Raw genomic sequence first — 71,860 nt, 5'->3', positions numbered from 1 at the left:
CTCCCTTTTAAACCTCATGCTTCCTTTACCCATATTCTCAGGCAAGGTGCCCCTGGGTTGGCACAGCATAGGGGAGGGCACACTTGGCAGTCATCAGAATCGCTTAAGGAGCAATAACTTAACCTATACAGATCGGGGAGGATATAAACATTGCCCACGAAATGCATATCAAGTCATCCTCCAGTCAACTTCCCTTCAGCTACATCCCCAAAATGCCTTCAGCCACCCCAGCACTTCCCAATAGGAGAAGTATGATGATGTGAAACTGGTGGGAAAGAGGGGAGGGGGGAGTTGCAGGCTTAACTGGTCCCCCCGCAAATGTGTATGCTGTAGTCCTAGCCCCCAGCACCTCAGACTGACTATATTTAAAGATAAGGTCTTTAATGAGCTAATTAAGGTAAATGAGGTCTTTAGGGTGGCTCCTAATCTGTATGACTGGTGTCCTTATAAGAAGAGGAGATTAGAGACACAGACACGCACAACAGGAAGGCCACGTGAGGACACAGGGAGAAGACGGCCATGTGCAAACCAAGGGGAGAGGCCTCGGAAGGGACTGACCCTGCCGACACCTTGATCTTGGACTTGTAACCTCCAGAATTGTGGGAAAATGTCTCTGTGCCATCCGGTCTACGGTACCTTGTTATGGCAGCCCTAGCGGTGGTCTTGACCAATTGCAGCTAAAATATCTCACGTTTGCAAAATTTCTAAGACTATGTGACCACCTGAACCCATAGCTCAGGCCCCCCAGAGCTTGGAGGCACCTGCACCTTCACCATCCTTAGCTTTGCAGTGAATCCATGCCCCTCTGCTCACTCCACACCCTCAGGACAAGCCCCTGAAGCTGGTATGGTCACTTCCTCCTCACTAGTGCTGAGGGTGCCCAGGACATAGCAAGCAGCCACATGGGGGCTGGGAACCCATCCTCTCCTCCAAAAGGCGGCCTCCCTGGCACATGGGCATGTGGTATGTGACCCAGGCCAGGATGTCACGGAGGTGTGGGTCTCAGCTCAGCATCATGAGGACATCATGCCTGTGATGGCCATGAACTTCGGAGAGTGTTGGAGAGGGGATTCTGCCAGGGTGAACTTGAAGCTCCTGCTCGTCTCTGCGGGAGCCAGACTGCCTGCCCCGGATCCTGCCTCTGCCCCTTCCTAGCTGGTGACCTTAAGCAAGCCATTGCCCTTTGACTTTTCTCGCTTTCCCCATCTGTAAAGTGGAGCTTATAATGGTAATAACCTCCTAGCTTTGAGTGGAGATTAAATAAGTTAACATATATAAATCTCTATTGGTTTCCCAGGGCTGCCATAAACTGGGCGGGGGGCGGGGGGGCTTAAAACTGTAGAATTGCCACAAACTGGGAGGCTTAAAACAATAAATCTATATCATTTCTGTTGTTTTAAGCCTCTCAGTTTATGGTAATTAATTATGACAGCCCTAGGAAACCAATAGGTGTGTAGATGTAGGGGGTAGGGGGAGTGGGATGAATCACAAGGTTGGGATTGACATACATATACTACCATACATAAAACAGATAGCTAGTGGGGACCTGCTATATAGCACAGGGGGCTCAGCTTGGTGCCCTGTGATGACCTAAAGCTCATCAGGAGTGGGACAGGGTGGGAGAGGGAGGTCCAAGAGGGAGGAGATATGTGCATACATAGAGTTGATTCACTTCGTCATTGTACAACAGAAACTAGCAACATCCCAAAGCAACTATACCTCAATAAAAAATGAAAACAAGTACAAAACAACAGAAATCCAGGCTTCCCAAGTGCCACTAGTGGTAAAGAACCCGCTTGCCAATGCAGGAGACATAAGAGATGCAGGTTCAATCCCTGGGTCAGGAAGATCCCCTGGAGGAGGGCATGGCAACCCACTCCAGTATTCTTGCCTGGAGAATCCCATAGACAGAGGAGCCCGGCAGGCTACAGTCCGTGGGGTCGCAAAGAGTCGGACACGACTGAAGCAACTTAGTATGCATCCACAGTGTTGTAGGGTGGAAGTGCCAAATTAAGGTGTTTACAGGGGTGTGCTCCCTATGGAGAATCCAGGGGGAGTTTCTTTCTTGTCTCTTTAGCTTCTGGAGGCTCCCGGTGTCCCTTGGCCTGTGGCCACATTGCCCCGATCTCTGCCTCTGTCTTCAAGTGGTTCTCCCTATGTCTTGTCCTCTTGTATAAGGATACTGAACACTGGATTTAGGGCTCACTCAGATAATCCAGTATGAGCTCATCTCATGATCCTTAATTGTATCTGCAAAGACCCTTTTCCCAGATAAGTTCACGTTTACAGATTCCAAGATGTTATTATAAATTATACCGTTATTTAACTACATTTTGATCATTCCTAAGAAGGAGGAAAGGATGCTAGGAGATCATGTAACATGGAGCTTGGCCTGTCTGAGGGTCAGAGAATCTTCCTCAAGGAAATCAGCTCCAAGTATTAGTTAGCTAGAAGGGGAAGAAAAAGAGAGTGAATAGTGGTATGAAGTCTCCAAGTTTGGACTTGACCTTGCAGTTGAAAGGGAGCCACTGAGAGTTCTTGCTGCTGCTGCTGCTGCTGCTGCTGCTGCTAAGTCGCATCAGTTGTGTCTGACTCTGTGCGACCCCATAGACGGCAGCCCACCAGGCTCCCCCATCCCTGGGATTCTCCAGGCTAGAACACTGGAGTGGGTTACCATTTTCTTCTCCAATGCATGAAAGTGAAAAGTGAAAGTGAAGTCACTCAGTCGTGTCCAACTCTTTGCAACCCCATGGACTGCAGCCTACCAGGCTCCTCCATCCACGGGATTTTCCAGGCAAGAGTACAGAACTGGAACGCCAGTGCCTTCTCTGGAGAGCTCTTGAGGAAGTGCATTGGTGACAGAATTAAAGGCAGCCTGATGAGCATGTGTAGAAGGGCAGGCCAGCCCCACCAGCTCCACTGATGACTCTGAGGACACCCATGGACTTCTACTGTATGCCCGTGCTCTGCCTGGGTGACTGGGCCGTGTTGTGGAAACAGCTCTGCCCTCAAGGGCTCATGGACCACATAGAGAGACAGAAGAATACATGGACCACTATTGTGGGGTAGCTCGGAATGACAGGAGTGCAGGGAAAGGAACTGTTAGGGCCACTTAGGCAGTCAGGAGGGGCTTCCTGGAGGAGGAAGCAGGCATTTCAGATAGGGGACAGCATGTGATGAGGGACCACGGAGGCATGAAGAACAAGGCATGGATTTCAACCCACTGTCCCCTAGAGGACACTGAAGGTTAAGAGACTCCAGATGGGGGCTTTCCAGGTGGTGCTAGTGGTAAAGAACCTGCCTGCCAATGTAGCAGACATGGGTTCAATCCCTGGGTCAGGAAGATCCCCTGGAGGAGGGCATGGCAACCCACTCCAGTGTTCTTGCCTGGAGAATCCCATGGACAGAGGGGTCTGGTGGGCTACAGTCCATAGGGTTGCAGAAAACCCTGGTTTGAGTCAAGGGTCAGAAAGATCTGCTGGAGAAGGCATAGGTTACCCACTCCAGTATTCTTAGGCTTCCCTGATGACTCAGCTGATAAAGAATCCTCCTGCAATGTGGGAAACCTACATTTGATCCCTGGGTTGGGAAGATCTCCTGGAGAAAAGAACAGCTACCCACTCCAGTATTCTGGCCTGGAGAATTCCATGCTCTGTATAGTCCGTGGGGTCACAAGGAGTCAGACACGAGTGAGTGAACTTCACTTCCATCCCTGCAGGACAGGTGCTGTGATTCCCATTTTCTAGATGAGACAGTGGAGACTCAGAGAGGCCAAGTTACTGTAACAAAAAGGATCTGGAAACTACAGCCAAGTCTCTGCAATCCCAAGGTCATGCTCTCCATCAATTCATTTTAAAATCCAAAGGATGGTGATGAGAACTATGCTGAGTGAAAGCAGCTGTATGATTCCAAATATATAATTGTATCAAAATGACAAAATTCTAGAAATAGAGAACTGGTTAGTGGTTGCCAGGAGTTGGGGAAGTGGCTGTGACTATAAAGGTTTAGCAATAGGGATCTTTGTCTTGAACTACTCTGTATCTTGACCGTGATAGCCACACACGGAGCTGCATACATAAAATTGCATAGGACTAAACGATATGTACACGAGTTCATATAAACCCAGGGAAATCTGAATAAAGTGCATGGCTGGTACCAAGGTTAATTATGATACTGTGTTATACTTTGGCACAATATTCCCATGGGGAAAACTGGATGAAAAGTACAGTGAGTTGCTCTGTATTGTTTCTTACAACTGCATGTGAATCTACAATTATCTCAAAATTAAAAGTTTGCAAAAAAAAAAAAAACAATGGTAACCATTAAAGTAGCTGATCAAGGCTCTTGAATTGGACAGGACTCTTCCCTTTGGCAGGCATATGCCGCGGGGTGGGGGGGATTCTCCTCCAGAAACGGTGGAGCAGCCTTGAGGGAGGCAAGGCAGGAAAGCACCCTAGTTCTCTACCACCGTCAGTGTGGAGGCTCCGGCCTTCTCAGCCACAAGGTCCCTGGGCCAGAACAGGCTTCCTTCATCTCCTTTTCCCCTTTCAATGAAAACAGCTTTCTGTGGGCTATTTCTGGTTCTATGAATAATACATGCTCATGTAAAAAGTTCAAACAGTACAGGCAGATATAAAGAGGAAAACAAAGTTCACCTTGAATCTCAATGCACAGGGTAATCCTCATGGGCCCTCGGATGACTGGTCTTCATGCAGCTCCTCCAGTGCGGATATATGCGACTAATTTACATGAACAGACTACTTTTATGCAGCATATTTTATTATGGAGGCTTGGAACTATATGCTATATACATACAGATATACACACATGCACACACACATGTAGGGATTTGGAAAATCATTGAACCCATCGCAATTACATTTGTCTGCTTCTAACTTTTCATGCTCATCAACACCTGGTGAAAATCCCTGCCAGCATCCAGAGGGAACGAGACTCACCCTTTTGAAAGGTTGAAAGGATGGCTCCCATGATTGCAGGCATCCTTTTGTCCTTGCCAGCTAAGAACTGTGGACAATAAATACCCTTGCACGTGCATCCTCACATAGCTTTCTACAGATGGATTCCCAGGCACAGAATTGCTGGTTTGAGGTTTAAACTTTTAGTAGACATTGAGAGGTCACCTTACCAAGATTCTGGGACACCTTACCCTTCTATGTCAATGTATTTATTTCCCATCATCAAGCAATGCTGATGCTACAGCATACCATAATTGTTGCCATTGTGATGAGTGTAAAGTGATATGTCTTTCTCATTTTAGTTTTCATTTTTGTGTCTATTGGGAAATTTGGCAGAATTTTAATATATACATAACTTTAGATTTGCTCTTTTGAGAATTGTCTGTTCAACTCTTTTTAGTTGGGGCTTTTTTCTTTTGTCAGTTTTTAGGAGCAGTTACATCTTTGCCTATCATGACTATCCAGGCACTTTTTCCAAATCCAGTCTTCATTGCTGGATGAACTGTGAATTTTTCTTCACCTGTGGCATCTTTGTCACATTACAACAAACTTTTTATATAATCAAATATATAAATGTTTCTTACTTTATCTTTCTTATTAAATATAGTTTCTGAGTTTTATTCATGATAAGAAAGTCTCCAAGATTTCTAGACTGTACATGCAGCCTCTTAGATTTTCCTGCAAGAAAAAAATTGGTTTCATTAACAGTTATTAGGTTGTGTTTACTCAGTTCAGTTCAGTTCAGTTCAGTTCAGTCGTTCAGTCATGTCCGACTCTTTGCGACCCCATGAATCGCAGCACGCCAGGCCCCCCCGTCCATCGCCAACTCCTGAAGTTCACCCAAACCCACGTCCATCGAGTCGGTGAAGCCATCCAGCCATCTCATCCTCGGTCGTCCCCTTCTCCTCCTGCCCCCAATCCCTCCCAGCATCACAGTCTTTTCCAATGAGTCAACTCTTCGCATGAGGTGGCCAAAGTACTGGAATTTCAGCTTTAGCATCATTCCTTCCAAAGAACACCCAGGACTGATCTCCTTCAGAATGGACTGGTTGGATCTCCTTGCAGTCAAAGGCACTCTCAAGACACTTCTCCAACACCACAGTTCAAAAGCATCAATTCTTTGGCGCTCAGCTTTCTTCACAGTCCAACTCTCACATCCACACACGACTACTGGAAAAACCATAGCCTTAACTAGATGGACCTTTGTTGGCAAAGTAATGTCTCTGCTTTTGAATATGCTGTCTAGGTTGGTCATGACTTTCCTTCCAAGGAGTAAGTATCTTTTAATTTCATGACTCACAGTATAGCAAATTGAAGAGTGGCTTGACTGGCAAATGTGACCCTATAAAACACTAAAATAGAAGTTTTATATTATTACAAAAATATTTTCAACCTGAGATATTGCAAGAATGCCAAATAATATACTTAATGTATATATTCTCCAAAGCTCAATAGAAAAGTTTCAGGAAAAGTCAGTTGCACTATATACTGCCTTAGAAAGAAAGATTCCCTGAAAGAAAGAATGAAAAGAAAGAAAGGAGGAAAGAAAGAAAAGGGGAAAAGGTACACACAAAATCCGTGATGATATATGTATGCTGCTGCTGCTAAGTCGCTTCAGTTGTATCTGACTCTGTGCAACCCCATGGACAGCAGCCCACCAGGCTCCCCTGTCCCTGGGATTCTCCAGGCAAGAATCCTGGAGTGGGTTGCCATTTCCTTCTCCAATGCACGAAAGTGAAAAGTGAAAGTGAAGTCGCTCAGTCGTGTCCAACTCCTAGCGACCCCATGGACTGCAGCCTACCAGGGTCCTCTGTTCATGGGATTTTCCAGGCAAGAGTACTGGAATGGCTTGCCATTTTAATACATACATAGATATGTGTATATGCATGTATAAAAGAATATATACACATATAAAAGAAGGAGGCAGCAGAGGATAAGATGGTTAGATAGCATCACCTACTCAATGGACATGAATTTGTGTAAACTCTGGGAGATAGTGGAGGACAGAGGAGCCTAGTGTGCTACGGTCCATGGGATCCCAAAGAGTCAGACACAACTTAGCAAGTGAACAACAACATATATATATATATGTATATACATATATATATACACACACACACATGCAATGTAATATTACTTAGTCATAAAGGAGAATAAATTTTGCCACTTGCAGCAACATGCGTGGAATTAGAGGGTACTATGCTAGGTGAAATAAGTCAGGCAGAGAAAGACAAATACCGTATGATTTCACTTCTATGTGGAATCTAAAAAATAAAGCAAACTAGTGAAAATAACAAAAATGAAGCAGACTCAGATCTAGAGAACAAACTTGTGGCTACTGGTGGGGACTGCAGTATAGGGGTCAGAGAGTGAGAGATGTTAACTTCTGGGTGTAAGAGAGGCTATAGGGATGTATTGAATAACATGGGCAATAGAGCCAATATTTTGTAACAACTGTAAGTGATGTGTAACCTTTAAAAATTATATTAATTTTTTTATTTAAAAGAAAACGTGCAATTTTAAAAAACACAGTGAAATTTTACTGCACATAAGCAGTGTAGCCCCAGAAGGACTTGAGAGAGCTTCAGGTGACCATGGTCTTTCAAACAATAAGAAATTTTGATTGCCTCTTCTGAGAATAAAAGATGAACAGAGGATTCAATGCACAACTATTAAGCAGAAACTGGTGTGATCATACGATTCATTACTTTAAGATTTTACTATAGTCAAGGAATAAAAATATTAAAAAATAATTGTCATTTTACCCACCATTCAACTTAAGAAGTGGAATGTTACGATGTCACATAAGCCCTTTCCTAGTTGGTAACCATTCTTTTCAAGCATGTGTTCATCTCTTTCCTAACTTCATACACATGGTATCATATATATTAATATCAGTATATATATTAATATAGTGTTTCCCAGGTGGTGATAGTGGTAAAGAGCCCACCTCCCAATGGTGGGAGACATAAGAGACTCGGGTTTGATCCCTGGGTCAGGAAGATTGCTTGGAGGAGGCCATGGCAATTCACTCCAGTATTCTTGCCTGGAGAATGCCATGGACAGTGGAGCCTAGTGGGCTACAGTCCATAGGGTCGCAAAGAGTCGACCCTAAGTTGTGCTGAAACAACTTAGCACACATATATTAATATATATTTTACAAAGTTTTACTTTTTACATGACATTGAGTTTTTAAAATTCATCCATTTTGACACATGTGGCTGAACTGTAAATAGATAGTCCGGTGATTTTTTTTTTTCCTATTTAAACAGTGTGGCAATGGACACAAGGATTCATATCTCCGGATGCACAAAGATAGATTTCTAGAGCAGGGTTTCTCAACAGCAGAACTATTGCCATTTGGGGCAGGATAATCTTTGGGAGGAGGAGTTGTCCCTGGCCTCTAACCACTAGATACCAGTAGCATCCTCCCACCTACCTGTGACAACCAAAAATGCCTCCAGGTAGTGACAAATGTCCCCCTAGACAGCAAAGTCACCCCAAGTTGAGAAGCGCTGTTACAGAGTATGTACCACAGGAATGGAATTGCTCGGTCATGGCCATGAACAGCTTCAACTTTACAAGACAACTGCCAGTTTTCCTAAATGTTCATGCCAATTAATCTTCCAACCAACGTTCTCCAAAAAATCCAGTTCCTCCTCATCTTTGCCAACATATTCTCTTGGCTAAATGTTAAGTTGTTGCTGATCTGGTGAGAGTAAAGCGGTGTCTCAGAGCCATTTAATCGTGAATTTCTCTGACAGCAACTCTTCCTGTGTTTCTGGCTACTCATATTTTGTCTCAATGAACATGCCCTTCCATGTATCATGCCTATTTTTCTACAAGGTAGTCTTTTTCATATTATTTCAGGGATTGTTTATATTTTCTATATACTAATGTCTTGTTGAGCATATGTTTTACATGTATCTTCTTTCAGTGATGGGTTTGTCATTTCATACTAATATACTTTACTTGGGGTGAATAAAAATATTAATTTTAATACAGTCCATTTTTCAATCTTTTCATTTATGATTTGTGCTTTTTGCATTTTAAGAAGTTCTTCCATATCTTGAAGCACTAAAAATATTCTCCCATATTCCCTTCTAAATGTTTTAAAGTTTTACTTTGTCTTTTTAAGAATTAATGCCCTTGGAATTGGGTTTGGTATGGATTGTGAGCTAGAGATCCGATTTCAATTTCTTCCCTGATACGAATAGCCAGTTGTCACATCATCACTTATTTAAAACTCCATCCTTCCTCACAGTGAACTGCAGTGCAACCTGTGATATATATCAAATTTCCATGTATTCATGGTCTGCTCATTTTATCCCATTTGTCTATCTCTATGTCAATATCACACTGTCATAATTACTTTAACTTTACAGTAAGTATTAATATCTGTCAAAGTTAATTCCACCTCATTTGTACATCTTTTAAAGGAACATTTGAGCTATTTTTAGCCCTTTGCACTTCCATATACATCTTGGAATTAGCTTGGCAAACTTTGCAAAGAATCTTATTGGGATTTTAATCAGAACTGCATGAAACCACACAATTTGGAGAGCTGCAACACTATATCAAGTCCTTCTATTGATAAACACCTCTATTTACTTGGGTCTTCCTAAACATCTTTCTATATGAAATTATGATTTGCCACTTTAAAGTCCTGCATATCTGTCAGTAAATGTATTTCTCATTTTGTTTTGCTTTCGTAAATGGCACCTTTCTTAAAATGACAAATGTTCTTTATATGATAAGTTGAGGATTCTCTATGTGTTCATTAAATAAAGCTGGTTATAAATGTGTTGTTCAGATCTTCTCTATGTTTACCTGCTCCTTTTTCCTCTTTGGCTTACAAATCATCAAGAGGTACATTGACAGTTCACACTCATTTTGGATAGCTACTATCAGGAAAGCCCCGAAAACAACAGGTGTTGAGAAGATGTAGAGAAACTGGAATTCTTATGCACTGTTGCTGGGAATGTAAAAATGGCACAGCCATGTGGGAAAATGGTGTGGTGATTCCTCAAAATGTTAAATACAGAATTACCATGATGGTGGTTTAGTCACTAAGTCAAGTCGGACCCTTGCAACCCCATGTACTGGAGCCTTCCAGGCTCCTCTGTCCATGGAATTTCTTCAGGCAAGAATACCAGAATCAGTTGCCATTTCCTTCTCCAGTGGACCTTACCAACCCAGGGACTGAATCTGTGCCTCCTGCATCGTAGGCTGATTCTTTACTGCTGAGCCACAGAATTACCACATGAACCAGCAATTTCACATTTATACGCAAAAGAAGTGAAAGTAGGGGCTTGAACAGATATCGGTACACTCATATTCACACCAGCATTAATTACAATAGCCAAAAGCATTAATTAATTGTTGTTCAGTCAGTCAGTCATGCCTGACTCTTTGCAGTCCCATGGGCATGCCAGGCTTCCTGTTCATCACCATCTCCTGGAGCTTACTCAGACTCATGTCCATCGAGTTGGTGATGCCATCCAACCATCCCATCCTCTGTTGTCCCCTTCTCCTCCTGCCCTCAATCTTTCTCAGCATCAGGGTCTTTTCCAATGAGTCAGCTCTTCGCATCAGGTGGCCAAAGTATTGGCGATTCAGCTTTACCATCAGTCCTCCCAATGAATATTCAGGACTGATTTCCTTTAGGATTAACTGGTTGGATCTTCTTGCAGTCCAAGCGACTCTCAAGAGCCTTCTCCAAAACCACAGTTCAAAAGCATCAATTCTTTGGCACTCAGCTTTCTTTATGGTCCAACTCTCACATCCATACATGACTACTGGGAAAACCATAGCGTTGATAGATGGACCTTTGTTGGCAAAGTAATGTCTCTGCTTTTCAATATGCTATCTAATTTGGTCATAGCTTTTCTTCCAAGGAGCAAGCGTCTTTTAATTTCATGGCTTCATTCACCATCTGCAGTGATTTTGGAGCCTCCCAAAATAAAGTTTGTCACTGTTCTCATTGTTTCCCCATCTATTTGCCATGAATTAATGGGACCAGATGCCATAACCTTATTTTTTGAATGTTGAGTTTAAGCCAGTTTTTTTCACTTTCCTCTTTCACTTTCATCAAGAGGCTCCTCAGTTCCTCTTCACTTTCTGCCATAAGGGTGCTGTCATCTGCATATCTGAAGTTATTGACATTTCTCCTGGCAATCTTGATTCCAGCTTGTGCTTCTTCCAGCCCAGCGTTTCTCATGATGTACTCTGCATAGAAGTTAAATAAGCAGGGTGACAATATATACAGCCTTTTCATGCTCCTTTCCCAATTTTGAACCAGTCAGTCGTTCCATGTTTGGTTCTGACTGTTGCTTCTTGACCAGCATACAGGTTTTTCATGAGGTGGTAAGGTGGTCTGGTATTCCCATCTCAATTTTCCACAGTTTGTAATGATCCACACAGTCAAAGGCTTTAGCCTAGTCAGTTAAGCAGAAGTAGATGTTTTTCTGTCATTCTCTTGCTTTTTCTATAACCCAACAGATGTTGGCAATTTGATCTCTGGTTCCTCTGCCTTTTCTAAATCCAGCTTGAACATCTGGAAGTTCACAGTTCATGTATTGCTGAAGCCTAGCTTGGAGAATTTTGAGCATTACTTTGCTAGTGTGTGAAATGAGTTCAACTGTGTGGTAGTTTGAACATTTCTTGGCATTGCCCTTCTTTGGGATTGAGTGGCCACTGCTGAGTTTTTCAAATTTGCTGGCATATTGAGTGCAGCACTTTCACAGCATCATCTTTTAGAATTTGAAATAGTTCAGCTGGAATTCCATCACCTCCACTAGCTTTGTCCTTAGTGATGCTTCCTAAGGCCCACATGATGTCTGGCTCTAGGTGAGTGATCACACCATTGTGGTTATCTGGGACATTATGATCTTTTCTGTACAGTTCTTCTGTGTATTCTTGCCCCCTCTTATTACTATCTTCTGCTTCTGTTAGGTCCATACCATTTCTGTCCTTTATTGTGCCTATCTTTGCATGAAATGTTCCCTTGGTATCTCTAATTTTTTTGAAGAGATCTCTAGTCTTTCCCATTCTGTTGTTTTCCTCTATTTTTTGCCCTGTTCACTTAGGAAAGCTTTCTTATCTCTCCTTGCTATTCTTTGGAACTCTGCATTCAGATGGATATATCTTTCCTTTTCTCCTTTGCCTTTCACTTCTTTCCTTTTCTCAGTTATTTGTAAGGCCTCCTCAGAAAAACATTTTGCCTTTTTGCATTTCATTTTCTTGGGGAGGGTTTTGATTGTCACCTCCTGTGCAATGTTATAAACCTCCATCCATAGTTCTTCAAGCACTCTGTCAGATCTAATCCTTGAATCTATTTGTCACTTCCACTGTGTAATCATAAGAGATTTGACTTAGGTCATAGATGAATAGCCTAGTGGTGGTAGCAACCACGTATCTAGGTCATACCTGAATGGTCAAGTGGTGGCAGCAACCCAAGTATCCATCCATGGACAAATGGATAAATAATATGTGATTGATACACACAGACACACACCAGAATATTCACTCTTAAAAAGGAGGAAAATTTGACACCTGTGACAACATGGATGACATTATGCTCAATGAGGTAAGACAATCATGAAAGGACAAATACTATGTGATTACATTTGTATGTGGTCCCTACAGCAGACTCGTTGGAAAAGACAGCTGGGAAAGATTGAAGGAGGCAACAGGGGATGAGTTGGTTGGATGGCATTGCTGATTCAATGAACATGAGTTTGAGCAAACTTCAGGAGATAGTGAGGGACAGGGAAGCCTGGTGTGCTGCAGTCCATGCGGGTGCAGAGAGTCACACACGACTTAGCGACTGAACAACAACAAGAGTAGTCAAATTCACAGACACAGAAAGTAGAATGGTGGTTATGACGGGCTTAGGGAGAATGAAAAACGGGAAGTTATTGTTTCATGGATATGGAGCTTCAGTTTGGGATGATGAAAAAGTTCTGGACATGGATGGTGGTGATGGCTGCACAGTGTCAATCTGAATATTCTCAGTACCACTGAACTGTACTCTTAAAATGGTTCCAGTGGTAAACTTTATAGTTCACCACAATAAATAAAAATTTAAAAAGAGGTATGGTGAACTGCCCCACTAAGACAGCGGATTTGTCAATTTCCCCTTTAGTTCCCTCCATCTTTGTTTCATATAGCATGCATGTAATTCTAGCTTGTGGCCTCCTGCTGCTGAATTCATTATGTGGTAGTAATCTTCTTTATCCTAATGATTGTTTATTTTAAGGTTTATTTTGTTCAATAGTAAAAGCTACCACAGTTTTCTTTTACTTCATAAATGTTGTTTCATCCTTTGACTTCCAACCTTCCTATGTCCTTCTCACAGTTCAGGTGTGGCTTATATACTCGGGTTTTGAATTTTTACAACAATAACACTTCAGCCTAAGCCAATCAGCTTGTTCACCTAAGCAGATCATAAGTGTAGGTCTCTTTGGAGCTATTTCTACCCATCTGATTTTGTCTTGCTTTTTCCTCCTTCTCCTTTTTCTCTCTTTTTTCTTCTTTTAGATTACATGAACTTTTTCCTTATTCTATTTTCCTCTCTTTGAAAGGTTTATTTTCATCTTTTCAGTTATTAACCTGAAAGTTCTACCATATTTATTTTGCAAAGCCTAAATTAATCAAACTCTCAATTGTCATCACAAACATCAAGTACTTTAACCTCAATCACTTCCCTTTCAGGTTACATGGTTTTTATCCAGTATTTTAATTATGGCTTCTATTCCTTTAAACTCAATTAAGTAGCTCACTAATTTTATATACATAATATGTATGATTCAATTTTAAACATTTTGTTTCCCCTTGTTTCCAGTCAATCCCTTAATTTCTTCTTTGACCCACATATCAATTACAAATGTGTTGCTTAATTTCCTAATACTTGGGGGATTTTACATACATCTTCTTCTTATTGAATTCTAATTTAATCCTACCATTGGTGAAGATCATACTCTGTATAGGTTTGCCCCTTTTAAATTTATTGAGATGTATTTTATGGTCTGGCACAGGATCTAGCTTGGTGAATTTTCCATTTGTACTTGAAAAGATGCAATAGCTGCTTTCAATGGGTAGAGAAGTCTGTGAATGTCGATGAGGTCATGTTGGTTGATAAGGCTGTTCAGACCTTACACACCTACTGATTTTTGTCAATTACCAAGAGAGTGAGTGGTGTCAAAAAGTCTACAATTACAATTGTGAATTTGTCCATTTCTCCTTTCAGTCCTGTCGCTTTCATTCATGTATGTTGAAGCTTTATTATTACAAATGTGATGGACAGAGAGGCCTGGCGTGCTGAGATTTATGGGGTCGCAAAGAGTCGGACACGACTGAGCGACTGAACTGAACTGAACTGAAGGCTGTCATGTCTTCTTCACGAACTGATCCTTTATCATTGTGAAACCCCTCTGGTAACATTCTTGGCTGTAAAGTCTGTTTTTTTTTCTGATATTTGTATAGCCTTATGAAATTTCTTATCCTTAAGAATATCGAATGGTCTATTTTTCGAAAGACTTTTACTTTCAGCCCATCTTTCTTCATATTTAAAGAGGATTCCTTGTAAACAGCATATCATTGGGTCTTCCTGTTTATTCCTCTTCCATGGAGTGGTAAATCCATCCATTCTTAATGTAATTGTTAATACATGTGGGCTAAAGTCTGCCTTCTTGGTATATGCTCTCTGTTTTTCCCACTTATTTATTCCTTTTTTTCCCCCTTTACCCTTCTTTAATTTTAAATTAAGTGCTTTTAGTATCCCATTTTCTATCCTCTAGTAACTTTTCAGCTGTATCTTTATTTTATTTCTTTTTACTGGCTGACTTAGGATTTATAATATGCAACTTTTATTTATCACTGCTGCTGCTGCTAAGTCACTTCAGTTGTGTCCGACTCTGTGCGACCCCATAGATGGCAGCCCACCAGGCTCTGCCACCCCTGGGATTCTCCAGGCAAGAACACTGGAGTGGGTTGCCATTTCCTTCTCCAATGCATGAAAGTGAAACGTGAAAGTGAAGTCGCTCAGTCTTGTCCGACTCTTCGCGACCCCATTGACGGCAGCCCACCAGGCTCCTCCATCCATGGGATCTGCCAGGCAAGAGTACTGGAGTGGGGTGCCATTGCCTTCTCCTTTATTTATCACAGTCTAGTTCAAATAACACGTATCACTTCCCATGTAATGTGAACCTTATATTTCAGTCTTCTCCCATCCTTTCCTTTGTGCTAATGTCCATTATTTTACTTCGATATTTCTTATAAATTGAAAAAAATGAAAGTCACTCAGTCATGTCCAACTCTTTGTGATCCCATGGACTGTAGCCTGCCAGCCTTCTCTGTCTGTGGCATTCTCCAGGCCATGGAGAATAGTGGAGTGGGTAGTCGTTCCCTTCTCCAGGGAATCTTCTCAACCTAGGGATCAAACTCAGGTCTCCTGCATTGCAGATGTGGTGTAATTATATTTGCTCAATGCTGTCAATTATAATTTTTGTGACAGCTTTATCAAAGGAAAATTAGTAAGGATAAGCTGCACATATATAAAGTGCTGATAAACATTGACACGTGTAGACACCTATGTAGCCATCACCACAAATCAAGATAATGAACGTGTCCATCCTTTGAAGGCTTCCTGGAGCCGTTCTATGAGCCCTCCTTTCTGCCTCTACCCCTTCCCCACACCCACCTCTCATTCCTGGTGTTTTCCTGGTCTTCTTTCACTAGGCAGTTATTCTGAGATTCAGAATTTTTGTACCAATTAGTAGTTCACTCCTTGTCTTGGCTCAGAAGTATCCTGTTGGACACCATTTGCTTGTCCAAATTCTCATGTTAATGTTTGGATTGTTTACAGTTTTCAGCTGTTACAAATAAAGACACTGAGAACATTTATGCATAAGTTTTTGTGTGAACATATGCCCTCATTTCTTTTGAATATGCATCTAAGAGTGTAAAATCCAGGTCAGGTAACAAATGGGGCTTCCCTGGTTGCTCAGTGGTAAAGAACTCGCCTGCCAAAGCAGGAGACATAGGTTTGATCCTTGGGTTGGGAAGATCCCCTGGAGAAGGAAATGACAACCCACTCCAGTATTCTTGCCTGGGAAATCCCAAGGACAGAGGAGCTTGGTGGGCTACAGTCCACAGGGTCACAAGAGTCAGACATGACTGAGCAGCTAAACAACAACAGGTAACGAATGTATGTTTAACAGTTCTAAGAGCTGACAAACTGTTTTCTAAAGTGGTTGTACCATTTTACATTCCCACCAGCAGTATATGAGAGCTCCAGCCAAAACCTGGCATGGTCTGCCTTTTTAATTTTAGAATTCTCATGAGTGTAGTGGTAGGACATTGTACCTTTAATTTTCATTTTTATTTGCGTGATTAATGCTGTGACATCTTTTCATGTGCTTACTGTCTGTGTGTCTTCTTATAAAGTGTCTATTCCTATCTTTTGATATTTTTTAATGGGTTTGTTTTGTTGCAAGAGTTGATACACATTTATTTATATGATCATACAGTTTCTCCTAGTATATCATTTGTCTTTTCCCTGATTTATCAATGTCATATGCATTTGGTATTGGGCTTTTCTGGTGGCTCAGTGGTAAAGTATCTGCCTGCCAGTGCAGAAGACTTGAGATGCCGGTTTAATCCCTGGGTTGGGAAGATCCCCCAGAGTACAAAATGGCAACCAACTCCAGAATTCTTGCCTGAAAAATTCCATGGACAGAGGAGCTTGGTGGACTATAGTCCATGGGGTCTCAAAGAGCCAGACACGACTGAGCACACAACCTCTCATGCATTTGGTATTGTACCTAAGATCTAGGCCCGAGCCCAAATCACAGCAATCTTCTCTGATGTTTTCTCCTGGAATTTTTATAATTTTTATTTTTACGTAAGTCTATGATCTATTTTGAGGTAATTTTCACATATGGTTTAAAGTATGGATCACAATTCATTTTTATGTAGATATCCAATTGTTCTGGCACCATTTGTTGAAAAGACTGTCTTCTCTACAGAATTTTCTTTGCACCTTTGTCAAAAATCAATTGACCACATAATGTGTGAGTCTATTTCTGGAGTCTATTCTGTTCCATTGACCTATTTGTCTGTCTTTGATGCCAATACCACAGACTTCACACTGAATCTTGAAAATTCAGGTAGTGTAGATCTTTGCCCTTTGCTTTTCTTTTGATGTGATATTTTCTCTGACTGCTTTTAAGATTAACTTTTTTATCAGTGATTTTCAGCAATGTCAGACATGAGTTGGTGTGTATGTGTGTGGGTGCGTGTGTGTGTTTGTGGTGTGCACGCTTTTTGATGTTTGTTGATATTTTTGGATCTTTATGTTTGTAATTTTCATCAAATTTAAAATTTTTTATTGTTATCTCTTTACATATTATTTCCTGCTGTACTTCTTCCAACAAGCTAATTATATAGCCATTTGATAGCCCACAAGTCACTGAGGCTTTTTCATTATTTTCAGCTTAGACTTTTACATTCTCTCATGTGTGTCTTCAGAACTCACTCTCCTATTTGTCACTTCCTTTTCACTTTGAGTGGCATTTGGGTAACATCTTGAAATCTGTCCTTCAGTTAACTAATTGTATCTTCAGACAAGCGATCTGCTTGATCCACCAATTGAGGTTTTTATTCTTGTGCTTATACTTCTTATTTTAAGTTGCTTTAGTTGGTTCTTTTTCACATGTTCCTGATCATTTTGTTTGATGTTTGTTCTTTGAACTCTTTTTATTTTGTTTTTATTTCTTTTAAAATTTTATGTTTATACATGATTAATTTTAGTCTGTGATTTAATTGTCTACTCTCAGAAACACTTGAGGATCCTAAATTAATGTTAACTGCAAATTATCTAAAATCATGGCATCCAGTCCTATCACTTCATGGCAAATAGATGGGGAAACAATGGAAACAGTGTCAGACTTTATTTTCCTCAGCTCCAAAATCACTGCAGATGGTGACTGCAGCCATGAAATTAAAAGACGCTTACTCCTTGGAAGAAAAGCTATGACCAACCTAGACAGCATATTAAAAAGCAGAGACATTACTTTGCCGAGAAAGGTCCATCTAGTCAAAGCCATGGTTTTTTCAGTAGTCATGCATGGATGTGAGAGTTGGACCATAAAGAAAGCTGAGTGCCAAAGAATTGTTGCTTTCCAACTGTGATGTTGGAGAAGACTCTTGAGAGTCCTTTGGACTGCAAGGAGATCAAACCAGTCAATCCAAAAGGAAATCAATCCTGAATATTCATTGGAAGGACCAATGGTGAAGATGAAGCTCCAATACTTTGGCCACCTGATGAGAACTGACTCATTGGGAAAGACCCTGCTGCTGGGAAAGATTGAAGGCAGGAGAAGAAGCAGATGACAGAGGATGAGATGGTTGGATGGCATCAGTGACTCAGTGGACATGAGTTTGAGCAAGCTCCGGGAGACTGTGATAGACAGGGAAGCCTGGTGTGCAGCAGTCCATGGGGTTGCACAGAGACAGACATGACTGAGCTGAACTGAACTGCAGACTCTCACTTATACTGCATTATTTTTTTGTGTCTGGTAATTTTTATTATGAGCTCGTATATGGTATATGGTGAAGGGCCCGGACTGGAGATGCCTTTTCTTCAGAAATCATTTGTATCTGTTTATTTTGTGCTCCAGGGGGTGATGTGTGCTGTGCTAAGTCACTCAGTGGTGTCCGACTCTGCGACCCCATGGACTGTAGCCTACCAGCCTCCTCTGTCCATGGGGTTCTCCAAGCAAGAATACTGGAGTGAAAAAAAAAAAAAAAAAGAATACTGGAGTGGGTTGCCAGGCCCTCCTTCAGGGTCATCCCCACCCAGGGATCAAACCTGCGATGTCTTACATCTCCTGCATTGTCAGGCGAGTTCTTTACCACTAGTGCCACCAAGGGGCAATACTAACTTCAGTTCAGTTCAGTTCAGTCGCTCAGTCGTATCCGACTCTTTGCGGCCCCATGAATCACAGCACGCCAGGCCTCCCTGGCCATCACCATCTCCCGGAGTTCACTCAAACTCACGTCCGTCGAGTCAGTGATGCCATCCAGCCATCTCATCCTCTGTCGTCCCCTTCTCCTCCTGCCCCTAATCCCTCCCAGCATCAGAGTCTTTTCCAATGAGTCAACTCTTCGCATGAGGTAGCCAAAGTACTGGAGTTTCAGCTTTAGCATCATTCCTTCCAAAGAACACCCAGGGCTGATCTCCTTCAGAATGGACTGGTTGGATTTCCTTGCAGTCCACAGGACTCTCAAGAGTCTTCTCCAACACCACAGTTCAAAAGTCTTCTCCAACACCACAGTTCAAAAGCTTCAATTCTTCAGCGCTCAGCCTTCTTCACAGTCCAACTCTCACATCCATACATCACTACTGGAAAAACCATAGCCTTGACTAGACAGACCTTTGTTGGCAAAGTAATGTCTCTGCTTTTGAACTTACAACTATTTTAATTTAGTTTGATGGGTGTTTACCTTGGGGGCAGGGCAAGTTTGAAACTCAGACACACATGGGAGCTGTCTTCCGGCTTCAAATTATCAGGAGAGACTATCATTTGTATTATTTGTGGGTTTTCCTCCCAGACGCAGCAGATATGAGCAGATTTTTTTCATTGGTCCACCGTACCAGCATGAGTCCCTAAAACTTGAAGTTCATGTTGTAAGTGGTTGTACCCAGTGGAGCTCAGACGTCTGTGTTAATAACCACTCTATCCTGGGCTGATTATTCTTTTTTTGTGTGGGAGACGTGGTTCTTGGGTATTTCTCTGTGGGTTCAGCAGAGCCTTTTGTTATAAATAATCCTCCATCTCAGTACTTTCATTTGGTGTTCCAGTGGAGCTGTCTAGCTGAGCATGCTATTGGGATCCCAATGTCTTATATTATTTTTATTGTTCACTTTATTAATTTAGGTCTACAATCCATCTAGAATTTACTTTTATATTTGAAATTAGATTGAAGTCCATCCTTTTTTCTTCTCAGATAGCTAGCCAGTTAATAGTATTGATTAATAATTCTATTTTTCTGAATTAATTATGTTTGTCATAGAGTAACCTAACACGTATTCCTATGCCAAAGCCTCTGACTGTGTGTATCACAATAAACTGTGGAAGATTCTGAGAGAGATGGGAATACCAGACCACCTGACCTGTCTCTTGAGAAATCTGTATGCAGGTCAGGAAGCAACAGTAAGAACTGGACACGGAACAACAGACTGGTTCCAAATAGGAAAAGGAGTACGTCAAGGCTGTATATTGTCACCTTGCTTATTTAACTTATATGCAGAGTACATCATGAGAAACACTGGACTGGAAGAAACACAGGCTGGAATCAAGATTGCCGGGAGAAATATTAATAACCTCAGATATGCAGATGACACCACTCTTATGGCAGAAAGTGAAGAGGAACTAAAAAGCCTCTTGATGAAAGTGAAGGAGGAGAGTGAAAAAGTTGGCTTAAAGCTCAACATTCAGAAAACAAAGATCATGGCATCTGGTCCCATCACTTCATGGGAAATAGATGGGGAAACAGTGGAAACAGTGTCAGACTTTATTTTTGGGGGCTCCAAAATCACTGCACATGGTGACTTCAGCCATGAAATTAAAAGACGCTTACTCCTTGGAAGAAAAGTTATGACCAACCTAGACAGCATATTCAAAAGCAGAGACATTACTTTGCCGACTAAGGTCCGTCTAGTCAAGGCTATGGTTTTTCCTGTGGTCATGTATGGAAGTGAGAGTTGGACTGTGAAGAAGGTTGAGCGCCGAAGAATTGATGCTTTTGAACTGTGGTGTTGGAGAAGACTCTTGAGAGTCCCTTGGACTGCAAGGAGATCCAACCAGTCCATTCTGAAGGAGATCAGCCCTGGGTGTTTTTTGGAAGGAATGATGCTAAAGCTGAAACTCCAGTACTTTGGCCACCTCATGGAAAGAGTTGACTCATTGGAAAAGACTTTGATGCTGGGAGGGATTGGGGGCAGGAGGAGAAGGGGACGACAGAGGATGAGATGGCTGGATGGCATCACTGACTCGATGGACGTGAATCTGAGTGAACTCCGGGAGTTGGTGATGGACAGGGAGGCCTGGTGTGCTGTGATTCATGGGGCCGCAAATAGTCGGACACGACTGAGCGACTGAACTGAACTGAACTGAACTGAACATGTATTCTGGGATTTCATTTTGGTTCTACCTTCTGCTCCACTCACATATTTAACCACTCCTCTATCAACCCTTTACTGATTGGGTTCCAGAGGCTTTATGTAGTCTAGTGTATGAACATGTAAATCTCATTTGAATGTTCTTCTGTTTCATAGTTTTCTTAGCTAATCGCAAGGATTTAAGAGAATATTCTTCACTCAGTTTTGCAAGGAGGGGAATCTCATCCTGCATTTAATGCATTTAATTAGATTGAATTGAGAAGATGCATGGGGGGGGTTGAAGGACCACCACTTGAGGAAGCCACGTTCCCTGTCCAGGACTCAGTTTCCTCCACTGGTGAAAGAAGGACTGGCACTCTGGATTCCTGAACTCCTTTCCTGCTCTGGAGTCCCAGCCCATGTTGACTCAGCCCTGGGGCTTCCCTGTGGACATGGACAACACCAGCTAAGAGTAGCTATTTATGTCATTAGCTAGGAAATACACACCAGACTTGGTACTCAGCGAGTCTAGATACTCCTCACAGCATCTCATTTAATCCTCAAACATCCCTGTGATGCTATTAATACTATCTTTACTCTCTATAGGAAGAAACTGAGGAACAGAGAGCTTTAGTGACTTATTTGTTGAAGCCACTGGTTGGTTAAAAATAAAAATAAGGGAATGGAGTGGGGAGCTGTGCAGAGTATGAAAAGACCATATTATGTTTTTACACAGTTATTGCTCATTACCCTTGATACATGCAGACGAAGGACCTCAGAAACAATAACTAACACATTCGTTGAGTGCCTCTGATGTACTTTAGGAATATTAACTCATTGATCCCTACAACCATCCTATATAACGGGCACTATTTATTATCCCCACTTGTCAGATGAAGAGAGTGAGGCCCAGAGAGGTGAAGTAACCAGCCCAAGATCACCCAGCCAGAGGTAGGCTGGTGAACCCACATCCTCTGACTCCAGGGATCGTGCATTCCTACAGGCAACCTCGAAATTACACAGAGAGTGTGTTGAACTCATGACTGCCTTCAGATCACAAGCTGGACGGAGACACGTGAATGTGGGAGTGTTGCCACTGAAGGGGTGGAGCTCGTGGCCATCTCTAAATGTTTAGAATTATCTTTGAAAGCGTTTTTTGTTTTTTTTTTTTAACGTTAAGGAGGCACTCCCGTGGATTGACAGGGTGTTGGCTTTGAGGGGCAGAATTCAAGGAGAGGGGGCTGGCTGCTTTGAGTTTTCCAAATTTCGCCACAGTGCTAATACAGTATGTATTCCTGTGTGACTTGAAAATATTCAGAGACGTATAAATAGGGGCACTTACGTAACTGAGGGGGCGGGTGGAGGGACCCGTAGCAACCAAGACGGGGGTTCCGTAGCGGGGCGGGGCTTCCCACTCCTCCGCCCCACCCACTCCCCACCCCTCCTTCTCTGGCCCCGCCCAGTCCCCGGCTACTCGGAAAGCCCGGAGCCCGGAGCGGCCTGCGCAGCTGGAACTCTTGCCCCACGCGCCCGCCCACACCCAGGCGGCGCGACGCGGTCCGGCGCGGGTAAAGCCCGCGCCCCGGGCACTCGCAGCGGCTCAGCGAGTGACGCCTCCAGAGGGCCCGCCTACGGCGCACGGGGCGGGGTGGAAACGGAGCCCAGGGCGCGGGGCGGAGCAGCAGGCGCTGGGCGGGTGCACCTGGTGGGCCGAGGCCCGGCGGCGGCCAGGGCGGGCGGGCGACATGCAGCGGGACAGCGGCCAGGCTGCGGGTCAGTGGCTGGACTTGCGGCCCCTCCCCTCGGTCGCGCGCGCCCCGCTCCTTGGGAGTTTGGGGGGTCTTCCCCGGGACGGGGTGGGCGCGTCCCGGTGCAGCCCGGCCCCGCGGCGCGGGTGTGGATGCCCGGGGCGGTGCCCAGGGCCTGGCACGTGACTCGGGCCTGCGTCTGGCCGGTCTGCTCCCCGCGCGTCCCTAGGCGCAGGTGCCCATCTGTCAGCCCCCTGCCGCGCTCCCGTCGTCCCCGCGCCGATGACCTCTTCCTCTCTCTAGCGCGGCCCCAGAGCCAGTCCGGTGCCCTCTGAAGCCGCCGGTGCTGATGGAGGGGCGACCCGGCTCCGGTGACAGCCTGAGATCCCGGCCCCCTCCGCCGTCACCAGCCGCTGCTGGGGCCGGACGCGCGCGCGCGTCAGCCGGCGACTCTGCTCATAAGAGCTGTTGCGTTGTGCGACGTTCAGGCAGCTCTCGGCTAAGCGAATCTGTTCTCACCTGTCCCGCGTAATGACCTGGCGACCTGGGGGCGGGGACTGTGCTCCACAGTGAAAAATAGAGGACATTCGGTGACTCGAACGCAGCCCCCTGGGTCCTTACGTAACCAGGATTCGAGCCCAGGTCTGTGGGTGTCAGAGCTTTGGCGTCTACAGCGCAAATGTTGACACTGATGCTGGAAAGATCCAGGTCTCAGTCCAGAACCTTCCTGTATGCAGAAAAAGCCCATTTCCTGCCCTTCATGATAAGCCCTGTGATTTGCTCCTGGCTAATCTGTTTCTGTCACCTGCGGGCAGGTGGCATTTGAACTTAAAGTTGAACTTGCAGACTGGATTATCATGTTCCAGTGAGGACTTTGAGGACGGTTAGGCTACCAGCAGTTCTTAACTATAGCCTGCTTCCTGGGTGCCAGGCACTATAATAACAAGTGCCTCTTAGTAGCCCAGTCCTGCAGCTGAGAAAACCTGAGGAACAAGAGACCATGTGGTTAAGAGTTGGCTCTGGGATCAAAAGTTCTATCTGAGGTATAGGTGTGACCACGGTACTGTCCAGCCAGTGGGGAGGCCAAGACCCCAGGACAAGCACCACTTGTCTCTGGATTGGAGATCTTGAGCAGGTCACAGAACATTCTAGAGCCTCAATATTAGGCAAAGTAATCACCATTGCAACCACTTTGCCCACTTAGGAGCTGGGACTTAATATGGACCTAGAGCTCCCTGAAGTCTGTATTGTCAGCCACTGCTGTTTCTGCAGCTGCTGCCTGTGGCCTGGCACTCTGTCTGACCCTGGTCTTAATGCCTGTCCACTGAATGAATGAATCAGCTGAAAGCTGTCCCCCCAAATGGGCTCCTTCCTGCTGAGCCTGGATCCTTGGAAGAGTGGGAACGGAGAGGAAGGGGAGATTTGGGGCTGGCCCAGCAGGATGAAGGCATCTGAAGTCCGGCTGTACTGGATAGGAGAGGATTACTGCTTTGGGGAGATGGCTGGGGAGATGGAAAGAGTAGGCAACCCAAGGTGGGGGGTTCCTATCTGCCCTGCCCTTCTCTGGGCACTTGGGAGAGTCACTGGCCTGAACTTCTTTCCCTACCTGTGGGTGTTGCCATGGCAACTAGAGTCATGCTGAAGATTAAATAGGATAACATGCATAAAGGGTCTGATTATCACCCATTTTTATCACCACCTTTTGGAGTCAGTTATATCATTTGGATGGGTGTGAGACTAGTTGAGACATTAGGGCCCAGCCTCCTGGAGCTTTGAATACCAGGCTAAGGGGTCTGGACTTCATGCCAAAGTCAGGAGGAGCCATAAAGAGATGTGAGCAGAGAGGGAGGTGGTGGGATTCTCACCTGTGGGTCCAACGGCAGGGATCCTCGAGAGGAAGTTGAGTCCTGCACTGCTGTGGGCGTAAAATGGATCCAGCCCTGTGGAGGGGTATGTGCCATCCAGAGTCTGTCTGAATTAGAAACACACATGCCCTTTGACCCAGCAACCCAATTTTCTAGAGAGCCCATTGCATACATGAAATGCTATGTGTGCAAGGCCCAGAGAAACATGCATTTCTTACTGGGTCTGCTAACTGCTCTGAGACCCCTCCTCACAGCAGAATTCCAGGCCCCTTTCATCAGAAAATGCAGCAGCTCTAAATGGGCTGGTGCAGAAAGTACCCAAAGACATAGTCAACAAAAGAAGTAAAGTTTCAGTGCATCCAGTTTGCCATTATGCAGGGTACAGAAATGTTTGTAAATGCACAGACTAGCTCTGGAAGGGCCCATGAAGAGCCTCCTAATGTAGCCTCCAGGGAGGGGACTGGGTGCTGGAGCACCAGGGAGGGGTGCTGTCTGACCTTTACCATCACCCATGGGAGGGCCACCCCTAGTTCTGAGTCATATCCACAAGTTATGATTCAAAACAAAAATACCATTAAAAACAAGAATAGTCCTAGTGATGGATTGCAAGACTGGATCAGGCTTGGCCATGTGGATACAAGTCAAGGAAAGTTCTGGAATGCTGGGTTTTGTCGTCTCTCTGCTGTATTTCCCCTTCCTAGGAAGCTGAGAGGGAAGTCAGTGGACACCTTCTTGTCTTTCCTCAACCTCAGACAAGTCAGCATCCAGAACTGTCTGGCAGGGTCTGTTTCCTGCATTGTGGTTGTTTAGTAATACTTACCAGGACAGAGGATGAGACGGTTGGATGGCATCACCGAATCAGTGGACATGAGTTTGAGTAAGCTCCAAGAGTTGGCGATGCGTAGGGAGGCCTGGCATGCTGCAGTCCATGGGGTCACAAAGAGTCAGACATGACTGAGCGGCTGAACTGAACTGAACTGAACCGGGATACCACTTCAGAATGGTAACTTGAAAGCTGTTACCTTCCCTTCCCCATGAGGAAGCACAGGGGGCGCAGGTTGAAGGGAGAGGACAGACCTCGGACTGGCAGCCAGGACGCTTGGGTTCAGTCACACCTGCCTCTCCCACCTGTGTGATTCTAGGCGTCTTTCCGGAATCAATCTGCTTCCAGGTACTTCATCTACAGTCACAGCGACAGTCGAGTGTGTGTGGGGGGAGGGAGGATCGTGCATTACATCTAACAGATTTGAGCTACTTGTTGTTCATTTGCTCAGTCTTGTCTGACTCTTTGCGATCCCATGGACGGCAGCACACCAGGCTTCCCTCTCCTTCACCATCTCCCGGAGCTTGCTCAAACTCATGTCCATTGAGTCGATGATGCCATCCAACCATCTCGTCCTCTGTTGTCCCCTTCTCCTCCTGCCCTCAGTCTTTCCCAGCATCAGGATCTTTCCCGAGTCGGCTCTTCACATCAGGTGGCCAAAATATTGGAGTTTCAGCCTCAGCTGAAGCTTCAGCCTCAGATCTGAGCTATCAAGTGTCTCATTCCCACCTCCCTCCCATCTGTAGAATAGGATCATAATTACCATTCTGCCTCCTTCACAGGAGATCAGGAGTTTATTTGACTGCAGACAACATCCTCGACATTCTCAGAGGATAGATTTCTGTAAATGCACCGATTTAAAATGTCAGTAAAATAAGTGACTTTACTGAGAGCCTACTAAGGACCATGTGGTGCTCTGAGGACTCTGTAAGTTTGGGTTTAACCCCCCACCCTCACAGTGTAAACTCCAGGGGGACTGTTGGTCAGTTCTACACTGTTGTCTGCCACACCCAGCATACAGTTGGCATCCTGTAAATACCTGTGCCGTGAATAGACCTTTCAACAACTCTGTCAAGTTGGTCTGAAGTTTGCCCTGACTTTGTGAAGAGGAACCCATGGTCCCAGCAGGGGATTGTGTTGCTGATGGTGTGAAGCTAACTCAAGGGACTTGGGGGCTGAGCCAAGAGAAATGACCATCAACTCAGGTTGTAGGCATTTGCTGTCACTTGTGGGCATTTGAAACATAAATCACAGAGTCCCTGTGCTGGACAGACTCTAGGTGGGATGATGATTTCAATATCTCAGACCTTATGTGGCTGTTTCTTGCAGAATTCCTTTTGCCACCTCCAAATGGGACGGGCAGCCTATTACCTGGGAGCTCTGTGATCCAGACCTACTGCCGGGACCTGGCATCTCTGCCCACGCAGCACATTAGGCTGACTGACCCGGGGGACCCAAAGGAGCAGGACTCAGAGGAACCAAAGGCAAGTGCAGTCCAGGCCAAGCTCGGAGGGCCTCCCATGCTGCAATGTCGTGGCATCATAACACGAGTGATAACACCTGCATGTTCTGTGCTCCAGGTTCTGGGCTGGCACTCCTGGGCATTATTTTTTCAAACCTTCACTACACTGCAAAGCACAGAGAAGTCAAGGAACTTGCTCAGGGTCACATAGTAATTGGCAGAGCAGGATTTGATCTTAAAGAGTTTGGCTCCTGAGCCTGACTACTCCAGGAAACTTGGGGCTTTGGTGAAGGTTCTGGGGTGACATGAGCAGTTCTTAGCTGGGGGATGACCTAGTCCGTTTTCTGTGCGGGAAAGGCAGTTGGTGAGGCTTGGCATGGAGGGCACCGTGGTGGTTAAGTGGTGGCTAAGTGGGAAGAATGTGGGCTTGGAAGGCAGACAGATGGGTATTGGAAGTGTGGCTTTGCCATCTTCTAGCTGTGACACTTTGCACAAAGTGTGTTAACGCTTCAAGACTCAGTTACTTCTTGGTGAAACAGGGATAACATTATTTGTGTGCACGCTCAGTCATGTCTGACTTTTTGCAACCCATGGACTGTAACCTGCCCCTCTGTCCATGGGCTTCTCCAGGCAAGAATACTGGAGTGGGTTGCCATGCCCTCTTCCAAGGGATCTTCTTGATCCAGGGATTGAACCTGTATCTCCTGCACTGCAGATGAATTCTTTACCCCTGAGCCACTGGGGAAGCCCTATAACATTATCTACTTTAAAGGAATTTCTAAAGACTAAACAACTGTTGCATGCTGAAAGGTCTGGTCTGTAATAGGTACACAAAAAACCTTTTTTTTTCTTTTTACTTTATTATTGTGAAAGTACAGCTAGACATAACCAAGGCTGCTGAGAAATACCAAAAAGAAGCAGTACTCTGCACCAGTTAGGATTAGGCTCAGCTTCACATAACTAAAAACTCCCCAGATAATAGTAATTTGGGCTTTCCAGGTAGCTCAGTAGAAAGAATCTGCCTGCCAGTGCAGGAGATACAAAAGACATGGGTCCGATCCCTGGGTCAGGAAGATCCCCTGGAGAAGTAAATGGCAGCCCCACTCCAGTATTCTTGCCTGGAAAATTCCGTGAACAGAAGAGTCTGGTGGGCTATAGTCCATGGGATTGCAGAGGTGGACATGACTGAGTGACAGCACACACACACACACACACACACACACACACACACACACAAGCACACAGATACCACAGTCAGAAGAGACCCAGACTCAGACCCACCTCACTGCTCCACCATCCTTAGCATAATGCCTCCCATCCTTATCATGATGCTGTATGATCCATGGTGGCTGCTTGAGCACTAGCCCTCACATCTGCATTCCAGCCAGCAGGTAGGAGGAAGAGGTTAAAAAAAAAATAGGTTCCTTCCTTGAATGATATGTTTCAGAAGTTCCATACTATACTTCAGTTTACTTTGAATGGACAGAACTTAGTCACATGGCTGCCAGTTGCATGGGAGGCTTTATTCCAGGTGGCCTTGCCCGGCTGAAAATCAAATTTCAATTCCTAATGGAGGAGTGCAGAATAGATACTAGAAAGATGACTGGCAGTGTCTGTCATGCCCCCAGAGAAATGTGCAATGAACTTAACTCAGGACCTGTTCATCTCTTAGAGACAAGGCTTAGTCCCAAATCATGGCGTTGATTTGGGAAAGTACTTTCCTTTGCAGAGATCTTCCCCAATGACCTTCTCAACAAGCCAGCTCCACTTACCAGGTGGAGGGGGACTCAGAAAGGACTAATGACTTTCCTGAGGTAAGAGGTGCAGAAGGTGGTAGAGCAGATTTAGAATGCAAGAGGGCTGCCTGTAATAACAATAACAGCTACCCTAACAGCTGGGTGCCTGACCCCACTCATTTAACCTTTGAAGATACTGGGGTAGGAGCTGGTATCTCCATTGCACAGAGGAGGACACTGGTGCACACAGAGGTTAGGTCATGTGCTCAAGATTTCAGGGCCGGCACACAGAGTCACTGGGACTTGAATCTGGACAGTCTTACTCCTGAATTCATGCTTTCACCACCATGCTCCACTGTGCTTAGAATCATTACCTCTCTGGCTTTAGTCTGCAAACCTGGTTAAAACTGAGATGAGAAATTAGGCAACAGGATGCTGTAATGTCTAATAACCCTCATTTTAGAAAAACTAAAAAGTATTGGGTTGGCCAAAATGTTTACTTGGGTTTTTCCATAAGAACATAAAAAAAAATAATAATAATAATCTTTGGTCAGCTCAATATTTCGTTTGCAGTGTGTGTATTTCAGAAACAAATGAACTAGAATTTTGTTTTAAGTTAGGACCATGATATCCAAAGGTGGGAAGCCAGCCTTTGATGGTGTCTAAACATGTGATGCAGATAACATCTTGTAATAAACATCTTCAGTATTCAGGTGGGGGTGGGGGATGCTGCATGCCCCTCAACAAAGCTCTGCCCACATGAAAACCACCAGGACTTTCCTGGGTGAGTTGTAAAACCACTGGGGCCAAGATCCTTTTCTGTGATTATAATCATCAATGGAGCTTTGGTCTGGTTCCCAAATGGTTGACACGGTTGTTACATACAGGAAAGTGTTCTCCTGGAGACCTGCTCAGTTGCCTTGTAGAATCCAGTTCATTGATGCGTTCTGGAGTTTTTCCTACCTGATCGATAAAAAGAACACGTGCACTGAGCGCTGCTGTGTGCTGAGAGGCCCTGGCCCTTTGCAAACACCAGCTCACCGACTGCACTGCTACATTTTTCTGTGTCAGTTAGGAGCTGCGAGGTGATGGGGGCTCAGGTTCATGGTGCGTCCAATCCAGGGACTCAGCCCATACCTGTCACTCCAGCCCCCACACTGTACCTTCTGCCTCACCCTGCTGACTCCCAATGGACATTTTCTTTGTAAAAGAAAAATTTGGTGTATAAAACCAAATATCCAAAATTCCCTGTCTGTTGCAATCTGAACATGAAAGGTCCATGCTGGTCAAGAATCCTATTGAGATGGATTTTATTTCCCCCTTGAATTTTGCCCATCCGTTGATCTTCTGCTCTCCTGCTGATTGCACTTTTTTGCAATGTCTTTCCTTGCTCAGCCATGTTCTACTTCTGCTTTTCCTTTTAAACTAACGTACTCAAGTGTGTGGGAAATGTTCTCCCTGTAGTAACACCCAGTGCTAATGATCAGCTCACTGTGGACGTGGCTTTATTTAGGGCAGAGTCAATTTGGTTTAAATCCTGTGTGAGAAATTCAGCGAGAACAAAAAAGCTTCAGAGAAAAACATCCCCACAGCCTTTCCAAGTGTCTTTGTCTCTGTAACTATGGTTTCTGGACAAATGCAGAAAACCCTCAGGAAGGATTTTCTTTGAATAAAGAAGCTGAAACAAAGGGCCAAAGATGGTAGTAAAATGATAAGCACTTTTATTTTGATTTTTGATTTTGAAAACTAGAATATAGAGAAATAACAATAAATATATGAAAGTGTTTCCTGCAGTTAAAAACAAGCAACTTTCCCTGTGTGCTTCAGCAGAGGAGCTGAGCAGGCAGACAGAAGGAGGCCGCTGTGATGCAGGGCACAGGTGACCTGGTGTATCTCCCATGTGACTCCAGGCAGCTGTGGGGTCTCCCTCAGAAGGCACAGCTCTACCAGAAGCTGCAGTGTGTGCTGACTCTCAGCCTGGCCATTCGGTGGCCAAGTCATGTCATCTTTCTGAGTTTCTTCCTGTGTTGTGGGGTGATTGAAAGAGTTCCTTTGAGCAGGGAATGTGAGACTCAAATTCAGGAACGTGTGTTGGAAAGTTCTTGGTAAACTGGACTGTAGCAATGGTTTCAGCTTTTATCACCAGAAGTCAGAGCTGACCACGGGACCCGGGAGCTCTCCGGGGTCCTGAAAGTCTTGTCATTCCCTTTCTGACTCTGGGAATCAATCACATGGGAGTGAGCAAAGGAGAATGTCATTTATTGTGCACCTACTGCATGCCTGGTGCATTGCTAGGTGCTGTGCAGAATTCTCTATCTTAACACGTGTGGTTACTAGCCTGGCTCTTTGCCTCTGCATGGCCTGAGCTCTATGTTCTTGTTCCTTAAGTCCCCAGTGCCAGGTGCTGCCCTGGCCTCCTCTGTCCTGAGGCCTCCAGCACATGTGGCCTGGCTGTGATGGTATCAGATCCTCTCCCAGCCAGCCTGCTGGGCCGCTGACCAGCTGTGTATCTCCTGCCCCTGGGAAGGCCAAAATGGGCATGTCTGGGAGGGAGTTTTGAAAACTGGAAAACTGGAAAGCTGAAACAGCTGAAACAGAGGTTTTAACGCCACATTTGGATTATTTGGCACCTGTATGTGTTTGATTTAGGAAAAAATTGAAACTGAGCACTGAATGTAAGGGTGTCCAGGCTGTCATTCTGTAACACTTAGTCCCTGAAATGAGTTGTTGCCATTATTTATATGCCCCAGACCTTCTCCATCAGACTGAGCCACTTGAGGGCCAAGCCTGTGTCTTATTCAGCCCTCTAGCCTCCGAGCATGGCCCAGGATCCTAGTGGCAGCAAGGGTGCAGACACTGTTGATGAAGCAAGAAACACACTCAACAGAAGATAGAGCTGCAGCTTGGCTCTCCCTCCTGAGGACTGGCTGCCACAGGAGGGGTCTGCATGTCACCATGGCAGCCTGCATTTAGTGAGCACCTACTGCTTGCCTGGCTCTGTTGTAAGAACTACATGATTATTTCCACATTTAATCGTCATCACAACCCACAAGGTTCAGGCTATTATGATTCCCATTTTACAAGTGGGGAAACAGAGGCATGGGGATATTACTAATTTGCCTGCAGTCACATGACAAAGAAGTGGCCGAGCTGAGATGGGAACCTAGGCCGAGCTGGTCAAGCTCAGAGGTTAACGCCCTGCTTCCAGTATCAAGGCCTGGCCCCATCCCCACCCCCTCACCTTGAATCTAGTCACCCAAATCTCATGTTGCTTTCTTGTTTGTGCCCAATCATATGGCCACATGCTTCCTGGTGATTGGGCTTCCCTGGTGGCTCAGATGGTAAAGAATCTGCCTGCAATGTGGGAGACCTGGATTCGATCCCTGGGTTGGAAAGATCCCCCGGAAGAGGGCATGGCAACTCACTCCAGTATTCTTGCCTGGAGAATCCCCATGGGCAGAGGAGCCTGGTGGGTCCATGGGGTCACAAGGAATTGGGCATGACTAAGCGACTAAGTACATACGGTAATAACACGATGGGAGGGAACATCCCTGGCTCTCGCACCTGCTGGGGACACCCAGGCAGTGATTGCATTCCTCCAAGCCTTTGTTCCCTCATCTTCAGGACATGACCGTCTTTACCCTGCAGAGCTGCCAGGAGGTCAGAGGTCACGTGGGTAGAGTGTGGCGAGGACTCTTTAGTGTGTTGCCGTATTATGGGCTGTGACTCAAATATGGTCAATCATTGTTGACAATCCTGAGGTCTTCCTGCGTATTACTCTTTCAGAAAAGGAAAGGAGGCTGGCCTAAAGGCAAGAAAAGGAAACCCCCGAGGGATCTTGCTGTTCCCCGTGCTCCTACGACAGGGTAAGATGGGGAGATCACCTGACCCACCGTTAAGGTCGCATCACCACATGACCTGTGCTTTGTGCCAAGCCTGGATGGCCTCTGTCCCATTGCAGCCTTTATCTGTTGTTCAGGACCCTTGATTGTTACAGAGTCTCACACCACGGGGAGTGAGAGAGGGTTGTTTAGTTCTTTAAGCTGGAATAAGGTTCTGATACACAAAGGAGAGCTGGGCTTGAGTCACACACAGGAAAGTGGGTGGCCGTGGGGCCAGTGTGTCTGGTTTCCCTTCCAGGCTTGTGATACCTGGGGCTCCACGGCCTTGGGTGATCTAGTGAACCTTCCTCAAGGCCCAAAATGCAACCCCCGGGTGCCCTGAGACCTGTGCCTCATCCCCTGGCATCTTGGGCTGCAGAAAAGAGGCCCCAGGCCAGTCACTTCCCACTGCTCTGAGGGTCACCTGACTCTTCTGGAAGCTTGAGTGGTTTTCTCTTTATCCTCAAGGTTCACACGTTTTGCAGGGTGAAGGTCTTTTCTCAGTTTTCCCATAACTCCAGTGCACATGGCCTTTGGTCCAAAGACTGGTTTGTCTCACTCCAACACCTGCAGACTTTCTCCCTGTGCCTTGACACAAATCCTTCGTCAGGAGGGTGGGAGGGCTTGTACCTGGAGCATTTGAGCCACAGAACAACCCCGTGAACAGGTGATATTATGTCCATAACACAGAAGGGGAAACCGAAGCTCAAGTAGGCTTGAGCAAGTTGCCCACCCAGTCTTCATGCCCGTCCCGTGGGAGGGGAGAAATCCCTCTTAAGTCTTCCATCAGTCTCTGGATAAGTCAGCCATTCATGTATTTCCCCATCTTCAAATAGCCCCCATTTCACTGGTTAGATTGAAAATTATGGGCAGACTCATGGCTGCTGGTTCTCATGAAACCCTGAAGGCGGGAGTGGCTGCAGCAGGCCTCCCCTCCAGCAGCAGCTGAGCACCGCTGTGTGTGTTCCATTCCTGGCGCAGTTACGTGATTTTCCTGAACGAACAGAGGAGCCGGCTGAGGGCCCAGCACCCCAATCTGCCTTTCCCGGAAATCACGAAGATGCTGGCTGCTCAGTGGGCTCAGCTGCCACAAGAGAAAAAGCAAGTAAGTCTTCTTCTGCGTAGAGTGAACGGAGAACTGGGTCTGGCTGTCTGCAGCCTTGATTAGGGGCTGCTCCCCCCCCAACCCCGGGCCATCTTTTCATACCAGAGCCAGAGGGAATGTTCCAGAAGACAGGCACGAGGTGCCTCCCACCTCACCCCTTAAAAGCAATTACTGGTCTCTGCGGCTTTGGCATCCACTGTCTCCCAAACTGTCAGGCGGAATGGTGAATCCATGAAAAATGGCTAAATTGTCCAATAAGTTTAGGGAATTCTGGAGCAGACCAAGGGAAATAGATTTTTTCCCTCTGCGGGGCTTTTTGGGAGCCTTTTGGTATAATTTGATTCACTTAAAATAGTTCAGATGAAGTCCATGGTCTCCTGGAATGAGGTGTGAAGGGCGAGATGGAGCACAGCACTCTAGGGCACAAAAATCTCTGCCACCTCTCGTGAAAGGCTTTCTCAGAGTAATCCACCATGGAACCCCTTAACTTAGCAGAGCTCCTGTTAACCTCCTATGGAAGTATGTTCTGGGGTCACAGAAGAAGTGACACTAAGTTAGAGGATAGAGTCATGCTTTTATCACGGCATTTATGTCCAGTGTCAACTTCTGCCACCTTGTCCCCCACTGCATTCCAGTCACCCTGATCAAGGCCTGCCTGCTGTGGCGTCACCTCCTACAAGAAGCCCTCCCAAACTCCTTCTAAGTACGTCTGACCCCAAAGCCTGTACTATTCCCAGAAAAGCCTGCTGCCTCCAAAGTGTCATTTCTTTGGGTCAAATGCAAAACTCTGAGATAAGCTTCTTTAACCCCTGCACTTCCAACTTTTTTTGCCATAGAAAACCTTTGGTTCAAATGAACTATTACAGAGAAATCCTAATCTGAGAGCACGGTGTCGATTAATAGCGTCCCTCCCTTTGCTACTCAGATCTTCAACCACTCAGGAAGTAGATCCAATAGCCAGTCAGACAACTGGACAAACCCTGGCCACCGCAGTCAGGGCAGGCCCCTGACTCTGGCCAAGAGCAGCCTGGGACCCTGGCTGTCTGTCTCCGTCAGGTCTCAGGGGAGGAGACAGGAGGGGCCTCACGGAGCATCTCTGGTTCTGGCTCCCAATTTACCCTTCGATAAGCCCCTCCTCGCACATGGAGGGGAGGGTGATCCTGGAGAGGCCAGCAGGATTAAGCTCCCCCCCCTTACAGAAGGAAACATCAGGAGTGGGGAAGAAATGTTTCCACCACACACCCCTGCTAACATGTAAAAGAGATCAAAGCAAAACTACCGTGACTAAGTTGGGTCAAGATGGTTAGGGTTAGTCCCCACCTGTCACAGTGGCTTAAGCTGCCAACATTCCAGTCTGAGCAGCTGAGACAAAAATGACAATTGTCTTTGGAATAAGCATGGTGATTGCAAAGCACAGGACAGCTCTTACGGGTCAGGGAGAGGCAGAACCTCTGATCCAAGATTTTAGGGAGTCTCTGAGCTACTTTCACGATTTCGGAAATCCTTCCCTCTCTCCCTGCCCCAGCCGCTGTGTCTGGAGCTCCTCCAAGTCATAGTTTCAAAAGCCCTGCTACAGCATTGTCAGCTGTCTCCTTGGTAGAGTCAAGTCCCTGCAGGAATGGGACAGAGGCCGTGCACCACGTGCCCGGTGGAAAGAGGCTCCAGAAGCCCAGGGAAAGAGGCCATGCTCAGCTCCTTACTTTGTTAGGACCAGTTCAACACGTGCATGCTAAGTCGCTTCAGTCATGCCCAGCTCTTTGCGACTCTCTGGACCATAGCCTGCCAGGCTCCTCTGTGCATGGGATTCCCCAGGCAAGAATATTGGAGTGGGTTGCCATGCCCTCCCTGAAGGGATCTTCCCGACCCAGGGACTGAACCCACATCCCTTACATCTCCTGCACTGGCAGGTGGGTTCTTTACCACTAGTGCCACCTGGGAACCCCCCAGTTCAACACATCAGTGCTTTAAAAGTTTTTTTGCTTAACATGATAATTTATTTCAAATTACCAGGTGCATAAAATAGTCACTGTGAATAACTACTTGACAAGCATTCTTACAGCAAATTTTGGCTACACACACACACACACATACACACACCAGTCCCTGGGTTACACCAGTTGGTGCCAGCCTCTGTGACTGAAGGTGAGTCCAAGTCCCTACTTTCAAGGAGTTCGTAGTGTAGGGGGTCGGGACCTCCAAAGTGAACACGTATAATCCAGTGTGAGTAGTGCCTCGGACAGACATTTCTACCCGGGCCAGGGGGTAGTATCCAGGAGGCATCTAATCCAGTGTGGGAGTGCCTGAGCCAACCTGGGGGCATCAGATAAATTCCCCAGGAGGTGAATGTTCTGTGATAGATCTTGAAGGATAAGTAAGATTTGGCCAGGGGAGGAAAGCTGAGACAAGTGTTCTAGATGGAGGGAAAACAATAGCAGATGAGGTAGCCTGGGGCTGGATCTGATTCATCTCTTTATCACCTGTTCTCCACCCAACACCCTGCACAAAGTTAAGCACTGATGTCTTAAGCACTGCCATAATTGAATAGAAGTGTAAGGTCCCACAGTGGGGGTGGGGCCACTGATAGTGCTACCCTCCTCTGCAGTCATCAGACCACACCTGGCAGTTGTGGTGAAAGCCAGAGGGAGGCAGTTTCTAGCTGATTGGAAGGAAGACCTTCCCTATGGTCTGCATCATTGGAACAATGAGTGAGCTTGCTGTTAGGTAGTGAGGTTTCCATCCCTGGAGGTATGCAAGTAGAAGATGAGCAATAGCTTCTTGGTAGCATCCTAGAGAGACTGAGGCAAGTTGGACAAGGGGACCCCACCAGCCCCCTCCAAATGAGGGAAGTCTCACAGGATCTCTGTGCTCCTTCTTCCAGAGGTATGTTTGTGAGGCGGATGAAGACAAGCAGCGCTACATCCGCGAGCTGCAGGCCTACCAGAACTCTGAGGCTTACCGAGCCTTCCAGCGCAGGCGGGCAGCGCAAAAGGTGCAGGCGCGGTGCGGTGAGTGAGCCTGGCCAGGGTGGGCTGCAGCTGCTGTCTCCCAGGCTTGGGGCTATGCGATGCTCTACAGCAGGTGGAGGGTTTGGAGAGCTCCCTGTAGGTCTCAGCCTCTGTCAACATTCACATCCTTATGTATCTGGGGTGTTAACCCCCTGTGAGATGTGCGGTTTGCAGGTGCCTTCTCCCATTTAGTAGCTTGCCTTTTCACTGTAGTTTGCAGCGCAGAAGCTTTTCCGTTTGATATAGTCCTACTTGTTTATTTTTTGCTTTTGTCGCTGAGCTTTTGGTGTGCTATCCAAAACACCATTGCCAAGACTGATGTCTGGGAGCTTTTTCCTGATGTTTTCTGCTAGAGGTGTTTTTCAGTTTCAGCTCTTACATATAAGTCTTTAATCCATTTCAAGTTCATTTTTGTGTTCGGTGTTAAGATGTGTCCGATTTCATTCTTTTGCATGTGGTTATCCAGTTTTCCCAACATCATTTATTGAAGAGACTGTCCTTTCCCCATTGTGTATTGGCTTTGCTGAGAGTAGATCGTAAGTACCCACTCAGGAGACACACGTTTGATCCCTGGATCGGGAAGATGCTCTGGAGGAGGAAATGGCAACCCACTCCAGTATTCTTGCCTGGGGAATTCCATGGACAGAGGAGCCTGGTGGGCTACAGTCCATGGAGTCACAAAAGAGACTTGACTTAGTGATTAAACAGCAAGATCACAAGTGCTCTCACCACAGATACAGAAAAGAAGACTATGTAAAATGTAACTTGATTGTGGTAAGGTATACTATAGCCAGTCCTCGGAACACTTGAAGTATGCACAATTTTTAATTTGTCAATTATACCTGAGCAAGACTGGAGGAGGGGAAGGAGCCACACCCCCACACAAAGCAGCTGGCGTCATCCCTTTGTGGCTCTTTTTTTGGGGGGGGTTGAGACACCTTGTGTCTGATTATGGAGGAGACACCCCACTCCCTCCCCTCCTGGGGAATGTCAGAGTGGTGCTGGGCCAGCGATTCCATTTTAATCCTTAGAAAGAGAAAAGGAACTGGCAGTTATGGAACTCAGTTATGCAAAGTGCCCTGGATCACCCCGAGGCCTTTTAAAATGCAGGTTCTGACCCAGCAGGTCTGGGGTCTGCATTTCCAACACACCCCTGATTCAGTCCATGCTGCTGGTGTAGGGACTCAGCCTTGCCCAGCCTGAGTCATGCCTGATGTGCCAGGAAGTAAGACCCTGAACATCCCTAAACCAGTGCCCACAAGAAGGGCAACAATGGCGCATAAAGACCTCAAGTCGCCCCTACCCGCCTTGCTGAAGTGTGTCCCATGCGCCCTCTAGAGGCTTCTGTTGGGACTGCGCCCTGTTGACTGCTGGCCTCTGCTCAGCGAGCGCCAGCCCCACCCCACCCCACCCCTGCACTACTGGCTTTCCCCTCTCCCTTGACTCACTTCCCCACTCCTCTACCAGCATTTCCTGGGATCACTGTGCAAAAAAAACCAAAAAAACAATGCTTGCAACAAAGTCCTTGTAGTGTGCCTCTGGGGGATGCAGGCCTAAGGCAGAGACAGGAACTCCACCCTACTTGCTGCATGTTCCCCACCAAGGGGCACATGACCTAGAACAGCGCTGGGCATTCTCACCAGGGCTCATCCTAAGGGTTCTTTCTGCATTCCGCATGCTGGGGCTGACCAGCTTCCCAACAGAGCCCGTCAGTTCTCCACTTTCTACTTCCCACCTGAGCCTGGCGGAGAACCGTCTCCATAGAAGTCAGGTGTGGGCTCAGTGGGCCAAATGCCTGGGGTCAAATCCTGGCTCTGTCACCTTGCACAAATCATTAAAGCATTGAGGGCCTCAGTTTCCTCATATGGAAAGTGGGGCTGTAATAGGACCTCCCTGCATTGGCTCTGGTGCTGATGGAGCAAATTAAACCATAGGAGCTTGGTACTCAGTGCCTGGCATATAGCTAGTTCAGCAAATATTCATACTTTGTACCCTGAGTTCTGGGCCATGAGCCCCCCACCATAGCTTCATCCAGATCAGGGATCTGTGAAAGGACTAGGTAGTAAATGCTTTACTCTTTATGGGTACCGTGGTCTCTGTTGCAACCACTGAACTCTATGGTTGTAGCAGGAAAGCAACCATAGACAATGTTAACAAATGGGTGAGACTGTGTGCCAATAAAACTTTATTTACAAAAACAAGCAGAGGGACGGGTTGGTCCACAGACAGTTCCACTCTGGTCCATTGTACTTCTTGGGTTTCCACTTAATATTTGTTTTCAGTGAAGCACCTCCAGATAAAAATAATCCTCTGGAAACTACTGGTCTAGGCACCCCACTCCAGTACTCTTGCCTGGAAAATCACATGGACGGAGGAGCCTGGTAGGCTGCAGTCCATGGGGTTGCGAAGAGTCGGACAAGACTGAGCGACTTCCCTTTCACTTTTCACTTTCATGCATTGGAGAAGGAAATGGCAACCCACTCCAGTGTTCTTGCCTGGAGAATCCCAGGGACGGGGGAGCCTGGTGGGCTGCCGTCTGTGGGGTCGCACAGAGTTGGACACAACTGAAGTGACTTAGCAGCAGCAGCAGCTTATAATTGGCATTAACAAAGTGGAGTGTCAGATGGCTCCGAGGGAGTTGTGAGGCCTCTGGTCCTCATGTGCAAAGTTAAGCAGATCATGCCGAGACCTCTGGCTAAGATCCCCAGAGAGCAGTTGTCATTTTCTGTTCATGTATTTCTCCCTAAAAATGCCATTTGTCAGACTTAGCAGAGAACACCTCAGTTCAGTTCAGTCACTCAGTCGTGTCTGACTCTTTGCAACCCCATGAATCGCAGCACACCAGGCCTCCCTGTTCATCGCCAACTCCCGGAGTTCACTCAGACCCACGTCCATCGAGTCCGTGATGCCATCCAGCCATCTCATCCTCGGTCGTCCCCTTCTCCTCCTGCCCCCAATCGCTCCCAGCATCACAGTCTTTTCCAATGAGTCAACTCTTCGCATGAGGTGACCAAAGTACTGGAGTTTCAGCTTCAGCATCATTCCTTTCAAAGAAATCCCAGGGTTGATCTCCTTCAGAATGGACTGGTTGGATCTCCTTGCAGTCCAAGGGACTCTCAAGAGTCTTCTCCAGCACCATAGTTCAAAAGCATCAATTCTTCGGCGCTCAGCCTTCTTCACAGTCCAACTCTCACATCCATACATGACCACTGCAAAAACCATAGCCTTGACTAGACGGACCTTAGTCGGCAAAGTAATGTCTCTGCTTTTGAATATACTATCTAGGTTGGTCATAACTTTTCTTCCAAGGAGTAAGCGTCTTTTAATTTCATGGCTGAAGTCACCATGTGCAGTGATTTTGGAGCCCCAAAAAATAAAGTCTGACACTGTTTCTACTGTTTCCCTATCTATTTGCTATGAAGTAATGGGACCGGATGCCATGATCTTTGTTTTCTGAATGTTGAGCTTTAAGCCAACTTTTTCGCTCTCCTCTTTCATTTTCATCAAGAGGCTTTTTAGCTCCTCTTCACTTTCTGCCATAAGGGTGGTGTCATCTGCATATCTAAGGTTATTGATATTTCTCCCGGCAATCTTGATTCCAGCTTGTGTTTCTTCCAGTCCAGCGTTTCTCATGATGTACTCCGCATAGAAGTTAAATAAGCAGGGTGACAATATACAGCCGTGACGTACTCCTTTTCCTATTTGGAACCAGTCTGTTGTTCCATGTCCAGTTCTTACTGTTGCTTCCTGACCTGCATACAGATTTCTCAAGAGGCAGGTTAGGTGGTCTGGTATTCCCATCTCTGTCAGAATTTTCCACAGTTTATTGTGATCCACACAGTCAAAGGATTTGGCATAGTCAATAAAGCAGAAATAGATGTGTTTCTGGAACTCTCTTGCTTTTTCCATGATCCAGCAGATGTTGGCAATTTGATCTCTGGTTCCTCTGCCTTTTCTAAAACCAGCTTGAACATCAGGGAGTTCACGGTTCACGTATTGCTGAAGCCTGGCTTGGAGAATTTTGAGCATTACTTTACTAGCGTGTGAGAACACCTCATCTTGTTTAATTCTTCAGCCATGTTGGTCTCCTATTGCCTTCTCATTTTTGTGATTATTTGTAGATTGTCATCACACAACAAGTTGCCATATTACAAGGAACAGCTACTCCAAAGAACTTGGCTTTTAAACAAGATGTATTTCTGCCTTATTGAAAACAGTAAATTTTAAAAGCTTACCATATAAATATAATGATAATGAATATTTTTAAAAAGACAACCTAGATTCTGCCATGCTAATAAAAACTGAATTGTTTATATTTTTCCTTGTTTCTCTCTAATCTTCATTTCATACCTGGCTAGATGTTTATTATAAATTGAAGTCAGAGGTATGTGGTGTTTCTTCTTGGTTTATAATAAGGGATTTTAAGACTTCTTTTAAAAAAAATTTTACGCATTTTCCCTGAGGTTTTTAATTAATTGATTTTTAATTGAAGGGTAATTGCTTTACAATATTGCCTTGGTTTCTGCCATATATCAACATGAATCAGCCAGAAATTGAGCAACTGAAGTCAAGTACTGATCCTCCAGCAGGAAACATGGAGACCTCTTAGGATAAGTGTTTTCGTCCTCAGAAGGCACCTCTGACCCTTGAATTGATTCTCTCCCGACACGGCTGAGGGCTTTTCTGACACAGGTGCTTTGTAAAATGATGCTGTTTGTCTATCAGGAACAGGTGCACCAGGACATGAATTTGAGGGCAAGGACCTTGACTTCTCGGCAGTTGATGTAAGTACTGGGGGAGTGTGGTTTTAAACTAATCAGCCTCATTTGGTGTGGGCACCTGAGAAATGGTACCTCTCAAAGGAGAGCTGAATTCTAATCCCTGGGGCCTGTGAATGTTACCTTATATAGCAAAAACCGGGGAAGTCCTTAAAGTTGTGATTAAGTTAAGGATCTTAAGAGAGAGGCATTAGTCAGAAGATAAGATGGTTAGATAGCATCACTGACTCAATGGACATGAATTTGAGCAAACTCCAGAAGATAATGAAGGACAGGGAAGCCTGGCATGCCACAGTCAGACATGACTTAGCGACTGAAAAACAACAATTATATAGTCATAAATGTCCTTACAAGAAGGAGATGGAGGGAGATTTGACACCAAAGAGGAGGAGGCCACGTGACCACTGGCAGAGACTGGAGTGATGTGGCCCCAAGGTAAGGAAGGCATCAGCCACCCCAAGAGGCTGGAAGAGGTAAGAACAGCTTCTCCCAGAACCTCCAGAGGGAACTAGGCCCTGCCCACGTCATAATGTTGGACTAGTCAGATTGATTTGAGACTGCTGGCCTCTGGAACTGTGAGAGAGTGAACTTCTGTTATTCTCAGCCACTCATTTGGTGGTACTTGGTTATGGCAGCCCAGGAAACAGAACATCTGGGCACAGGGGTTCATGCATCACTGGAACATGGCTCACACATCAGTCCCTTATGGAGGCCTTTCTTTGCGGGTTCCTTGGGCAAGTATGTATGAAGTCCAGCTCAACAGGAGGCGGGGCACCAGACTCGGGTTGCAAAAGTGGGTCAAGTGAAGCACAGCCCCACGGCTCCTGTCCAGGGCAAACTGGCAAGTGTGCAACCCATGACACTAGGATCTGCTGTGATAGAGACGCGTGCACAATGAGATGGAGCCCACCCGAGGCTGTCTGGGCCAGTCTCAGGGCAGGGGGTTCTGAGATGATGCTCGTGAAGAAGAAATGGGAAATTCCTGGAGAAAATGCTGGCCAGATGGAAATGAAGCAAAGAGGGAGCGCTAGGCTAGGGAACAGGACGTGCAAAGGCCTGGGGGTGGGAAGCAGCCCAGGGTGTATGGGGGCCGTGAACAGTTCTGACACCTGGAGCAGACAGTGTGCGTACAGGGTCAAGGACAGGGTGGTGGGGACCTGGGTTGTCAGATGTCCAAGCTAAGCTGTAATTCATAGGCGCTTCCCCTTTGAGTTTTGAGTAATGATGAAATAGATATTTAACAAATGAAGAATAACTGAAAGTAAATCTTAGGGGCCAGACAGATGCATTTATGGGGCTTCCCAGGTAGGGCCGTGGTAAAGAACCCGCCTGCCCATGCAGAAGACGCAAGAGATGTGGGTTCCATCCCTGGGTCAGGAAGATCCCCTGGAGTAGGAACTGGCAACCCACTCCAGTATTCTTGCCTGGAAAATTCCTTGGACAGGGGAGCTTGGTGGGCTACAGTCCATAGCGTCACAAAGAGTCAGACATAACTGAGCAGCTAAGCACACACACACACAAATGTGTTTATATCAAAACGTTCCGGAAGGCTACACAAGAAGCTCTTGCCTACAGTGAGTAGAAATGGGATGTTGGATACCTTTTACTTTTTACACATCCCTTTTCTATTACTTTCAACATGTATTCATAATAACTTTAAACGTTGTTTTAAGTATAGCATTCTTTATCGTTAGACAATGATTCAAGACTTAGAAGGTGAAGGACTTCCTGAGTTAATTGTCCACCTGCAATGGTCAGCCCCTCTGTGACCCAGGCTGGAGCCACGTGAGTGGAGTTTGCCCCCCAGCAGCCCCTCCCCCTGGAGGGGCCTGCTCTGTGCATCCAGCTACCCTCCCACCAGCCCAACCATCCTCTCCCTGGAGCCCGCCCTGGCTCCCTGTGCCTGCCGTGACTTGGTCTCCATCTCCCTGCCGGGCTCACGTCTCCACCATTTTCCCCACCTGCCATGGATGAATACCAGCAGGGACTATGCTGTTCCAGAACCTCATTTTTTCTCCTTCCCCACCCTATGACCTTAGTCCAGCACCTGGCAGTCTGAGGCTGGCCTTCCTCATAACTTTATGTAGCTCAAAGCTTGATTATGAGGGGATATTAAGAGCTGAAACTTCAGGCCTGTGCTAGGACCCATCTCTTGTCAGATCTTGGCAAGTTTTTATATCTCTGAATTAATACGTTAATCAAATATGTATACCTCTTTTATTTTTCGGTTAAGAATAATACATGTACCTGGTTTTAGAAATGCAAACAGTGCACAGAGGTTTACAGTGCGAGGTGGGTTCGGCTCAGCCAGAGACCCAGTCCCTCCCTCACCCGCCCTGTCCCTGCATCCCCGGGTGTCCACCATGACCAGTTTCTGGTGCATCTTCCAGAAGTGGCCCATGGATAGGCAAGCACCTACAGGTTGGTGCATATGTGTTTTGATAAGAAGACACATCTTTGTCATTTAGTCATAGAGTTTGTTCAGCATTGCAGAGCAAACCCTTTGAACGTATGAAAAACTCAGAATTGGTCATGGACTCAGATAATACCACTGTCTCACTAATCGATGAACCCAGGGTAGGCAAGACGCGTGCAGGGAAGCAGGAAGAAAATTCAAGGAACTGTGGGACCTGCAGACATGCTCTGTTCACTCAAGGCTGATGCAACAGCAAGGGACATTTCAGGTGGTGCTTATATAAGTATGCATGAACAAAGGTGGTGCGTGGCCAAGCAATTATATCATGTTGCATGTGTACAGTCCTGTGGATGGTCTCAGCCATTACATAACCCTGCAGAGTCATTGTTTACATGATGTAGGGTGAAAGGGAAAGGACATGGGGCGAGAGAGCCTGGCCACCACTGTCCTGGCTAATTGCTATCCCTCTGTAACCGCCAATTCTCGAACACTCCCTGTTGTACCGTCTTTGCCACATGCCTAATATTCTCTACCACCCAGTGACACAGACCTTGGGATGAATTGAAATTCTCAGCTGTGCTCAGAAAAGCCTCAAACCGGCCGGTGATTTCACAGGTGGCAAAGGGACTAGCTGGACCCGGTTGGACCCTCCCTGAAGCCCATGTGCCATTTTAAGCTAATTTTATATTCAAAGAGGGGGCTTCCCTAGTGGCTCAGATGATAGAGAGTCTGCTTCCAATGCAGGAGACTTGGATTCAATGCCTGGGTTGGGAAGAGCCCCTGGGAAGGGATTAGCAACCCACTCCAGTATTCTTGCCTGGAGAATCCCATGGACAGAGGAACCTGGCGGGCTACAGTCCACAGGGTCCCAGAGAGTCAGACGCAACTGAGCAACTAACACTTTAACACTTATGTTTGGAGAAGGCAGGATCCCTGTGCGTCCTCCCTGCTCACCAGGAGCTCTCTCTGTCCACAGGGCGATGAGAACAATGACCTGTACTGTCGGACCTGCAGGCAGTTCTTCAGTTCCCTGCATAACAAGAGGGAGCACCTGCTGGGGAAGCAGCACCTGCAGAACCTCACAGGTAACCAGCTCAGCTGTTGTTGTTTAGTTGCTCAGCTGTGTCCAGCTCTTTGCCACCCCATGGACTGTAGCCTGCCAGGCTCTTCTGTCCATGGGATTTCCCAGCCAAGAATACTGGAGTGGGTAGCCATTTCTTTGGCCACCTGATGCCAATACTTTGGCCACCTGATGCGAAGAGCTCATTTGAAAAGACCCTGATGCTGGGAAAGATTGAGGGCAGGAGGAGAAGGGGACGACAGAGGATGAGATGGATGGCATCATGAGTTTGAGTAAGCTCAGGGAGTTGGTGATGGACAGGGAAGCCTGGTGTGGTGCAGTCCATGGTGTCGCAAAGAGTCGGATACGACTGAGCAACTGAACTGAAGCCATTTCCTTCTTCAGGGGATCTTCCCAACCCAGGGATCAAACCCACATCTCCTGCACTGGCAGGCAGATTCTTTACTGCTGAGTCACTAAGGAGGCTCAGCCAGCTTGATGTGGCAAGGCAAACGCACACCTTGACTCCATCTATGCTGGGAGTTCACCAACCCACAGCCCAGAGACTCCTTGTCATTTAAATTTAATTTTAAGGCAGGGTCTGTTCAAACACTCTTAATGCTAGGTGGTTATGTGGGAGGGGAGTGGGTCTTCTAAAGAAGGGCAAATAGACTTGCCTCGTAATTGACAAGGGCTCTTCTGCTCTGGCCCCGCCCCTCAGGGGCCTTAGAACCTCCTGGAGCCCCACTGCCTTCTTAATGACTCCCAAACCTTGCCACCGTCCTGTGCGGCCTCCAGGCCTGAGCACAGCATCCTCTCTGCCTGTAGCACTCAGCCTGTCCCTGTGAGGCTCACCTCCCCACTTCACCTTCGTCTTGTTTAACTGACCTCTTCCCCAGGAGGCCAGCCCTGGCCATGCTGCACACATCCTGCCCCTCCCAGGGCCCCTCTCCAGCTTTCTCTCTCTCCCTGATTCCATCATCTCCTGTTGACCTCTTTTATTTGTCCATCTTTGCTATTGTTTGCTGTCTCCCACCAGCATTCAAGCCCCTCGTGTTTGGGATTTATTGCCCGTTTCAGTCACTGCAATATCTCCCGGATCTAGAGCCATGCCTGACACTCATAGTCAGTACTCACTGTGTATTTGTAGAATGAATAAATGAATATGTTCAACAAGTAACTCCTGGGCACTTATTCCTTCCTGGCACTGAGCCAGGTGCTAGGGACACAGCAAGAATAAGGCAGAGCTCTGTCCCAAAGATACGGAAATATATGGATTAATACAACATCTTTCCATTAAAACGTCTTGCACTGAAGTGAAAGGAGACCCACAGAAGACAGAGACCCTGCAATGACTGGAACTGCGCAAGTCAGGTGTGCTCTGGGACGAGGGAAGATGCTCAAAGAAGGAAAACCGTTGTGTCAGGTGCAGAACTAGGGGGTGACATTCTTTCCCACCTATTTAATGTTAAAACAGAAATAGATCTGACTTAAGCCTGTCTTCTGCACCTTGCTTGCTGAGTGGCCTGGGGCCAATTACTTAACCTCTCTCTGCTTCCACTACCGCCTCTGTAACAGAAGGATGAGCTGTTCGCCCCACAGGGCTCTTCCGAGGATGGACATCAGAGCCTTGTGCCCGCTTGGTGCAGCTGAGATGCCACCTCTCCTAGAAGGTTGTTCCTGGTCCCAAACTTGGGGGGAGGGGACGCTCCTGAGCCTCCAGTGTGTACCCTTTGGTTAGAAATTATCTTCCTCTTCTACTGTTACCATCGCCCTGTGACACATGTGTGCACGTGCATGCAGAGACACAAGACACGCTTACACACAGACATGCCAACACACACAGACACACCCACATAGACACACCCACACGTCTACTGTCCTGGAAGGAAGGAGCCTATGGTTTAGGACATATCTCTTGCTAGATTCTCGATAGACATTTGATGAAGGAATGTACAGATCTGCAGGAAGCTGACCTTTGGGGTTTGTAAGGCAATAAACCGACTTCAGTAATGTCTTGTTGAAGGTGAATAATGGCAGTGAAGGTGAGAAGGCATCTCATTACTTGCAATTGAGTATAACGCGTGAGCTCAGATACCTAGAGTTATACCGTGTAAATTACCCACTGGAGAGGTTTACAGCTCATTTCGAAATCTATAAAATCATGTGCTGGGTGACGTGAGGCTGTACATACATGTGGCTCTGATTCCAAGTAACTCTCCAAGGACCTCTAAAGCTATTTATAGGGAAACGGACATGGGCACACCTCGCTTAGTGTTCCCCCTAAACAGCCTGCAAGTTCTATGTTGACGGTCAAGCTCTTGAGAGCGTTTCCACACCTGCCTTTACTGCTGTGATATTGTGGGAAAGCAGGGCCTTGGGCAACTGCACTGTCTGAGTCTCTGGGTCTCTGAGTCTCAGTGCTGATGGGAGAGGGTGTTAGCCATGTGTCCCTTTGGAGCTGGATCTCACATGGTTCACAGTACCCTTCGAGGCAAGTGTGAGCCCAGGGATCGCCTGCTCCAGCCCTAGAAGAAGCTGTCTCTTGCCCAGCTGTCTGTTTCCGCTCACCAAAACCAGGACGTGGCACAGATGGGAAGCCAGGGCCCAGAGCTTGTTTTAACCGTGTTGCTGGGATCTAATTCACACACCATAAAACGCACCCACTGAGAGTGGTTTTCCGTATATTCCCAGATATGTGCAACCACTACTGCAGTTCAGTTTAGAACATTTCCATCAGCCCAGACAGCACCGTACCCGTGAGCAGTCACGCCCCATTTCTGGGCAACTGCTAGGGTGCCTTCTGCCTCCACAGGGGGCTCTGGGGGTTTAATACTTGGTGTTTCCTTTCTGTGATGATAGTAGGCATCCCCGCCTTTGTGATATCTTAGGTGGGCAGAGCCCTGTCACCACGAATGACCTGAGTTTGCCTCCCTCCTCCGCCACTTACTGCCTTTATCACCTTGGTTGAATTTTCTACCCACTGCCTTCTCTTTTTCGAGTGCAAAATTGGGACTAATGATAATCATACTGACCTCACGGGCTGCTGTAAGGAAACAAAATAATTCTGTGATGCTTGGCACACTCTGGGTCTACTATTATTATGATGAGCTTGGGGGCTGTAGCAGATAAGCGGACCAGTTCCCTACCCCGCTTACCTTCCAGGAATCTCACACTGCTCAAGGTCCCAATAGCTCTGTACTCTGCAGTTTCTTTGTCTCTCCCCTCAAGTTGTCCTTCTCTAGGAATGGCTTTCCCACCTCTGTGTACCTGGTCTCCCTCCTGTTCATCCTCCAAAGTCCTAACAAAAAGGTGAATAATAGCATGTTTTGGAGAAGATGGAGAGGAATCGTAGCCCTGATTCACTGCCAGTGGGAATGTCAAGTGGGGCAGCCACTTTGGAATGGAGTCTGCTGCTGCTGCTGCTGCTAAGTTGCTTCAGTCGTGTCTGACTCTGTGCGACCCCACAGACAGCAGCCCACCAGGCTTCCCCGTCCCTGGGATTCTCCAGGCAAGAACACTGGAGTGGGTTGCCAAATGAAAAGTGAAAGTGAAGTCGCTCAGTCGTGTCCGACTCTTAGCGACCCCATGGACTGCGGCCCACCAGGCTCCTCCGTCCATGGGCTTTTCCAGGCAAGAATACTGGAGTGGGGTACCATTGCCTTCTCCAGGAATGTAGTCTGATAGTTCCTCAAAAGGTTAAGCATAAAGTTACTATTGAGTTGGCAAAAAAGTTTGTTCAGTTTTTTCCATAAGATGTTACTGAAAAACCCGAATGAACTTTTGGCGCACCCAATATAGGATCCAGCAATTCCACTCCTAGGTATGTACCTAAGAGAACTGAAAATGTATGTTTGCACAACACTATGAATGGGCGTAACAACATTATTCATAGTAGCCCCAAGGGGGAAGCAACCCAAACATCCATCAGCTGATGAATGAATAAACAAAATGTGGTCCCTCCACGCAGTGGAATATCATTCAGCCATGAAAAGGAGTTAGGTACTGATATGTGCCATAATGTAGATGAACCTTGAAGATGTGGTAAGTTAAAAATCCAGTCACAAAGGACCACATGTTGTAGGATTTCCTGTATATGAGTTGTCCAGAATAGGGAAATTCGTAGAGGCAGAAAGCAGATAAGTGGCTGCCTAGGGTTGGGGCTTCCCAGGTGATGCTAGTGGTAAAGAACCCACCTGCCGAATGAAGGAATAAGAGATGCGGATTCGATTCCTGGGTTGGGAAGATCCCCTAGAGGAAGGCAAGGCAACCCACTCCAGCATTCTTGCCTGGAAAATTCCATGGACAGAGGAGCCTGGCGGGCTACGGTCCACGGGTCACAAAGAGTCAGACACAAGTGACTTAGCACGCAGGGTTGAGGGAGTGGTGGGGGATGGGAGGTCATGGTTAAAAGGAACCAGGATTTTCTTGGGGTGGTGATGAATATATTCTAAAAATGATTGTTGTAGTGATTGCATGTATCAGAATACACTAAAACCCATTGAATTATACCCTTTTAATGGGTAAATTGCATGGTACATGAATTAGATCTCAAAACTGTTTGGAAAAAAGATACCAATCTCCGTCTAGGACCCCCTTCTCCAGGAAGCCTCCCCTGCTGGCCTCCACTCGTCACCAGTCCCAGTGCATTCTTCTTTTACATCTGGGGACCTGGCAGTCAGGGATGGGGGCTCAGGCTGGACGGGCTTGCCCACATCTGGAGAGAGGGCCAGGTCCAGAAGAGCTGCTCATCTTGTGCTCAGGGGCTGACCTCTGACATGGAGTTTCTTTGCTTTTTTAGGGGAATTTGAAAAAGACTCTGCTGAGTGCTTGAAGCATCTGGAGCTTCTGGAGGGAGAGGAAGGTCAGAATTTGAACAAACGGGACTCAGAGGAGGAAGCTGAGTATCCTGACCCGCTTCTTCTTGGAGGCCTGATTCCAGAGAAGGGTTTTGCTTCATTTGACTTGTGTTTCTTGCAAGGGTTCATCTTTAAACTTCTGCAAAGTGAGTAATCAAGTTCTACCATTTGCTAGTAACTTTGGTGACCAAAGATTTTATAATCCCAGTAAGAGTAACCTACCTAATAGGTTATATTATAATATTAAGTGGGAAAAATGAAAGGTTGTTATTAATATTAGAAGAATAACAATAAATAAAGATAATCAGATGGAAAATAGCTGAGGCCTTCCAACAAACCAGGCACAGGTCTAAGAAGTTTACATTAACTACCTTTTAATTGTCATAAAGGTACTGTGAGGTCGGTTATAGTATCACCTCCTTTTAAAGATGAGACAAGTGCAGCGCAGAGAGGTTAAGTAACTTCCCATGGTTGCACAGATAGTGAGCTGAGATTTAAACCCAAGTCCTTGGGTTCCAAGACCCATGCTCTTCATAACTTCCTTATGATCTCAGCTATATAAAACTACGCATATGTGAATCCATGCAAATGTTAACCATGGTTATCTCTGGCAGGCAAGAGGAGGGTGTTTTTCTTTATTCCTTTTTATATCGGCCACATTTCCCCCAATGAATTGATGTCCTTTCTGTTATCAAAGGACAAAATTAACTCTGTTTAAAAGGGTTTTGAGGTCACCTGCACATATCAGGGTCTCAAATGTTGCCTATGTGAAGTAAATGAAAGTCACTCAGTCGTGTCTGACTCTTTGAGACCCCATGGTCTATACAGTCCATGGAATTCTCCAGGCCAGAATACTGGAGTGGGTAGCCTTTCCCTTCTCCAGGGGATCTTCCCAACCCAGGCATTGAACTCAGGTCTCCTACATTGCAGGGAGATTCTTTATTAGCTGAGCCACAAGGGAAGCCCAAGAACGCCTGAATGGGTAGCCTATCCCTTCTCCAGGAGATCCCCCTGACCCAGGAATCGAACCACGGTCTCCCACATTGCAGGCGGATTCTTTACCAACTGAGCTGTCAGCGAAGCCTATGCCTATGTGAGGTGTGGTTCAAAGAGAAGGGAAGGTTTTGGATGGAAAGGAACAGATAAAGACGGCCTTCTCTCTTTCTTCCTTTCAGTCAAAGAATCTGAGCTCAGAGAGCTGAGGAAGACTCTAGAAAGGGCGCAAGCAGAGCAGGAGGCCCTGCAGAGGCAGCTGCTGGAGTTCCAGGTGAGGCGCTCCAGAGGGAAGCAGCCAGTCCCCATCCCTGTAGCCCCCTGCAGCTCAGGGCCTGGCCTGGTGGGTCAGGAAGCTGGAGAGGAAGACCACGTGGTCCGATTAAAAGAACTCATCGCAAGCTGCAGTACCACTTCCCTCCACACGGTTCCTGCTAGAGCACTCTTGTTGCATATTCTTGTAAAATATGGAGTGTCTGTCTGTAAAATACAGACTGTTTCCGAGGTACAGAAATCGTGCCATTGAAAGGTTGTTGTTGAATCACGACGCCGGGATTCTTGGCCCCCAGAGGAGAAGAATTCAATCCGGGGCCAGAGACGAGGCTTGATCGCTCAGAGCTTTTGTGTAATAAAGTTTTATTAAAGTATAAAAGAGATAGAGAAAGCTTCTGACATAGGCATCAGAAGGGGGCAGAAAGAGTACCCCCTTGTTAGTGTTAGCAATGAAGTTATACACTCTCCAATGAATCCAAAGACTGTCTGGAGGTTGTAAAGACCTCACCAGACCTACTCCATTTTAAGATAACAGAATTAGCCAGAAGGTTTAATCCAGAGACTGTTCTCAGGCAGAATACATTATTGTTATATAATCCTAAGGAATGTAGAGAAGGAAAAAAAAGCTTGTCCTTTCTTCCTCCTTGAGAATTCCAGACCCCTCTCTCCTTGGGGACCCCTAGACTTCTTATCAACCTGCCTAGGAAATGACTCTCTCACCATGGGCCTTCTTGTGCTGCCTGCTGGCTTTACTCAAGGCTCTGTGGTCATCCACCCTGCCCCGTGGCATTTGGCCTGCTATTTTTGCATGTCCTTGGCCCGCTACCCATGTTGTGGCCCCTGGCTTGCCGCACTCCTTTGAGTGTAGTTTATTAAAGAACAGTGAGTATTTAAAACAAGCAAAAAAATAAAAAGAAACACCCCAGTTATTGTGCAATGGCCCACCTGACACAGGTCCCTGGATGTCAGCCCAGCCAGGTCCCCTGACTCAGCAGCCTGGCTGGTGGGGAGGGTGTGAACCGTGGGGCTGGGAGGGGGTGTCCCTTACCATCCGGGACCTTCTTAGCAAAGCGGCTCACTGAGCTCCCAGCCCACATCTTAGAGGACAACCACGTCTGCCTCGCCAGGGATGTTGGGAGGGGCCGAGGGCCTGGCACACAGTCACATTTTATCTGCAAATCCTGCCCTCGCCCTGGGGCTGCCCCATCCTGGGGCACCCTGGCTGGGGGCCCTGCAGATGGGAGCCCGAGAAAGACAGACTTGGAAATCAGGCCCAGCTGTGGGTCTGGGCTCCTCTCCCTGGCTGTGGGCCTGGGGCAGCTCCCTGACCCTCAGGGAGCTTACACCCCAGGCCTACTTATATGCAGGAAGCAGGGACACCACCTGGGCAGGAGGGCAGGTGAAATGCTGAGAGATATAAAGAGTCCGGCACCAAGTAGTACTTTTAACAAGGGGAGAGGGTGGTGCTCTGTCAGTGGGACAGCTGTTTTATTCCTCGGACTCAGGGAGGGGAGATTGACTATGTTCATGGCCTTTGTGTGTGCCCTACAAGAGCAGCTGCAAGACCCTTTTTGTCTAATTGTTTGCTTATTTGATTACTTATTCACTTGGCGCCTATTTATTTACATGTATCCTTACTTCCTTATAATTATGTACTTATTTACTGGTTCACTTATTTACTTCCTCACTTATATACATAGTTATGTATTTATTTATTCACTTGCTTATTTACTCATTCATTCAGCTATTCATTCATTCAGAAAGTTTTGGGGCTAGCCACATGAACACCTTGGTGTTCCTTTCAGAACCGACAGCAGTGGCTGGAGGTGGAGCTGGCCAGCCTGAAGACCTATGGGGTCGTCCTGGAGAAGGAGTTTGAGAGCCTGAACATGGTCATCATGCTGCCCCACTTTGGCCTGCGAGTAATGGACACAGGTGAGTCCCTCAGCCCCTCCTCTGGCCTCACACATGCTTCCTCCAAGTCCTCACTGGTCGGTGAAACTGAGGCCTAGAAATTCCTGTCCATTCACTTAGCCGTGCCTGCATCCCTCACTTCTTCACTTAGCCGTGCCTGCATCCCTCACTTCTTCACTTAGCCTACTTCTTGCACGGCCAGCGAATCCGAGCTTGGTGCTAGGTGTGAGGGATGTGGAGATGAATGGTGACGCTGTCACCCTAAATCCAGCATCCACTGGGCATCAGTCCCTGATCTGGGTGCTTCCAGGGGATGAAGATATGGAGAAGCCCCTGGCCTCAAGCTCTAACTGCCGGTACAGACCCTCAGTCACTAGACTGTTGGGTGCAGTGTGTCCCAGAGGAGAGCTGCCCCCCATGGACAAGATGCTGTGGGCACTCAGGTGCGAGGCAGTTCCCTATCTCTGCGAGGTGGGCTTCTAGAAGGACTTGACAGAGGAAGGACCCAAGAGGACAGTCCCAAACTCCTGAGACAAAGATGGCCCAGAGGTCCGCCCGGTGGGGAGAGGTGAGCGAGGGCACAGAGCATGTTCATGCTGCGTCTCACGCAGGCCTGGTGCCAACACCCTTCTCTGAAGAAAATGTCACGAGTACCACTTCATTGTAAATATTTAAACATGACTGTTCGGGGGAACATAAAACGTGAACATTCCTCTTCACTCCCCACGCCCCTGCCCAATCCCTTCCCTGGAAGTTTTTACTGTTCACATCTTGCCATTTCCTGTTTATGAATGAGGTGGTGGTGAGTGCCTGTGTCCTAAGTCACTTTAGTCGTGTCCAGCTCTGCAACCCCATGGACTGTAGCCTGCCAGGCTCCTCTGTCCCTGGGGTTCTCCAGGCAAGAACACTGGAGTGGGTTGCCATGCCCTCCTCCAGGGGATCTTCTGGATCCAGGGATTGAACCTGCATCTCTTATGTCTCCTGCATTGGCAAGCAGGTTCTTTACCACTAGCGCCACCTGGGAAGCCTGAGGTGGTGGCAAAAGTCATTAACAAGGGGGAACTTCTCCGGACATGGCTGCCATGTTGCTATATTGAGGCAAGGGGGCAGTTCCTAGGCAGTTAGGGGCCCTAGGACAGTGTCTGTGTACCAATCCGTCTGGCAGATTTCAATACTTTCAGACCTGGTACCACCTCACTGGTACATTACAGGCTAGCTATCAGCACGGTGCCAGCGAGAAACAGCTGGACTTATTCATCAACAGCTTATCTGTTTCCTACAGATGGGATGGCACCCCAGTCCCCTGCTAATTCACGCTGAGGTGGGGGACCCCTGGGGTTTCACCATCACGGTGGAGCAGTGACTCCAGAACACACCGCAGTGGGTACAAGGTGTAGCATCCCTGCTCTATAAATAGCTGAGCCTCAAGGCCAAGGGCAATGAGAGGAATGGAGCAGGTCCTGCTGCTTCAGGAGCTTGGAGGCCCTCCCCTTCTTCCTTCCGTTCTCCTCTCCTCCCCATCCTTGCCTGAGAGCATTTGCCCCGGCCTGCAGAGTCGGACACGACTGAGCAACTGAACAACAATAACATGTAAGTATCAAAATTCACATGGATTCAGTCCGGGGCAAATGCTCTCAAGCAAGGATGGGGAGGAGAGAAAGAGAGAAGGAAGAAGAGGTGAACAGCCACTGTCCCAGAGCCCCTCACTGACTAGAAACTGCCCCACTCTCCTCGTCCCAAGCCAGCAACCTGGCAGCCATGTCCAAAGAACCGATTATATAAGTGAGATTTATGGAGAGGTGCCAGGGGTGAGCGTGCCACCTGGTACCCGATGTGGTATGCTCTGGAATCACAGGTTCACTGTGATGGTCAAACCCCAGGTGTCCCCTACTTCGGGGTGAATTAGCAGGGGACTGGGGTGCCGTCCCATTCGTAGGAAACAGACAAGCTGTCAGTGAACAAGTCCATCTGTTTCTCGCCGGCACCGTGCTGGTGGTTAGCCAATAATGTATCAGTGAGGCGGTACCAGGTCTCAAAGTGTTGAAATCTGCCAGACTGATTGGTACACAGCCACTGTCCTAGGGCCCCTAACTGCTTAGGACCTGCCTCACTCTCCTTGCCCCAATCCAGCAACCTGGCAGCCATGTCCAAAGAACCGATTATATAAGTGAGATTTAGGGAGAGGTGCCAGGGGTGAGCACTCCATCCGGTGCCGGATGTGGTGTGTTCTGGAGTCACAGGTTCACCATGATGGTGAAGCTCCGCTTCAGTGTGAATTAGCAGGGGACTGGGGTGTCGTCCCATACATAGGAAATAGACAAGCTGTCAGTGAACAAGTCCAGCTGTTTCTCACTGGCACCATGCTGATGGTTAGCCAGTAATGCACCAGTGAGGTGGTACCAGATCTGGAAATATTGAAATCTGCCAGACTGATTGGTACACAGCCACTGTCCAAAGGTCCTTAACTGCCTAGGACCTGCCTCACTCTCCTCGCCCCAGTCCAGCAACCTGGCAGCCATATGTCCCAAGAATCAATTAGACAAGTGAGATTTAGGGAGAAGTGCCAGGTGGTGAGTGCTCCTAAGGGAGAAGGGTTACCCAGGCTCGGGTTCCTGTTGGATGAGGGAAGCAGGTGGGAGGCGTGTTCTCCAGTCTTGATAAGCCCATGGGCCCCTACTCTTTCTCCCTCCCTGTGGCCTCTTCCTTACCTTGTGAATCTGATCCTTTTACTGCAGTCACAACACCAGCAACTCTGGGGAACAGACAAAAGATGCTGTGGGGTTTGGTTAATGCCCAGGTGTGTTCGCGTGGGTGTCCTTCCCAGGGAAGGCATGATGGAAGTCATGGGACGTGGTGCCTGTGTAATGTGTGTGCAGGATACAGTATAATGTGAAAGAAGGTCGGCTTTCAGAAAGCGTTTCTTGATCATTGGCTCCAAATTTGTAATGTCCAGGAAGCCGTTTTGCAGGTTCAGCAGCTTCTCTGCTCCTGCCACTCACTCTCTGCTTCCTGAAGTTCCCCTCGGCCCACTCAATCCACTCCATCCCGAGATGTCCTTCGAGCCCAGGGCTCAGTGCTGGGAAGCCAGAAATTCAAGATGTTTTATGACCTCATGGAACTCTGGGTCTCAGAGGGTGACACTGGGGAGTAAATGAAGGCTCATGGTGTGACCTGCTTCCCAGGTGGCACAGTGGGAAAGAATCTGCCTGCCAGTACAGGAGACATGGGGGATAGGGGTTCGATCCCTGGGTCGGGATGATCTCTTGGAGAAGGAAATGGCAACCCACTCCAGTAGATTCTTGTTTGGAAAATTCCATGGACAGAGGAGCCTGGCAGGCTAAGTCCATGGGTTCACAAAGAGTTGGACATGACTAAGCGCACACACACACACCATGATGTGACTCAGCCATCCTATCTGAACCTGAGCTGTGTGCACGGGGTACCAAGCAGGCCCCTCTGTCCAGGACCCTGTCCCACTTCTCCATCTAGGACACAGTTGTCTGTCCAGGAGCATCTGGGATAAGCAGAGCAGACATGGATTGGGCTCCATCTGAAGCAGCCCTTGGGCTCCACAACTTTTTCCTGATACTAAACTGTCTTCTCTCCCTTCCCAACTCTGCAGCATAAAGCAGTACCCACCTTTCACCAGTGGGGACCCCAGGATGCATCCCGGGCGCACAGAGGTCAGCTTCCAAAGGGCCATCTCCCTCGGTGGAAGAAGAGTGGAGGATCCTGGGCCCCTGAGGATGGGGCAGCAAGGATGAGTCAGGAGAGCCATCTGCTCTACTGACCCAGGAGAAAATAAATCATGCGAGTGTGTGTGTTTGCACAACAGACTCAGTCTATCTTTTGTCTCGGGCTTGGCAGTGTCTGCCCTGTAAGTACTGCTCTCAGGAACTGTAAGCTGAGCGGCTTTGATCTGAGAAGATGTTGGTGGAGTGTGTCTGCCTCTGCGAGCACCGAGAGTGAGTGCCGCACACACCTGCTCTTGGAGCCTCGTGCCCAGCGTCCCTGAGCCTGTCCCCACCCCTCCCTCTCATGGTCAGTCTCCGTGGTACAGGAGCACTTCGGTTTCCTCTCCTGAATTATAAGGACACCAGCACTGCCCACCAACCACAAGGGGTGGGGTGAAGACGAAGTAATACAGCCAGACCCCAGAAGCTGACCTACAGGCAAGCAGGTTGTTTGGGAGGTAACCCCAGGTAGACGAGTAGGGAAGTTAAACAGGGAGGGGAGGACAGATGTGAGAGGGTACGTTGTCCAAGCAAGATACTGCGGCTGAGCCCCTGGGGAAATTCTGGGAGCCAGGGTGGGACACATACCTATAAGCATCCCACTCTGTAGCCTGGGAAATGGGGGAGTTATCCACCAACTCCCTTCAGACTCTGCTAGAGGATGACTTCTGGGAGGGGTTAATTCCTCTTTCCTTCCTGCCTGCTATGCAGATGACATAGAGAACACAAGAGACCTGAAGAGCCTTGGGCAGGGAAGGCTAAGGTCAGAAGGCTGGCGCTTGGGGTGGCAAGGACAAGGGGTGAAAGTGGGACCCAACAGTGTTTGTTATGGGGCTGCTGTGGGGCTTTATAGGCTATTAATCAATATACAGCCACAAAATAGGGGCAATCACGGTGGTTCCTGCACACAGGGGTGTAGACATCAGGGATTAGGTCTGCCTACCTGCAACAAAGATGTGACCACAATGGCCTTACCACATAAGAAATGGTCCAGTGGTGAGCAGTGGAGACTAAGACAGCAGTTCTTGTGTGTACATGCATTGCCCACAAGGTAGCTCCCCAACCTCCAGCACTGCTTCTGTGCTCCAGGCAGGATGGAGGCAAAGGAAAGGGCAAAGAGGGGAGGGTGACAGCTGGCCTGCCTCTTTTTACTAAGAGCTTCCAGAAAGTCCCAATTTCTAGAAAGAGTTTCCAGAAAGCAACTTCTATTTGCATCTCAGGGACCAAGGTGGCAGCATTTGGTCAAGATAGCTGCAAGGGAGTCTGGAAAAATGTAGTTTTAGCTGAAAACAGGGGTGTCCAGAGCAAAGCTGGGTTGGGTTAGAGAGGAAGAAGTGGGTAAGGAAAAACTGGTGGGGGGGACAGAGGGCAGTATCTGCCCCAGTGGACACTGTTTCTAGAGGAGAAAGCCAGCTTGTGACCCTGCAGAGGTCTGTGTGCAGTCTGGCTGGAGTCCTGGCATCGGTTCCCAGCATCTTTCTCTCTGCTCAGCAAACATTGATGGGGTGTTTCCGAGCATTTTTATGGCAGGTGTTCAGCCAGAGTGATAGCTACTACACTAGTGCTGCTGAAGGCCTGCTCTGTACACATGTGATGCTTGGCAACTCACTCCAATATTCTTGCCTGGGAAATCCTATGGACAGAGAAGCCTGGTGGGCTACAGTACATGGGGTTGCAAGAGTCAGACGCAACTTGACAACTAAGCTAGCACCACCACACACATCCAATCTCGTTGTGAGGCAGGTCCGCTTGAGCCACTCACAGATGGAAAGAGAGAAGCCCAGTAATTGGCCGGAGATGCCATCAGCAAGGAGATCAGATTTGGTTTCCATGACAACTGTATCCTATGGAGATTCAGCTCTTTGCTTTGACCACATGAGCCTACAGGACGGGTAGCTGCTTTGCAGGAGGACAGTTGTCTTTCTCTTTCAAACCAATCAGACTCTCCCTCCCTATAATGACCCTGTCCTGCACTAACCTACAGCCAAGGTTACACTTAACAAAGTTTGCTGAATAATACCTGGATTATCCAAATTAGACCATGAAGAGGACTTCCAGATTTAGCAAATGAAAATACAGAACACTAGTTAAATTTGAATCCAGATAAACAAGAACTTTTAGTATAAGCATGTCCCATGCAGTATTTAAGAAACACTGAAAAATGGTTTAAAAAATTTTAACTGGACACCCCATATTTTATCTGGCAGCCCTAAACACAAATGCCTCAATGGTTGTGTAACTCATCAAGCTCAGCCCTTTATTTCATCACAGAAAAATCTGGATTTCTCCTGGAAGGGTGTACAGCACACTGATAGTGACCCCTGAGCTGTATCCAGGTCCCAGGGTCTCAGGTCCTGACCTTTGGACCAAACGAACCAGAGACGCAGGTAGTGGCAGGTTCTCAGTGAGGCAGAGTAGGCCCAGGTGTCTCGGGGTGAGGGCGACTCTTCTCGGGTGCGGGTGGAAGGCTTCACCATGGATGGTGAGCAGGGTTGATCCTCGCCTCAGCTTTGCTTCCTAAAACCTGCAGGGCCTGGAATCCATCCCTTCATCTCCGTTTCCTCACTTGCCGCAAGGGAGCTGGACAAGCCTGTGTCTGATAAAGTGAGGTTGCTCAGTCGTGTCCAATACTTTGCGACCCTGTGGACTGTGTCCATGGGATTTTCCAGGCAAGAGTACTGGAGTGGGTTGCCATTTTCTGCATCTAATAAGTCGAGTCCAAATGCCCAAACATACCTAGACATGTTATCTCCACTTAGCAGCTGGGGGACTCTGAGTAAAGCACTGCCTCCATGAGCCTCAGTTTTCTGCTCTGTAAAATGGGGATGTTGACACCTAGTGGGGTCACTATCGGGACTGAGGAGTTGTGCCTTGTAAGTCACCCTGCACAGGACTGCATGCTGCGGGGACACTGGATGTGGGTGTGCCTGTTGTCCCTGACAACTGTCCTGCCAGGATCCATCCCGTGGCCACAATAACACCTAGATCACCTGACAGGTGCTGAGCGGATGCCTGTCTCATGCTCATCCCCATGGCCGAGCCTCTTTGCTGGAGTGACTCCATTCCCCAGGCACCGTGGGGACCGGCTTGGGTTTAGGTTTCTCATGCCACTCATGGGAGCTGAACTCCATGCCACTGTCCTAGATGGGATGTGGGACGGGGGTGGGAGATGATGCTGTTGGGGTGGTCCTGATGCAGAGAGGCCGGGTCTCGGAGCTCGGTGATGCCTCCTTTAAGAAGCCCTGCCCTCCACAGCCAAAGCCTCATCTGTGAAATCTGACTCCCTCCAGATCCAGTTACCTATGCTTCTGGGCAGTGCCTCCACCGTTCAGGCCCAGCCTTTGCACGATGTACCCCAGGGAAACCAAATTGCTGGGGGTGCTGGGGCTCACAAGGGGGCCACGGTGCCCTCAGATGGCAGGAGTGGCCTTTGCACTTCTGTAGTGTGCCTGGGTGGATCCCTGCGCCAGGGGAGCTGAAACATAATTATCTGAGATGGGCTTACATTCAAGGAAGCACAGAAAGAAATAGAATTGCTGTGTGACCCAGCACATACAAACAGAATTAAAACCAAACTCGTGCAAAGCAATAGTCACCCTACTTCAGAGGTGCACTCTGACACTTTGTCTTCTATTTCATATTTTAAAACTACTGGGCACAGCCCCCTAAATTGATTTCAGGGCTTTCTAATAGGTGATGACTATTATAGTTGAATAGATGACTATTAATAGTTGAATAAATCTGGGGCATCCTCATTACAGACCCCTTACATTTGATTACCAGAGTCTATGACTGAGCAGGTCGGAGTTCTGGCCTGAACGGCTTCTTCTCTTCATGCCAGGAGATAAGAAACCTGGGCATCTAGCTCTGCCTGCCTGCTGGGATGGGCCAGAGTGGGTGAGAGGCTGAGGACTCTGAGAGTAGAAATGGTGGATAATCCTCCTGCCCTAGAGTGAAGTAAACTGTACAGCTGATGTGTTAGGAGCACTGGCTCTGGGGCCAGACTAGGTGCCCAGACACTGCCACTTGCTAGCTCTGTGACCCTGCGTAAATTGCTTTACCTCTAGGATACTCAGTTTCCCCATCTGTAAAATGGGGATGATAGAAAGACCTCATCAGGAACTACATGGGTTCCTAGATCAGGTCTGGCATGTGGGGAGTTCAGTAAATATTGGCCAGGATGGTCAGCAGGGCTGGCTTCACAGATATGCATCCTCTCAAGTCTCACAGAGCCCTGCTCCCAGAAAGACTGAGTTTTATGCTTTGCGGTCTCCATCGCGAAAGTCTTAATCAGTTTTTCTTTGAACCTGTGCTTTATAATTGACATCTGACAGGACGACAGAGCATGCTCAGGGGATGTGCCAGGTGGCAGTGCTGTGCTGCAAGCAGTCAGCTTGGTTGCTGGGCTACAAACATACACACATGCCTGGGGTGGCCTGGGGCACTGTGGGGTCCTGGGGAGGTTGTGACCGGGGCTGGGACCTAAGCTGCTGGTGGTGATCATGGTGGCCAGTGGGAGACCCTGGAAGAGAGGAGGAACTTCATGCCAGTAGTCTGTCCTGGGGGGAACCTATATAAATATAGGAACCAATATAAATATTGACTCTCAGGCCTGAGGGCTGGAGTAGGAATTGCTAGGGCTCCGGCAGGAAACTTTGTCAGTAAATTATTACAAAATTGTACACAGGGACATTGCAATACAGCATACCAAGAGTTATTAGAACTCTTTAGTGAGCTTAGAATCTCTGGTTTTGAAAGCTATTGCAATACTTCAAATGTTCAAGGGTTTATAAATAGAAATTAAATGTAAAGATTGTCACTTTTGATGGAAAAAAAAAACCATTATCTCCATATCAAGCTTTGATGAACCAGTGATTAAAGAGGAAGACAATTTTAAAATAAATTTTCCTTGTAATTAAGATATAGTGAAAGAATGCATAAATAGGTGATCGAACTATATACAAGTCATGAAGTCACTTTTGCTTTCTGTTATAACCTCCACAAATCGGGAAATGAGTATGTCAAGACTATATTGTCACCCTGCTTATTTAACTTATATGCAGAGTACATCATGTGAAATGCCGGGCTGGATGAGGCACAAGCTGGAATCAAGATTTCAGGGAGAAATATCAATAACCTCAGATATGCAGATTACACCACCCTTATGGCAGAAAGTGAAGAGGAACTAAAGAGCCTCTTGATGAAAGTGAAAGAGGAGAGTGAAAGAGTTTGGTTAAAGCTCAACACTCAGAAAACTAAGATCATGGCCTCTGGTCCCATCACTTCATGGCAAATAGATGGGGAAACAATGGAAACAGTGAGAGACTTTATTTTCTTGGGCTCCAAAACCACTGCAGATGGTGACTGCAGTCATGAAATTAAAAGATGCTTGCTCCTTGGAAGAAAAGCTATGACCAACCTAGACAGCATATTAAAAAGCAGAGACATTAGTTTGTCAACAAAGATCTGTCTAGTCAAAGCCATGGTTTTTCCAGTGGTCATGTATGGATGTGAGAGTTGGACTATAAAGAAAGCTGAGCGCTGAAGAATTGATGCTTTTGAACTGTGGTGTTGGAGAGGACTCTTAGAGTCCCTTGGACTGCAAGGAGATCCAACCAGTCCATCCTAAAGGAAATCAGTCTTGAATATTCATTGGAAGGACTGATGCTGAGGTTGAAACTCCAATACTTTGGCCACTTGATGCGAAGAACTGACTCATTTGGGAAAGACCCTGATGCTGGAAAAGGTTGAAGGTGGGAGGAGAAGGGGACGACAGAGGATGAGATGGCTGGATGGCATCACCGACTCAATGGACATGAGTTTGAGTAAGCTCCGGGAGTTGGTGATGGACAGGAAGGCCTGGAGTGCTGCAGTCCATGGGGCCACAAAGAGTCGGACATGACTGAGCGACTGAACTGAACTGAACTGAAATGAACTCCACAAGTTACAGGAAATGTCAGATAGTAAACATCAAAATACCACTGTATACAATTACATTCAAAACTAGATTCAGGCTTACAACAAATCGATGGATGTGGGGGCCACTGGCTTTCCAAGGTCCTCAGTATAAGTCCCACGCTCACCAGCTGTGTGTCCTCAGGGGAATCACATCTCTGCCTTTTCTCTGGTGTCAAGGTGGTGAGGTAGCACATGGAAGCACCTCTGTACTCAGAGGTGGGTAAATCAAAGTTCCCCATCTCTTCCCTCCTCAAAATTCTGCCTTAGGCACCAGCTGCATAAGCATCACCGGAGAGCTTGTCACAAACGCAGAATCTACAGGCATGTGAGAGTCTTAGTGTCACAACCTTAGATAAACTGCTTGGGGAAGTTGTCTGAGTTCTTTGTCTCTTGAGTTTAGTCCTTTTGTTGTTGTTGACTTATGCTGAGGACCTTGGAAAGCCAGCAGCCCCCACATCCATAGCAACATGTTAGAAAATACTAACTAAGCACACTACAGTTTACCTGCATTCCCATCACTTGGCTAAAAATTTTGGACCCAGTGAAAAATAAAAATGTTCCAAAAGCAGGGGGAAAATGCAGTTGTTGCTGTTTTTGTTGTTCAGTCACTCAGTCGTGTCCAGCTCTTTGTGACCCCCTGGACTGCGGCACGCCAGGCTTCCTTGTCCCTCACCGTATCTCGGAGTTTACTCAAACTCATGTCCATTGAGTCAGTTGGTTTCCATCCAACCATCTCACCTTCTGTGGCCCCTTTCTCCACCTGCCTTCAATCTTTCCCAACAACAGCTTTTAGGAATTTAGTCCTAAAAATGGCAACCCACTCCAGTATCCTTGCCTGGAGAATCCCATGGACGGAGGAGCCTGGTGGGCTACAGTCCATGGGCTCGCAAAGAGTCGGACACGAATGAGCGACTTCACTTATTGCTATTAAAAGTGTGTCCAGTAGAGGTCACCAGAATCAAGTGGTTAATTGATTTGCCTACCATCTGCTGGGAAAGATTGATGGCAAAAGGAGAAGGGGGCAACAGAGGATGAGACGATTAGATAGCATCACCAACTCAGTAGACATGAATTTGAGCAAACTCCAGGAGATAGTAGGGGACAAAAGGGCCTGGTGTGCTGCAGTCCATGGGGTCACAAAGAATTGGACATGACTTCACAACAGAACAACAGCAACCATTTCCTTGGAAAAAGAAAAAAAAAATGTCAGTAACAAGGCTGGGAGTAACCAAGAAGAGTCAAATCCTCCTGCACTTCCACCTCCCTCATACAGAAACTTTCTGCCCACCTCCTCATAGGCAAGTTTAATCAGAAATCTGCATTTGTAGAGAGCCTGCCATCAGAGGTCAGAGCACTGGTCTTCAGGTGAAAACCTTTCAGGAGGGGCTGGCCTGGTGGGATGGTGGGGTCCAGGGCTGGAGTCTGAGAGCTTATGCTGCCCCCACTGCCATGGGGTGACCTCAGGCAAGTTGCTTCCGCTCTCAGCCCACAGGACTCCATCCATAAAGTGTAGGCCGTCAGACTGTGAGATTCCCAGGGGCCCCTGAGCTTGGATGATGTGGGTCTCTTCCTGATGCAGCTTTCTATATTGCACCCCAGAACTTTCCAAGGAAATAGAGCCCATCTCCAAACTCCTGCGTCTACCCCTAAGCTGCCTTTCTGGCTGCCACAGCCATGCCATCCAGGTTATCTGGCCAGCCTGGAGGCTTAAGGCACGCAGCATTCTAGGATAAAGACACATTCTTCTCTGTGATGAGTGGAATGGATTCTGAGTGTGGGGGGAGACGTGTAAGATGATGGAGGGACAGAGCTGGAGGCTCCAACCATTTCACAGATGGGGACTCTGAGGTCCGGGGAAGCATGTGACTCTATCCCAGGTCCCAAGAGCTCAGAGTCAGTGGTGGAGCTGGGACTGGAATACAGGAATTGCTGGTTGAGAGGGCTGGAGGATGCTTATTTTCATGGCTCACTTCCATCTTTCTGGTATTCTCTCAATGACTATAAGCACTCCTTTTGGTTTGTTTTCAGAGGTTTAGTTACTCAAGTAGTATCCTAGGCTGCCCAGGAAAACCCCTATGAGGGCATGTGTAGTCTTGTCTGGCCCAGAGCAGGAATGTGACAAAGATTTGTTAGGTGACCTAAGAAAGGTATTGGGTTTGGCAGGGGAGGGAGTTGACTTTGGTTAAGGCTACTTAATGGCTGCCAGGTTTTGTGCAAATCACTTTGCATGGTTTAGTAACCTTTTACACTATTCACAACGACCTCTGAAGGCACATGTTACTCCTGTGTCATAACCGAGGCTAGAAAAACAAGAGATACTTGCGCAAGGCTAGGTGTCCAGTGGAGCTGTAGACTCAGGTTTGTCTGTATGTCAGTTAAACAGTGCTGACTGCTGTAGCAAATAATCCCCAGACCTCAGTAGTTTAACCAGTAGAAGGTAGTTTTTGTTTTCTGACAGTGCTATCTGGTGATCCTGATTGGTGGACACCCTTCCTCCACATGGTGATTCAGGGACCCAGGCTCTCCCAGTCAGTGGCTTCACTGTTTCCCTGGCTTCAGGGACCTCCTGCCTGGCTAGCAGTTGGAGAATGAGTGTGTAGAGAAGGCACATGCTTCTTTATATCCACAGCCTGGAAGTGACATCACTTCTCATGCATTTCATTGGTGAGAAGTAGTCATATGACCACACACAGAACCGGGGGTGCTGGGAAATACAGTCCTTGCCTGAGTGGTGGCACTATGGAAAGAGGGGTGCACGTTTTTGGAGGATAGCTCATCATCGCTGCCAGAGTGTGATACCAAAGGCCATTCCCCACCCCTGCCTCTCCAGGCCACCATGCACTGGGCTGGAAGGAGTGTGGACACTGCCCTCTGGGTGTGACTGGCCCTGCAGTGTTGGTTGTGATAATAAATCACACAGCCTCAGGATTAGCAAGGCTCTTAGATTCTGCTCATCCATCTGAAGCTCCTCGACAGAGTCCCTGGCAAGATGGTGACACAGCTGTTGCTGGGCACGAGGCACAGATGCCCAGTGACCTGGAGCTCCCTGCTGATGAGGCAGCCACCCATGACCAATGTCCCTGGGACACTCCTGTCCTCTCTCCACCAGCTGAACCGAGGCCTGACTGCCAAGCCCAGTGGGTCAGTGAAATAAGGAGATGTGGGAGCACGCTGGCCCCTCTCAGTCACCACTAGTCCTTCTTCCTTTTGAGTTGAAATCTTCCTCCTTGACTCTTGCCCCATGTCCTGTCCTCTAGAACATTCCAGAACATATATGCTCACTCTCCATCTGGAGAAAATGGTCATCTGGATAATGCATTAATTGAGTCATTCATTTAACAAACACAGTGGACTGCTTGCCAGGGATAGTGGGTGTAGAGGATCGAATTAGCATTGCCCCCTTCAAAAGTTATGTCCACTTGGAACCTCAGAATGTGGCCTTATTTGGAAACAGAGTCTTTGCAGATGTAATCCAGTTAAATTGAGGTCATCCTGGAACAGGATGGGCCCTAATCCAAGGATTTATGTTCTCTTATAAGGAGGGAGAAACCTGGACACAGACACACAGAAAGGAACACCATGTGAAGATAGAGACTCCCAGGGAGAAGGTCATGTGATAACAGAGGCGAGGACTGGGTGATGTCATCACAAGCCATGGTCACCGAGGACTGCAGGCCACCCCCAGAAGCTGGGGGAGGGGAGGGTGGGTGGACGGTGCCTGGAAGGATCCTCCCACTGAGCGCCCAGGAAGGTACCTCCCTGCCAATACCTTGATTTTAAACTTCTGGCCTCCAGAACTGTGAAAGAAGAAAATTCTGTGTTTCAAACCCCCTTGCCCCAGCCTTTTGAGGGACTTTATTAGGCAGATACAGTGGAGTAACTAAAGTTCGGCTCTGACCATCAATCTATCTACAGGCTAGTAAAGAAGAAAGATTAAAAATACAGTTCATAAACAAATAAGGGATACTTAGAAGAGTCTGCAGCAGGGTCAGTAATGCATGGTGTTGGTGGAAGAAGCATGCTGTGAATAAAATGGTCTGAGAGAAAGAAAGGCATGGAGCATGAAGAGTGACTGGTCAGGGAGGGGAGTGTGGGCGGAGGGAACAGCGTGGGCAAAGGCCCTGGGGTGGGAAGAGCTTGGTACCCTCTCAGAACAGAGGAGAAGTCAGAGTGGCTGAACGGGTGGGAACAAGGGAGATGGGTGTGAATTCAGTGGGGCAGTACCACTTCAGGGGCCAGGAAAAGGAGTGAGTTTTTTCTTCTAAGTGCAGGGGTGAGGAGGTCTTTGGACGATTTTTAAGAAAGAGAATGATATGACCAAACAGGTCACTTTGACTGCTCTGTGGAGGATTTGAAAACATTTCGCACACCATTCATTTATTCATTCAATGATTAATAATGCAAATAAATAATCTGGAACCATTTCATCTTCAGGCTTGCAGATGAAATGAAATGGCCAAGAGAGTACCCCGGGTGGTCAAGGTGGCCAGAGATTTCCACAATGGTGTAGATTTAAAAAAATATTCACAGCCTAAAAGTTGAGAGTGGTATTTTATTCATTGGGAGTTTTGGGGACTTCAAGCCAGACAGGCAGCATCTCAAGTAACTCTGAGAGAACTGCTCCAAGGAAGGGAGGGGAGGTACCAGGTTATACAGAAGCTTTGTAACAAAGGACAGGTAATCTGAACATCAAAAGATTATTGTGAATTAAAGGAAAACCAGATACCTCAAGTTAAGGAATTTAGCGCTTTTTTATTATGGGAAGATGCACATGGGCTCAAAGAAATCATTCCTTCGCTATGCACCTCAGCTACCTAGGGCCAGTATCTGGTCTTTTCACATCCTGAGTTTCCTTAGGGCTCACTGTGTGGAGTGGCTGCAGTCTGATGGCTGCTAGACAGCAGGTATTATCTTCCTTCCTGACTTTCCTCCGAGCTCAGCGGCTCACATGGAAGGCTGCAATTGTTGATGACTGTGACATCCTTTGTTACTGATATGGCAGGAAAGATTCCATTTATTGATGGCGAGATGAGCTTCAAGCAGAGACCTGCTCTGCCAGGAGAGGGTCAGGGGATGATGGCCCTGGAAGCAGGCAGAGTGGATGCAAAGTCTGAACCTGCTCTTGCTTCCACAAGCCATCTCTTCTCCAGGCTGGATGTGGCAATTCTTGCAATTATTTCTCATAATACTTTTTCCATGTAATAAATTCCTGAAATGACGATGTCAGCTTGCTATCCAAGAGCTCAATTGTTCCACAGGCCTTACTAATCAGAAAGTTTATCATAACAAGTTTTTATAAACACTTTATAATTTTTGCAGAGCCCTTTTGCAATTCTGATCAACACATCCTCCTGTGGCCTAAGGTGTGGGGAGAAGGAAGACATGCAGACAGATCTTATTTCACCTCCAGAGAAGTCTCATTCCATTCGGTCATGCAAGATAACTACCTGCAAGCTCCAGAGAGAGGCATAGATAAAGACACACATCCAGGGGCTCTAACATGAGGGTTCAATTGTCTTTGAGTGATAACAGCCATAGTACCTAGAAGGCAGCAGTCTTTGAAGACCATAAAATCTGGCAGGCTCTCAGGGTGTGGACTCAGAGCCCCCAGCCAGGAGGAAAAGACAAGATCTGGTCCCTGGCTCAGTGGCCTGGAGCAAGTCTCTTAACCTTTCTGAGCCTCTGCTGTAAAAGCAGGATGCCATTTGAATTTCACAGGAGGACTGAGAGGAAAGCACCGAGTGGTTGAGAGTGAGTAGGCTTGCCTCTGCCACCAGGATCTACATAACCCAGGACATATTACTTAAAGACTCTCTTCCTCTGATCATAAAATGGGGGGGGGGGTGGTAACAGCACTTGTTCCATGTGGCTGTTGAGAGGATCAAATGAGACAATACATAGTAAGTGCTCAATGAATGCTAACTAGCACTATTCTGGTTTCGAGATGAGGAAGAAAGGTGAAGTCCCTAAGTTACTTGGGTATGTTTCTGCTCAGTTTCCTTGTTGATGATAATGGTGATGATAGTGATGGGATGGTGGTGATGATGGGATGGTTGTGGAGATGGTGGTGATGGCGGGGTGGTGGTGGTGATGGTGGGATGGTGGTGGTGATGGCGGGATGGTGGTGGTGATAGTGATAGAGATGGTGGTGATAGTGGGGGTGATGGTGAGATGGTGGTGGTGATGGCGGGATGGTGGGCTGGTAATGATGATAGTGGTGGTGATAGAGATGGTGGTGATGGTGGTGATGATTGTGGTGGTGATAGAGACGGTGGTGATGGTGGTGATAGCGGTGATGACGATGGTTGTGGTACTAGTGATGGTGGTAATGACAGTGATAACAAATGGGTTCCTGTGTGCTGGAATAGTGATTTCCTCAGCACTGGGATCCACTACTGCCTGGGATGCCTGGAGCCTTTGAGTCTAGTGAGCTCCTTATAGGAGCAGCCTCACCCCTTTTCTCTAATCTGCACAAGTACCATTTTCTCTGTGAGCTGTGACTACACAAAGGCTGGGAAGCCCTGTTTAATTTGATGCTGTTCATATCATTCTGCCTTATATTTGTTGCTTGGTAACACTGACTCCCACTTCTTTTCTTTTCTTTTTTTTCTCTAAAGACAAAGGCTTCCCACTTTGCTCTTTTCGTTAATTTCTGCAGACTCTTTAAAAGGTCTCTGGACACTTGGTGGAAGGAGAAAATCAAAGCCCTGATCCCAATAACTTGTCTCTTTAGATGAAATATTTTCCTTTTTTGATAAGTGGCTTTGAAGCCTGTTTATTGAGGAAAGACCTCTGGCCAGGAGCCAAGTACCTGAACCTGAGTTCTGATTCTCCACTATGTCAGCCTGACATTGAACTGGTTACTTAACTTCCTGGGGGGTCCCATGACTGCAAACTCTTCATCACCCATCATGTAGAATGTGGGCTGACTCTCTGTGACTCATTTTGAACAATAGCTTGTGAACCTATGATGCAAAGAGATGTTCATTTCTGAGGCTAGGTCTTAAGGAATGTTCAGCTTTCGTCCCTCTCTTGGACCTTCCTTCGTGTAACCAGCTGCCACATAAGAAGCCTGACTGCCCTTGGTCACCATGCCAGGGGGAAGCCCAAGCAGCCACATGGAGAGACAGAGGCCATGTGCAGGAGCCCAATGTCCACTTTATGTGAGTGAAGCTGAGGTAGGAGATCAATGGGTTCCAGGTTAGACATTTACAACTGGGCCTCCTGTTTGCATTTCATGGTGCACGAAGAAGTTGGCTTCAGGCTGGATCCTTAAAATTGTTAGCATTTCCTGAGACAGTGTTCTCCAGTTAAGGCATTTACAATCAGCCTCCTGCTTGTCCTCTGAAATGGAAGTAACAACAGAAACAGGGTGAATAGCCAGTCTTTACCTCTTATAAGTACCTTAAGGTAATAATCTTGGCAAGGACAAAGAGGGGCAAGATCCTGTTTGAGTAAAGGATTAAGGGACCTCTGCTTCCCCTCTTTCTGAAACAAGGAAGACACTATACATGTGCAGAAAGGGAGTCAAAACTTAGTGGATAATGCCAGGCCATAATGAGTCTTGCTCCTCCCAGAAGCCTACCCTTTGAGATCTATCTTGGCTGGGCATGCAGGCACAGCCAGGGAACGGTCCCAGGATAGGTCAGGTGTGGAAAAAGAAACCAGATAACTGGCTAAAGGTAAACAAAGACCCGGAAGAACTGACCTGTATCAATGACTTAACTGCCTGTTTACTGCTCTCCTCCTCACTGGGGGGACACCCACACCCTTTCTCTCTGGGGTGCATCTCTGCCTTCCATCGTAACTAAGCAAACCATTTCACTGTGTGTTCTCCTACTTATTGTTGTGCTGAATCTCTAATAAACTTTGTAGCTGCATTCACAGTTTTGGCCTCCATGATAAATCCATTATCACCCGGGGCAAAGAGCTTCTAACCTCTAGCCCTTGCTGGTCGGGTGACTAGGATTCCTGGTTTTCATCCAGGCCCCCCAGGTTCACTTCCTGGGCCGAGAATGAAGATCTTGCTTCATGTCACGGCTCACTACTGCCATGCCGAGATCAAAGCCTTCTTGGACCTTCCAGCCCTGCTCAGCCGCCAGCAGAATCCTGCCAAATGGAGGACCCCAGCTGACCCCTCACTGCCCCCTGCAGTGAAAGAACCACCCAGCTGATTCCTGCCCAAATTCCTGACCCAAAATGAAGGGCAGGTGAACTGGTTGTTTTCGGCCACTGAGTTTGGGCATAGATTCTTACCTCTTAGTAGTTAACTGATTATCATGAAACATGCCTTCTTCCTCTCCAGGGGACCACTTTGGGACATCGGGAGTTGGGGAAGGGGTTGCTATTCCTTCACCAATTGGGTAATCTGCAAACTCCTCCGAACTCTTCACCATCCAGCCCTCTACGGCCTCCTGGGCCGCTGCTCCCACCCCCTTGGCTCTCATCAGCCGGGATCTCTGCCTGGCTCAACCCTGCTCTGTCTCTTCATGCCTTTGCATCCATCCCGACTTCTTCCTGAAGAGCCTTTTCCTCCTCCTCTCCTACAGCAAAACTCTGTCCCTCCTTCGGGATCTAGCTCAAATGTTACCCTTTCTCCAGCTGCCCCCAGGCTACCTCTGGACCCCACAGGCCCTCACGAAGACGTCTGAACCTTATTCTGAAAATAACACTGCTGCCCTTGGTGGGACACATCCTGGATCCTGGTGTTTCTCCAGGCAGACTGTACGTGCAGACATCAGGCCAGACTGTCCCTCTTGGCTCAGGGACCAAGTTGGATGTGCTCTGGGATGGCAGCTCATGGTCCCTGTATCAGGGCAACACAAAGACCACCTGAACCATGGCTAACCACCAATACTCTTATTTCCTCCAGGAAAGAAATTTCAATTCAACACATTCGTGCAGCCAAGAGGATCTCCTGTACCCAGGCTCCTTTCTTGTTCTCAAAGTTCTTTTGCAAGTCACAGAGCAAGTTGCAACCACAGTCTGACAGCTTCCATTGTGTCAAAAACTTCGGGATAACAATTATATGCGATCACAGTAAGCTCTCTGGGTAACTTATATTTCTAACAATTGTCAAAAACAATATCTCTTTTTCTAAACTGTCCAA

General features: G+C 47.1%; 1 protein-coding gene across 1 annotated transcript; it reads left to right on the top strand.

Annotated features, from left to right (window-relative positions):
• Nucleotides 1-22,836: 22,836 nt before the first annotated feature.
• LOC128049966 (high mobility group protein 20A-like) lies at nucleotides 22,837-56,865 on the top strand. The gene is made up of 11 exons (XM_052642278.1): nucleotides 22,837-22,914; nucleotides 26,907-27,061; nucleotides 32,562-32,641; nucleotides 33,638-33,761; nucleotides 36,640-36,766; nucleotides 41,492-41,550; nucleotides 44,937-45,045; nucleotides 49,822-50,025; nucleotides 51,055-51,146; nucleotides 52,951-53,080; nucleotides 56,682-56,865. Exons 1-11 carry the CDS (start codon nucleotides 22,887-22,889, stop codon nucleotides 56,684-56,686), a joined length of 1,113 nt encoding a protein of 370 aa, XP_052498238.1. The 5' UTR covers nucleotides 22,837-22,886; the 3' UTR covers nucleotides 56,687-56,865.
• The last annotated feature ends 14,995 nt before the right edge of the window (nucleotides 56,866-71,860 follow it).

The sequence above is a fragment of the Budorcas taxicolor genome, chromosome 6 (assembly GCF_023091745.1).
Source record: "Budorcas taxicolor isolate Tak-1 chromosome 6, Takin1.1, whole genome shotgun sequence".
Lineage (NCBI taxonomy): Eukaryota > Metazoa > Chordata > Mammalia > Artiodactyla > Bovidae > Budorcas > Budorcas taxicolor.
This window is presented reverse-complemented; position numbering and strand designations above follow the sequence as displayed.

Bases quoted from the DNA above. Each gene is read 5' to 3' on its own strand.
- LOC128049966 (XM_052642278.1), top strand. From the start codon at position 22,887: ATGCAGCGGGACAGCGGCCAGGCTGCGG. The intron at 33,762-36,639 runs GTAAGTCTTCTT...TCCTTCTTCCAG, and splicing joins TGCCACAAGAGAAAAAGCAA to AGGTATGTTTGTGAGGCGGA. The intron at 36,767-41,491 runs GTGAGTGAGCCT...TTTGTCTATCAG, and splicing joins AAAGGTGCAGGCGCGGTGCG to GAACAGGTGCACCAGGACAT.